Source organism: Archocentrus centrarchus, unplaced genomic scaffold (assembly GCF_007364275.1).
Source record: "Archocentrus centrarchus isolate MPI-CPG fArcCen1 unplaced genomic scaffold, fArcCen1 scaffold_58_ctg1, whole genome shotgun sequence".
Taxonomy (NCBI): Eukaryota; Metazoa; Chordata; class Actinopteri; order Cichliformes; family Cichlidae; genus Archocentrus; species Archocentrus centrarchus.
This window is the reverse complement of record NW_022060279.1, coordinates 32,073-95,336: the sequence shown is the minus strand read 5'-3', so window position 1 is coordinate 95,336 and position 63,264 is coordinate 32,073. Positions and strand designations below refer to the sequence as shown.

General features: G+C 43.1%; 1 protein-coding gene across 2 annotated transcripts; it reads right to left on the bottom strand.

Annotated features, from left to right (window-relative positions):
* Positions 1 to 14,895: 14,895 nt before the first annotated feature.
* Positions 14,896 to 52,929, bottom strand: rrn3 (RRN3 homolog, RNA polymerase I transcription factor). Of its 2 annotated transcripts, none has more exons than XM_030725566.1 (17): positions 52,658 to 52,929; positions 52,390 to 52,446; positions 52,219 to 52,308; positions 44,393 to 44,522; positions 42,046 to 42,105; positions 41,733 to 41,796; positions 40,518 to 40,587; positions 38,180 to 38,278; positions 31,309 to 31,419; positions 29,434 to 29,557; positions 28,172 to 28,302; positions 24,420 to 24,550; positions 24,104 to 24,291; positions 19,669 to 19,777; positions 19,155 to 19,307; positions 16,462 to 16,546; positions 14,896 to 15,395 (listed from the first exon to the last, which is right to left on the bottom strand). In XM_030725566.1, exons 1-17 carry the CDS (start codon positions 52,751 to 52,753, stop codon positions 15,246 to 15,248), a joined length of 1,848 nt encoding a protein of 615 aa, XP_030581426.1. In that variant the 5' UTR covers positions 52,754 to 52,929; the 3' UTR covers positions 14,896 to 15,245. The 2 variants fall into 2 exon arrangements, with proteins under 2 accessions (XP_030581426.1, XP_030581427.1); XM_030725567.1 differs by having other exon boundaries at positions 15,246 to 15,395; positions 31,324 to 31,419; positions 52,658 to 52,753.
* Between the last annotated feature and the right edge of the window lie 10,335 nt (positions 52,930 to 63,264).

Below are 63,264 nucleotides of genomic sequence, written 5' to 3'. Positions count from 1 at the left end.
GGGAGGAGAGAGAAACATGACTGAAGTCTCTTGAAATTATGAAGAGTACTGTTAGGTTCAGACCACCGTTAAATAAAGAAAGACACAGAAACCCGTAGTGATCTTTTTACCTGCAGGGAGAGTCTCCGTCAGCCACCACTCGTGTGTGTGTCTCAGAGAGAGTCTGACTTCCTTCTTCCTGCCGGCTCTTTTATTTTAGCATCACGTGAGTGTGTGGGGGTGTGTGTATGTGTGTGTGACGTCAGAAAACAGGTGTTACCTGCTTTCCTCACCTGGAGGGTTTGGATATGTGCAAGTATGTTTTGTCCTTACAATCCGATTGTCATGTGCATGTTTATGATAAACACATTGTGATATACAGAAAAACAGTTAAACGCTTATCTATTCTTACATTTCCTTCCTGTTTATCATGAACATAGCACATACTACCCTGAATGAGGTTGAGGTGAAAAACCTGTCGTGCGGCTGTCTATCCTTCTTTTGACCCAAAGTCACTCTCTATTCTTTCAAGACAGGAAAACTCCTCAATGGCCCCGCCGCTCACGGCAGCCACTGCTAGTCAGTCTCACTCGGGGAAGCACCTACATACATTTGCAAATTTTAAACATTAGTCTGAAAACCAGTTTACATCCACCCCCATCACTTGGTCTCCCATTTTCAATGGGGGTTTCATATTTGGTCTTCTGTTTCCCCCTCCTGCCCACCCTGCACAAGGGTACACTGATAGAAAGCTGAAATGAAAACATTCGTCATCATTTTCCTTAAACATGGAACAATACAACTGAAAAATAAACAAAACAGTAGCAGAATGACCCCTGGTGGCCCTAAGACTTTCAGCAGGGCTTGCCACCAAGCTCCAGTAGTCAGCCAAGAGAGCCAGTCCTGACTCCCTCCAGGTGTCTGCCGTTCCACATACTGCTGCAGAGTGTCTAAGTCAGACAAAGCAGTGTGGATACTCCCCCCGTCACCGTTTTCATCGGGGATGAAGGTGCAACAAGTCTGTCCAATTATCTTACATACTCCTCCTTGCGGGGCGGCCAGCAAGTCCAAAACCACTCTGTTCTGCATCACCATTGCACGCCAGGCGCTCAACTCCTGTGAAGTTCCTTTGCCTAAAGTTCTTGTGGCGTTTATCAGACGGAGTAGGGCGTACCTGTTTATCTCGACATGATCCCGAACCAGTCCGACTCTGACCCATGGAAACAGGCTCTGTCCTATCTTTTCCCCGGTTCCCCATATTCTCCATTCCTTGGGAACATCCTCGACCCGTCCAGTCACTTCACGGCGGTGCCTGCTGGTGGTGCTTGTTCTTTGCATAAAAAACACGTGGTCTGATAGTGATGCTATGCTGCACAGTCCATTTCAGTCGGGTGATAAGGAGACATATGCTTTGTGTCCACATACAAAATACCAGTCCGTCAGTACCCGGGTTCCTTTAGGCCCAGGGTGCAGATCCAGTTCCACGTGGTCATCGCACGTGAATGAGCCATCCCTGTTTACTGGGGGATTCAGTTGTTTTCTTCACGGGTTTGAGACAAAGGTGGCCTAGGGCTCACCCCCCCCTTTGTACCCCGATTTCCGTCCCCTACTCAGCGTTGTTGGCTCAATCCTTTTGCACTGGCTGAGGTGTATCCACGTGGATCTCTCTGCTATTTTGACTGCAGTTGGTGTGGTCAGTAGTACTTTGTAGGGTCCGTCCCACCGGCGTTGGTTCCAGCACTTCTTCTTGATCACTCTGACCAGGACCCAGTCTCCCACCGCTACCGGATGTTCCTGTTGAGAAGCAGAAGAGCCTTCCGGCAGTTTATTTATATCAACAACCTTTTTGCTTTGGAACAATTTTCTCATCCGATCACTCAAGTCTGTCTCTTCCTCTGCTTGTTGTTCTTCTGTGTACACCGGGAGTCTAAAAGGTCGGCCAAACAATGCCTCATAGGGGGTTATCCCTGTGTTGTTGGGGGTCACATGCATGTATGTTTTTACTAAGTCTATGCATTCTACCCAGGGCCTTCCCGTTTCTGCCATATATTTCCTTAGTCTGTTTTTTACTGTGCCATTCGTTCTTTCAATGAGTCCTGCGCTTTGCGGATGATAAGAACAGTGATTTTTTTTAGCTGTACCCCTAGTTTTTGAGATACTTTGCTCACTATTTCATTTACGAAATGTGGGCCGTTGTCACTCCACAGCTTTTCAGGTATCCCATACGTGGGTACAATAGTTTTGCACAGAGCTTTTGCTACTGTGAGTGCGTCCGCTTTCACTGCTGGAATTATTTCGATCCACTTAGTCAGAGGATCTATTAATACTAAGCAATACTTATAGGTCTTACTCTCCATCCCACCCTGTTGATACATGTGTTAAACCATGTGTCAATATGGCTGCTGTTTTGAATAGTGACCTAGGAAGTACAGGTTTTCCATTTATATGGTACGACTGGTTTAGTTTAAATGCCCCATCTTTTATCCATTGTTCTACTTCAGTTTTAGGAGCTTGCTGCTGCATATCATGCAGCACTTCGGGTCACAAGGGTTCTACGATTGTTGTATAAGCGTCTGAGGTGCCATATTTACCACTTGCGGCCAGTCTTGCCACTTTGTCAGCGTAGTTGTTTCCCAATACTATCAAGTCTGTGCCTGTTTTGTGTGCCGCGCATTTACAAATGGCCAGGGTTGATGGTAGTTTTATGGCTGCTAATAGGTTTTTTAACAGTTCAGCATGTTTCACTGGCTTTCCTGTAGAGGTCAGCATTCCCCATCTCGCCCACTGCGCTGCAAACAAATGTACAGCAGAAAAGGCATACTGGTTGTCAGTGTAAATCGTGACTGCTTTACCTGCATAATGCTTGCATGCTTCGGTTAATGCGAATAACTCGGCTGCTTGAGCAGAGAGGTGTGAGGGCAGTTTCTCAGCTTTGATTATGGTGGTATTGGTGACTATAGCGGAGCCCGTTTCTGTTTTGCTTCTATCATTTTTCCAGCTTGAGCCATCCACAAACACAACGTGGCCTTTTGCCAGTGGTTCATCTTGCAAGTCTAATCTGGGCTTGCTGTTTTGTTCCGCCAGCACTTTGCAGTCATGAGGTTCGCCATCATGTGGCGTTGGTAGCAGAGTGGCTGGGTTTAGAGTGGTGCAGTGCTATGTGTGGTTGTGATAACAGGAGAGTTATGCAGCTCAAGTGTCTGGCTGGAGATAAGAATGTCATTTTGCTCTGTAAGAGCAGTACTGATACTGCATGTGGCACTTTAAGTGTAAGCGAGTGGAAAAGCACCAGTTCTCTGGAGGCCTCAACAGCGAGTGCTGCTGCACATACTGCTTGCACGCAATGTGGTAATGCTCGTGAGACTGCATCTAGGCGTTTGGAGTAATAAGCGATTGGCCTTAATTTATCTCCAAAAGACTGTAACAGAGCTGAGGTCATAAACCCATCCTTGCAATCTACAGTCTGGACAAAATCTTTTTTGTAATTTGGAAGAGGCAGCACTAGGTCTGTTACCGGTACTTCTTTTACTTTTGTGAAAGCTTCTCCAGCCTCTCTTGTCCATTGTATGACATCTGTCATTGCCATGGGGTTGGCATATATTAGGGAGAGCAATGGTTGCGTCAGTTGGGCATAATTAGGGATCCATGCTCTGCAATAATTACACAGGCCTAAAAAGGCCATCATTTGCTTCTTGGTTTGTGGCTTAGGTGTTTGTGCTAGTGCTGTTTGTGTGTGTTAGACGCCAGTAATGTGTGTGTGTGTGTGTGTGTGTGTGTGTGTGTGTGTGTGTGTGTGTGTGTGTGTGTGTGTGTGTGTGTGATCTCACTTCCCTTCCCTGCTGATCAAGCAACTCGCCCTCATCTGACTTGTCTGAAGTCCTCTCCGATCAGTGTGACACAGTCTGGTTAGTCCACGTTCCATTCACCAGTTGTGGACATTCATTTCATCAATGGCCCGTCAAGCTGCAGTTGTAACATCTGTCATCTCGAGGCACCTAGTGGCAACTGTTCAGTACAGAGTCAATGTTGCTGTTCTCTGTCAACATCTTATTTGTCCTTTTTTCATCTGGTTCTTCTTCTTCTGATTAACCATCTCCTGCGCATGTTGCACATGACGCTCAGTTCAGTGTGATGGCTGTCACACTTCAGGTCTCTGCTCTGAGCGGCCTATCTGGTCTGTCTCCATACAGGAGAGCGGAGTGTTGAGGGCTCTTCTGAGGTGGAGCTGTTCTGCTTGTCTGCAGGTTGTGGTGCAGCAGCGACTCAATGAGGAGGTGGAGGTGGTGGATCTCGTGTTTACAGACGATCATTCTGGTCCGGACGATGTCTGATCGGAGGGCAGGAGTCCAGATCTGGGTCAGAGATTTTCAGCGCTTATAAATTTGCCTGCAAAAAGGGCATAGAGAGATGAGGTATCACAAGTAACAACAAATGGAGTTGGCCCCAAAACCGCCACTCCATTAATTAGGGCATCAGCTGTTCTGCCGCTCAAAACTCCACTAAGATCTCACTCTCCGCCGAGTTCTTTAACTATTAATTTTCTACTCCTGCGTTCCCATCTCCATTTTTTCCTAGTGAGACGTCTCTCACAGGTTCTTCTACGTGTAAGAAAACAGAGAAAAAGGACACGTTCAAGGAGGCCTAATCACCTTAGGTTAAACAACACAATTTGTCTTTAACCTCTTTTATACATGACCCAGTCTGTGTGCCACCCATTCGCTGATGGGTGTTACCCTTTTAAGCAGACTCCCAATGTCTACTCAACCCCGACAGTAACAGATGCAATTTTTAATTTACCTTTTAAATCAAATTCTTTCCCATTTTAAATTATTTGGAATCTTTCTCCCTCGATTTGTGTTACGGCCGTGCCTCAAAGGCAGGGTCGTTGAATCCAGGCGGCTGTCCAGCAAAGAGTGAAAATTCGAGTTCCTCCGTAATTTGCAAATGCAGGAGGACTGAAGCATTTTTTTCTTCAGCTTGGCCAGACACTCGACACTTCTTTGCGGAAGAACTTACTGGATCCTACCAACAATCACCAAAATTGTTATGGAAATTTATATATTAAAAATGAGAGAGACAAGATTCCTTTCCATGGTTTATTACTCATGTAAGGAGAAGTCACCCCATACCCCCAGAGGGGCATGAGTGAATTCTGCATTCTACACAGAAACACAATGTCCTTATACCCTTTTACACCCCCCTGTTGAGGCATGGCAAGGCCCATGACTCATTAATGCTACAATTTTTTTTTTTAAAAAGATAGATATCATCCTTAGATGTTGCCCCATCCTTCCTGCTGTTAAATTTAATTACTGCACTAACTCCCCCTCCTCCTCAACCTGTGAACCACCAACTGCCCCCTGTAGCTGCGGGGGAGGTGGTTGAGCTGGAAAAGGCGGTTGAGCTGGGGGAGGTGGTTAGTCTGGAAAGGTGGTTGAGGTGGGGGTTGCACCCTAAAAGGCCTAACAGTCTCGTCCTCAGGCCTTAACAAAGCAGCATGCACATTGCAGGAAGTTTGGTTTCCCTTCTTTTGTTGTCTACCCACGGCCCTTTTTTGTGCCTGTTCTAACCACGTTTTTGCCACCATTAACTGTCTCTTTTCAACTTTCCTCTTCCCTTCCTTTGTTTCCCACCTAATCTTCACATTCCCTTAACTCCAACTTTTCACTAAAACCATACTTTTTCTTCCATTTATCGCAAAATGTTGTGCTGCCCGGAGAGTATCTCTCCATATATTTTAAATCCCCTTCTAGGGCAGGCTTACTCGGTTTGCTGTCCGTAATCCCCATTTTACTCCCCTTGCTTTGTCCCGTACAGACCACGTGTCTTTATTGAGACCTAAATCCAAATCAGCCCTTCACTGTGTACTTCAACAGACCATGAAGTTGAAAACCGTGAGGTTTTTCTTCATGCTGCTGCTTCCACTTCAATGACGGCTTTCACTCTCTCAGTCACTCACATTCACACACACATATGCGTATTTATGGTGCCTATTTTAAATCTCTCTTTACGGCGAGAACACCAAAATTCCGAATTAAGGCCAAATTAAAACCTCTCCTTCCGGCGAGAGTTACCAATTTACTTTCTCCTTTCGGTGAGAACACCTATGGTACCGTCTTATACTTTATTTTTCTACGCTTTTCCCTGAAAAGCTAACTTTCCCTGAAAGTTACTCTGGCCGGTCTCCCTCACAAACCCTGTTCTGAGGACGTAGACTACAGTTTTCCCTGAAAAGCCAACTTTCCCTGAAAGTTATCCTGGCAATCGGACCCGGTCCGACTCAGTAGTGTACGATTTGTTTACGCTTTTCCCTGAAATGCTCCGGCCAGTTTCCCTTACGAACCCTGCTCGGACGACGTAGACTAGTTTTCCCTGAAAAGCCAACTTTCCCTGAAAATTATCCTGGCAATCGGACCTGGTCCGACTCAGTAGTTTATGATTTGTCCTACCTGGTTTCTGTCGTCTTCACATTGGTGGATCGGGTCTCAAGGAAAGCGTTCCCAGCGACCGCGGAGAAACCTATGAAGCCGGGCCTGGCGACGAATTTCACGTCCCAGGTGCAGCGCCTCTATTGCAGCTGGCTGTCCGGACAGGCTCGCCGGCATCTCTCCGTTATCATTGAAAAAACTTCCTCATTGCCCGAACCGGCTCTCGAAGGACCACTTAAAATGTTAGGTTCAGACCACCGTTAAATAAAAGAAGACACAGAAACCCGTAGTGATCTTTTTACCTGCAGGGAGAGTCTCCATCAGCCACCACTCGTGTGTGTGTCTCAGAGAGAGTCTGACTTCCTTCTTCCTGCTGGCTCTTTTATTTTAGCATCACGTGAGTGTGTGTGTGTGTGTGTGTGTGTGTGTGTGTGTGTGTGAGACGTCAGGAAACAGGCGTTACCTGCTTTCCTTCACTGGAGGGTTTTGTCTTTACAATCTGATTGTCATGTACATGTTCATGATATACACATAGTGCTACATAGAAAAACAGTTAAACGCTTATCTATTCTTACAAGTACCTCTGGACATTTAGTCTGTATCCTAATAACAGTTTCATGGAGAACTTCACATGGAACTTCAGCTGTTGCCTTGGATGGAATGTACACAAGTATTGTTATGATATGACTGAATTCTCTTGGTACATAATATGGTCGCATACCAGCTGCCAATAATTCAATATCAGGACATCACATCTTCTCCTTGTCAGTGTCTTGTGCAGAACCGCACTAGCTCACAAACAAAGCCAGACCCCCAGGGTGTCTGCCAGAAAGGGATCACCTTTGTACCAGCACAGCAACCATGAAAACACCTCTTTATCTCAGCTGGAATGGGGTGGGATCTTCCAGGTTTGCTCCATTTCAATAAAAAAAAAAAAAAAACTTCTCATGAGTAAACTCTTCTCCCCACAGAAGTATCCATCAGGACTTCCGGTCTAGCTGGCAAAGAAATGGCAGCATAGAGCAATAGGCTCCCGACCGAAAACAACCCGTTACGGCTTGAATCTGTTTAGAGACGCACGGATATAAATGCAAAGGCAACGGGTCATAAAGTATGCCCAAGAGAAGTAAGAAAGAAGCCGCACCAAGGAAGGAACACGACATCATGGAAGAAAACCTAGCATCGCAAGATAGCAATGACATGCTAGCCAACACGCTACCGGAGACACAGCCAGAACTGGGCCAAAATGCTAGCCTGGGAGTAAATCTGACAGAACTGCGGGAGTTCAGAAAAGACTCTAACCAGAAACTGAACAATATACAAGAAGACATGAACAAGATCACTGACAGAGTGAAAGAGGCGGAGGAGCGCATAGACACTGTAGAGTGTCTATGCGCTCCTGTCCAGTCAGCAGAGGAGATCCTGGCTGAGTTGGTGAAGCTCCAGAAGGAAACAGAAACCAAATTGATGGACCTGGAGGGGAGATCGCGCCGGGACAACATTAGAATATACGGAGTAAAGGAGGGAGCTGAAGAAGGCGTGACAACAATGACGGCGTTTGTGGAGGAAATGTTAATGAAAGGTCTGGAGCTCCCTGCATCCATGGCTATAAATATTGAGAGAGCACATCGGGCGCTGACCGCAAAACCCCCGCCCGATGCCCCACCGAGGTCCATTGTGGTTAAATTTTCAAGTTTTAAAATGAAAGAAGAAATACTCAGGAAAACCTGGCAGAGAAGAGGGTTCGACTTTCAGGGGAAGAAGATTCAAATAGATGGGGTGGCTGTAGCTCATTAGGTAGAGCAGGTCACCTACTGATCAGAAGGTCAGCGGTTCGATTCCTGGCTACTCCAGGCTGCATGCCAATGTATCCTTGGGCAAGATACTTAACCCCAAGTTGCTCTCCGACCGTCCCGTTGGAGTATGAATCTGTGTGAATGATAGTTAATTAAAAAGCACTTAGCTTAGCAAACATGGAAGTGCTTGTATGAATGGGAGTGCATGGGTGAATGTAAACATGTGACTAGTCCTGCGCTGTTAGTACTGGACATTAAAATGTATGGACATACAGGTGTTCTCCGCTAGGCTGTGCGGGTAATATTATCTATTGCAAGTAGAAGAAGCTATGGGCATAAGGAATGAAACTTTTAAGTCGGGACATTTGGGACATTATGGCCTACAGTGTGAAGGCTGTAGAGGGCCCTCTTTCTCCATCAGGAGGAAGAGACTTTCCCTCTATTCTCGTATTTCAACTGAGGTACGAGGCCAGTAAAGAGGCCTCGCCACTGGAAGTTAATTTGTTTTTTCTTAACGTTCTCCATTCTGGTGTAGTTGTTCATGCAGATGCTACTGTTATTGATAGCATCAGGGTTGAAGGTTGTTTTCCATACTTAGGTATACAGGGGTCAACATGTACTCAAGCGACATACAATGCAACATGCCAAGTCAATTAAAATAATTACATACAATGTAAATGGCCTAGGAAATCCAATTAAAAGAAGCAAAACTATGGCAAAATTAAAACGAGAAGAAATAGAGGTGGCTCTTCTCCAGGAGACACACCTATCAGAATCAGAACATGAAAAACTTAAAAGATGGGGATTTAATCAGTATTCTTCTTCATGCAGGCATGGCTCAAAGAGAGGGGTGGTAATATTAATCTCAAAGAAATTAAACTTTGAATGTACATATGTTAAGAAAGATCCAGACGGGAGATATGTTCTGATCTCTGGTCACCTACAGGGGGCGTTGGTCACTTTTTTAAATGTTTATGCTCCTCCACTGTCTGAGTGGAAATTCTTTAAACAAATTTTTGAACTACTAGTCTCAGATGCTCAAGGAACCTTAATGCTGTCATCAAATTGGCCTCCTCTATGAAGTGTAGATCATCATACGTCTTGACTCCAAATGCTCAACCATGTTTTTGGTTACTGCCGGAGGTTCTGGTAGTACTTCCATAATGGCATCATGTAAGAAGGTTGGCTCATACTTGCGCTGAAGAAAAAATGTTGTCTTCAAACAAAACAGAAAAAAAAATATCTAATACATACACTGACATGGCATCCATCAAGGATGTAGGATACCAAAGGATAGAAATCTGGCAGGTTATCAATGTTAACACACTGTAACCCAAGACTGTCCTTTGTCAGAGAATAAAAATGGTATTCTGAGAAAAAGATGCCTTTGTGGGTGTCTAGCAAAACATACACAACTGTATCATTTTGAATCAAGATGAGTAGGAGTTCACCAAACTCCATGTACTCCTCATTTCTGCACACAAGAAACTGTCCTTTTTTATACGCAGTGCCCTTGTACTGAATGTCAGTGGTAACTGTAGTGTTACTTTCTATAAAAGCAAACTCCTTGACTGCATGTTTACTTGTGTTGCTGTAGAGGTTGGGATAAAATGTGCAGCCATCCTTCACATGCAGTACTTTACTGCATGCTTGCCTGGCTAAAAGATATGCCTGATACATCTGATGACGCTTTGACAAAGTTTGGGAAATGTTTTTATAGTTTTTCAAGTGTCTGGCACATCGTTTAAAATAACTGTGCTTACATTTAATCTAAGCCTCCATAACCCTATCAATGGACTGAATTTCGACAATAGTGCTGCATAATGGCACAAAACATGGTGCTTAGGTTTGAGTGGAAATTCAGGAAATAACATATTCCTCGACTCCAAATATTCTTGGATCAAAATATCAAGATATGCTGTCTGGGACAAGGAAATGTTCTGAGCACAAGTAAGATTCACAATGTCTTTTAACTGGAGAGCAAACTGCTGTACTTCATCTTCATGATTTTGCACTTTGTCACAATCAAAACTGGTAAAGGTTCAAAGGTTCCAATTTTTAATGGCTTGCCCTGATAACCTAGATCCATCAGGGTTGACAGCACATGGCTTTGCGAGGGCTTCAGATCCTTTGTACTTAAACTGTTTGATGCAAAACTGGTTCAAGAATGTGTCTGTGAACCATTTTTTCATTTTTATAATGTTCTTCAGGTACAGTACTAGATCAGACGTCAAAAGTCCCTCAAAGAGGTCATGGCCTAAATAAGACGGCAGACCAGGCAAACGTTTCTAAGGATTTCAGATCTGCGAACAACTCTGAGAAAACTTTGCCTATTCCAAAACATTTAAGGTCATTCTCAACACACAACAATACTAAAAACATATTATCAGTGTTTGACATTATTATACAGCGCTTTGGTCAGCCCTGTTGCTCTTTTTAAAATTGCTTTATAAATAAGGTGGTGTGGTATGGTATGGTACGGTATGGTACAGTACGGATGCTACAGTATAGTATGTATAGTACGGTGTTTAAATCTCTGTGTTTCTGTATCTTTTACCCTTTGGCCTGTGTTTGTCAATTATGTTTGACATTATACAGCACTTTGGTCAGCCCTGTTGTTGTTGTTTTTATGTTGTTGTATGGCACGATACAATACGATACGATACGTTATGGTACGCTATGGTATGGTATGGAATCGTACCTTATGGTACGGTACCATATGATAAGTTGTTTAAATCTCTTTTCTGTTTCTGTATCTTTTACCTTCTGGCCTTTATCAATTATGTTTGACATTATTGTAAAGCACTTCGTTCAGCCCTGTTACTGTTTTCAAAAGTGCTAAAGTGGTACGATACGGTACTGTAGTATAGTACCGTATGGTACGGCACGGATGGTATGGTATGGTGGGGTACAGTATTGTATGGTACGGTACAGTATGGTATAATCCCTAACAGGTACAGTGGGTACAGAAAGTATTCAGACCCCTTTAAATTTTTCACTTTGTTTCATTGCAGCCATTTGCTAAAATCAAAAAAGTTAATTTTATTTCTCATTAATGTACACGCAGCACCCCATCTTGACAGAAAAAAACAGAAATGTAGAAATTTTTGCAAATTTATTAAAAAAGAAAAACTGAAATATCACATGGTCATAAGTATTCAGACCCTTTGCTGTGACACTCATATTTAACTCACATGCTGTCCATTTCTTCTGATCCTCCTTGAGATGGTTCTACTCCTTCATTGGAGTCCATCTGTGTTTAATTAAACTGATTGGACTTGATTAGGAAAGGCACACACCTGTCTATATAAGACCTCACAGTCCATGTTAGAGGAAATGTGAATCATGAGGTCAACTGCCCAAGGAGCTCAGAGACAGAACTGTGGCACAGATCTGACCAAGGTTACAAAAGGACTTCTGCAGTGCTCAAGGTTCCTAAGAGCACAGTGGCCTCCATAATCCTTAAATGGAAGAAGTTTGGGACGACCAGAACTCTTCCTAGACCTGGCCGTCCAGCCAAACTGAGCAATGGTGGGAGAAGAGCCTTGGTGAGAGAGGTAAAGATAAACCCAAAGATGCACTAGGGAGATGGGAGAAAGTTCCACAAAGTCAGCTATCACTCCACCAGTCGGGGCTTTATGGCAGAGTGGCCTGATGGAAGCCTCTCCTCAGTGCAGATATATGAAAGCCCGCATAGAGTTTGCCAAAAAAACATATGAAGGACTCCCAGACTATGAGAAATAAGATTTTCTGGTGTGACGAGGCGAAGACTGAACTTTTTGGTGTTAATTCTAAGTGGTACGTATGGAGAAAACTAGGCACTGCTCATCACCTGCCCAATACAATCCCAACAGCATCAAGCTATGGGGGTGTTTTTCAGCTGCAGGGACAGGACGACTGGTTGCAATTGAAGGAAAGATGAATGCAGCCAAGTACAGAGATGTCCTGGAAGAAAAACTCTTCCAGAGTGCTCAGGACCTCAGACTGGGCCGAAGGTTCACCTTCCATGAAGACCATGACCCTAAGCACACAGCTAAAATAACAAAGGAGTGGCTTCACAACAACTCTGTGACCATTCTTGACTGGCCCAGCCAGAGCCCTGACCTAAACCCAACTGAGCATCTCTGGAGAGACCTGAAAATGCCCGTCCACCAACGTTCACCATCCAACCTGACGGAACTGGAGAGGATCTGCAAGGAAGAATGGCCGAGGATCCCCAAATCCAGGTGTGGAAAACTTGTTGCATCATTCCCAAGAAGACTCATGACTGTACGAGCTCAAAAGGTGCTTCTACTCAGTACTGAGCAAAGGGTCTGAATACTTCTGGCCATGTGATATTTCAGTTTTTCTTTTTTAATAAATTTGCAAAAATTTCTACATATGTTTTTTTTCTGTCAAGATGGGGTGCTGAGATGAGAAATAAAATGAATTTTTTTGATTTTGGCAAATGGCTGCAATGAAACAGAGTGAAATATTTAAAGGGGTCTGAATACTTTCCGTACCCACTGTATATTTGGTGTCATCGATGGGAGAAACCCTACAATGAGGAAAAAATCATAACTGCTTTCACAACTTTTCCTGCACGCAGACGAACATTGTTACACTGGAATACCCGAACCCACCTAAACTGTCCTTTTGGCTGAGCGATTTGATGCAATTTATACAGTTGGAGAAGATTAAGTATATACTTAGGGGGTCCAGAGACAAGTTGTTCTCTGTCTGGAATCCAGTACTGTCACATTTAGATGGACTCATTAGTACCATCTAGCAGTCTGCTCTCCTTCATGTATATTTGTTTTTTTTGGGTGTTCGTGCATAGTTTCGTTTTATGTCTGTTTTTCTTTTTTAATAAAGCGTCTCAGCAGGGAGTGATAGGCCAGGAACAGCATGATGGCGATGTGGTCAGAAAGGACGAGGTGGGGGCTGGGGATGACTCTATATGCGTCTTTTGCTTGATGTAAACACTGTCCACGGTGTTATTTCCACCTGTTTATATAGTGACATGCTGGTGAAACTGTGGCAGAAGGTCTGTCAGGTTTACATGGTTAAAGTCCCCCACTACCACATAAAATGCCTCCAGGTGCTTGCTCTTAATTGAGCTAATGGTGTTGTGTACCTCCTTCATTGCCTCTTTAGCCTTAGCACCCAGCGGTATGTAAACCGACATGACAAACACCGCCGCAAACTCGCGAGGCAGATAATGTAGTCCATTTACCATTTATATTTAGCAACACGGAGATAGCATGAGGCTAACCAAGCCATCAAGCTGATTGTCTCCAGCACTGGACACCACAGCTCTGCAGTCACTCTCCATGTGAAATCAAAGCTTGTATCAGTCTGTGCCAGCCGATACTTAGTGAGGCCAAACCCAGCCAACCCCCAAGCTAAACAAGCTCAGGGCTCACACTGATTCAGGGTTATGGTGAGTTGTATTTCTCATACATTTTATACAGTAAAAATCGCCTCAGTCAAAGTCACATTGGATTTTCGCTCTTGTGATCTACACAAGTGATAGGGAAATTTAATTGAAGTATTAATCTTTTATGTTAATCACGTGTTTAACCTTTTACAGTTAATCATACTACAGTATAATAATTGTTACAGTAATCCTTCAATACTAAGAAAGAAAATATGTAGTCTGCTTCTGACTAGTGTATAAGTCAGGAGTTAACAGAATTTTTGTAGATCATACACAGAAGAGGAAGTTGACTAAAAGCTGCCCGAGAGCTGCGAGTTACTGATTTGAGCACACATACACTAAGGCTTAAGGTTAGTCTGCTAAGAATGCTAACATGTATGAAATTTTTTGATACATCTTACTGAGAAACATTCTAATGGTCAGCATGTGTGGAAAATACCACAAAAGGAACACTTCCCCTTTTGTCTTGAAATGAATATGGCATGTAAACTATAAAAGCTGGTGAGCACAAGTGCTCGGGGGCAGTCCTCACACCCTTCTTGTAGAGTGTACTGTGACTGCTCTGGATTTGCAAGTTCTAATAAAGCTGCATCTCACCTATAACCTTCTCTTGGTCATTATTCCCAGGAAATTCCCCTAACAACAAGTGACTCTCATTAATTATAATCAGAGGATTTTATTTATTTTTACTTAAACACTATGTAAAAGTTCATGTAAATGAAGTCTTATTGGACTTAAATTTCAAATGGAGTAAACAAACTGTTAATGTTTGAATGAACTTGTTATTAAATGTGTAACACAGAATTAGTCCAATCAGATTGGGTCACCTCTCAGACTTTCTTTCAGCATTTTACAGTCCATCTGTAGATCTCTTCAGCTCAGTTTCATCTGAGCTGCATTTTCTTTACACAGAAAACCAAAGTTAAGACCCGTCTATAGTAGCTCATGCTCATCTGTTTATCACAAGATAATGACTTTCTATGTCTCCTGTACTTGAGAATGCTGTGGCTCAGCAGAGGAGGTCATCTACTAATTGGAAGGTCGGTGGTTTAATCTCCAGCTTCTCCAACCTGCATATCGAAGATCCTTGGGCAAGATACCGAACCCCGAGTGGCCCCTGATGCATATATCAGAGTGTGGACGTGTGGATGTTAGGTAAAAAGAGCTCAGGCACAGAAAAACATTCCTGTGCAAATGAGGCTTGTAGTAAGAAAGAACTTTGAGAGCTCAAATAAAGAAGAAAAATTACCTAAACATAACATCACAATAATCATTTATCTCACCAAGACTGCTTTAATTTGCGGTAAGACTAAAATATTCCTCTGTGATGCATTTTCTCAATCCAGAAGAGGGATTCCCTCATTCCCTAACCCACACACACCCTGGTGTGAGTGATGAAGAACATAAAAGTCATTGATTTCTGAATGCTGGTCACTTTAACAAAGTAATGATGGAACAATGTGATCTGAAATCTGAAAAGGGCTTCGGTCTGAGCTGGTGTGTTCTTCACACTGTTTGGAACTTAGTAATGAAGCATCTTGTGGAAGCATCACTATGCAGGATCTGCTCTCTCTCTGGAGCAGTTAAAGAGTCCATCAGACCTTTCCAGTCCGTGATGGAAAACTAAAATGGCCTCTGGAAGGTGATCGGTGGTGAGCCTATGCTGCCTGGACTGCGGACATTTGAGTCATAGGAGCTAGGCGTCATTCCTACGATGCCCTCGGCCTGGGGCACCTCTCCACACAGAAAGTCATCTTCATCCTCCCTCGAGCCCTGAAAGAGAGAATTTTCACATTTGCATTATTTACTGAGTTTTAATATTTCCCTTTGCAGATGGCTAAACTACAACCGGGAGAAGCTGGGTTTTGTTGTAGAAGGGTACCTGTGTGATTTTCTGCCTCATATATTTCAATATATGCATAAAGCCACTCTTACCCAGCACAAAATGACTGATTGTGCCAAGAAATTCTGGATGCGAACTTAAAAGAAATAATCCAAGAAGTGCATCCTTCATTGGGATATGATGCGAAGACAACAGCTGCGTGTTCAAAGAATCCATCAAAAATTAGTGAAAACGTTTCATGTTTGTTTGATCATCTGTCTCGCCCAATCAGATATCACCTTCCCATCCATCTCCAGAGACAGTAGAATAGCATATATTTCTCGTCTTATTATGCCAGTCAATGGCATATAGGACAGACATTTTTCCCATCATTTATATGTAGTAGTACATGCTCATGTTGCAGTACTGTTTGGCTTGTTCATGCTGGCAAAGCACCAAGCGCTTAAATTTATTAGACCACCCAATGTAAGGTTTATGCCACAGCTGCACTAAATTAACAGTAATTACCAACATTTTTTTATGTTTCTGTATGAAAGATTTTAATGGTAAAATATAAATATTGTTATTCAGGAATCTTCAAATTTACTGCTTTACAAAAAGCTAAAAAATAATGAATCGCATTATTTTTTAATTAAGATGCCAGATTACAGTTATTTAGTTACATTCCTAAAGAGAACAATACCATCACTGATGGGCACATCCTCCCACCATTAATTAAAATATAAAATAAATGTCTCCGGAGCTTGAAAAAAGGTGACTGGACTTCTTTTTGTTTCTTGAAGATGTTTCTCTTCTCATCCCAAAGGCTTCTTCAGGTCTCAAACCAAAGGTGGACAGACCCAGGTATTTAAAACCAGTGGATGTAGTCCCCTGGAGGTGGTTATGACCCTCCATTGTTCATGTGCATAATCACATGTGCCAAAGTGTGAAAGGAGGTGTGGGTCTGGGCCTGCTTATTTGTATCTTCCAAATCCCCTGTTATAATCATCATCTTACCTGTTTCCTGGTTTTGGTGGGAAGGAGCTCTGTGTCTGTCAGATCATCCCAGACCTGGTACAGTGGTTCAATCAGTTGACCGGACCTATAAATGCACAGCACATTCCTGTTTGTCAGCACAAACAACCCTCAAAGAAGGTGATGGGCCTAATAAGGTAATCAGAGGTGGCTAAAGTACAGACATTCTGTACTTTAAGTACAGATACATGTGTTAAAAATACTCTGGTAAAAGTTGAAGTATTCATTCACGTAAAAGTGAAAAGGTACAGGCTCTGAAATGTACATAAAGTAGCTCTTTGGAGCAACCTTACTTTTTTCTTTCTATTTTTGTGCAAAACTAACTGAACCTTGTGCAGCATTATTATTATTATTATTATTATTATTATTATTATTATCATGTGAATGTGAGTGTGCATGGTTGTCTGTATCTCTGTGTTGGCCCTGTGACAGGCTGGCGACCTGTACAGGGTGTACCCTGCCTTTCGCCCTATGTTAGCTGGGATAGGCTCCAGCCCCCCTGCGACCCTGAAAAGGATAAGCAGAAGTGAATGGATGGATGGATGATAATGCCTTAGACTTATATAGCACTTTACAATTCCATGCACTATTCATTCGCACCTCAGTCATACTTGGTGGTACTAATGGGGCAGTCTGACAGAGGCGTGGCTGCCAATTTGCACCTACAGCCCCTCCAAACACCAAGCACACAACCACATTCACACTTAGGTAATGTGGGTTAAGTGCCTTGCCCAGGGACACAACAACAGCATGCGCTGAGATGGGGACTCGAACAAGCGACCCTCCGATTGTGAGGTGAGCACCTACCCACTGCACCACTGCGAATACATTACATGGGAATGCAAAAGTTACTCTAATCTAAATTCTAACTTCCTCCAAACCATCAACATGTCTACTAGATCCCATTGCTACTAGACTGCTCAAGGAAGTCCTTCTATTAATGGATGCTTCAATCGAAAATATGATTAATCAGTCTTTATTAGTTGGCTGTGTACCACAGGCTTTTAAGGTGGCAGTAATTAAACCATTACTTAAAAAGCCATCACTGACCCAGCTGTCTTAAATAATTATAGGCCAATCTCCAACCTTCCTTTTTCCTTCCCACTGTCGCCAAGCGCTGCTCATGGGGGGGTCGTTTTGACTGTTGGGTTTTCTCTGTATTATTGTAGGGTCTTTACCTTACAGTATAAAGCACCTTGTGGTGACTGACTGTTGTGATTTAGCTCTGTACAAATAAAACTGAACTGAATTTCTGGCTCTGGGTTCACTGTTGCAACCTCTCACCCTGTTTACCAAGTATGTTTCATGGCAAACACACGCATGCACATACAACAGAACAAGAGTATGTGCTTGTTGTGTTCTCTTTTTTCAGGTGCTGTTTGTTGCATTTTTAGTTTTGTGCGTATGTTTTTGTATTTTATTATAGGTGCAGCAATTGGTGACACCCCCCGGCCGCTTCCCGCCACTTCCCACCTGTTGGCTCCAGTGTTGTTAGGCCATGCCATTTAAACTTGTAAAGAAAACAGTTAACAAGAGGAGCCTACCGTACAGCTCCTCTTGGCACAGCAATGGTGTTTGGCACAGCAGAGCATGCAGACAATAATTTTGCTTGCTGAACTGAATTAATTCCAATGAATGCACTCAGCATGAATTAATTATGTAGGACACAAGCAGTGAAAAGGAATTAAAAATAGCTTTATTTTCTGTCACCTACATTGTAGAGGGTGACTGTGCTCCCACATCTAAACACAAATTGATTATAATTAGGGATTATAGTGGGATTCAGCAAGCAGGGGAACCCTAAGACAGAATTTAGTGGTTGGGCATGGGGAAAAGAATCACAACTTTAAATTGTGAGCTCCAGTAGATTTCCTTTGTGTGCAGGCTGTGATCAGCTGCTGCTGCTCTGTGTGGATTTATATCCCCTACACTGACAGTAACTGTTTGTACTGTCTTTATACTGACAGCATACAGCTGGTATAAAGGTGAATGAATCTCAGCAACACCAGCTTAAATTCACACTCACCTCTGCTGCACTGATGTTACCTGTAACTCTGAGGGGCTAATGGCTGTGCCTGATAGCAAACTGTGATGACAGCCATATGTTCCATAGCCAACAGCAAAAATTTTCAGCCCAGTGCAACAGTACCTCAGCCAGGTGCAGGGCGATCAACTGCAGTTAAGCCTGTACTTTTTAAAACTAATTCATGAGTGTAGTGGTTATATTGATCCATATTCATAAAACAAGAGAAAACAGGAGGGTATTTAGAGGGATCTCCTCCCTAGCTGTTTGTGCCACCTACCCTGTGTTTATTCGGGAAGGCACATTGAACAGTGTAGGAGAGGCAGGTGAGCCATTTGAGACACACAAAAAAATGTTAGCTGTTGAGCTGATATTCATCACTAAATATGATGGGCTAAATCAGGTGAATGTGACTCTTATACTTAATTATGCCTGGTGTGTCGCTCTTCTTCACCACTGCCAGTCGCATCATGGATGGTCAATAGCGCTACCTTAATGGCTGCACGTTAACTCCAACCCCACTACGGTGATAATGGTATCAGTATTTTTGGTAGGAAAGGGAAAAAAGAAAGCAACTGGACTATGGAGAGTGTCAATCCAAGCTGGTGAGTGTCCAAACCAAAAGAAATTAGAATAAAAACAGTGAGTATACCTCTTGAGCAAGTAGGGGTCAAAGGGGAAAAAGCTGTCGAGTGGATTGGTGTTGGTGGTCACACAGTCTCCTCCAGTAGAGCTGCGGACCACCGGCAGCATATGTCGGTTGTTCTTCTCTATGATGGTGTAGCAGAACACCACTTGGTACTTCCTGCAACAAAAACACATCTGCTGCTGGGAATGGTCAAGAGGGGAAATGCAAGAACCATTTTATAACTGATGAAAACTCAAACTGCAACACTGCCCTCTAGTGTACACAGAGTACACTGTGATCTGTTGTTAATACTGTACACTTTCGAATATTTACATCAGTTGGAAAACAACTGATGTACTGTTTTACTTAAAAACAGGACATCAGTGTACCTCTGCTCTGTTTTACTTAAAACGGAGCAGAGGTATTCCCAACATTCAGGTGTTATAACAATGTAGTTCTTGACTGGAAAAGAATTTAAAGGATTCAGGATTACAACACAGTTCATGCCACTTGGCAGAGCAGCACAATGTATGCTTACCTGGTGATATCTGCAAACATGTTGGTAATCGAAGGTAGGCAGAATCTGAGAGGATTCAGCTGACACATCACCACCCGCTCCAGATTCAGACTCTGCAGGTACTCCAGACCTGACATTCATACACCCAGTCACAATTTAAGGAGGAGTCAGGACACATTCAACAAAGTATGATAAAAAGGTTTAATTCAATTAAATTCAATGTTATTTATATAGCACCAAATCACAACAAACAGTCGCCTCAGGGTGTTTTATGTTGTAAGGTAAAGACCCTACAATAATTACAGAGAAAACCCAACAGTCAAAACGACCCCCTATGAGCAGCACTTGGTGACAGTGGGAAGGAAAAACTCCCTTTAACAGGAAGAAACCTCCATCAGAACCAGGCTCAGGGAGGGGGGGTCATCTGCTGAGGGGGGAGAGACAGAGATTAATAATAACTAATGATTAAATACAGAGTGGTGTGTAAACAGAGAGCATGAAAACAGGTGAATGAAGAAGAAACACTCAGTGCATCATGGGAACCCCCCCAGCAGACTAGGCCTATAGCAGCATAACTAAGGGATGGTTCAGGGTCACCTGATCCAGCCCTAACTATAAGCTTTATCATAAAGGAAAGTTTTAAGCCTAATCTTAAAAATAGAGAGGGTGTCTGTCTCCTGAATCCAAGCTGGGAGCTGGTTCCACAGAAGAGGGGCCTGAAAGCTGAAGGCTCTGCCTCCCATTCTACTCTTAACCCTTTTTTTTTTTTTCTTTTTTTTTTTTTTTTTTCCTTTTTTTTTTTCCCTTTTTTTTTTTTTCTTAACCCTTTAACTCCAGGCAATCACCGCTGAAGCGCCAGTTACCTGCCCTTACAAGCTGCGAACAGCTGTTTAAGGCGTAGCGTATCACTGCCGACTTGGCTATCTTTTTACCACAACTCAATGACAGGTTGTCCTATCAGAAAAATTCAAATGGTTCCTGAAAGCCCAGAAATTGCACTTCACAGCCATATAAGAGTATTGCAGTATTTGTTTCTGGAAGTCCGCAAACGGTGGCACTTTGAAGTATGTTGTGTCACAGCCGACACCTTCAGGGTTACAGGGTTAAGTATCCTAGGAACCACAAGTAAGCAAGCAGTCTGAGTGCTCTATTGGGGGGATGCGGTACTATGAGGTCTTTGAGATAAGATGGGGCCTAATTATTCAAGACCTTGTATGTGAGGAGAAGGATTTTAAATTCTATTCTAGATCTAACAGGGAGCCAATGAAGAGAAGCCAATATGGGAGAAATCTGCTCTCTCTTTCTAGTCCCTGTCAGTACTCTAGCTGCAGCATTTTGGATCAGCTGAAGGCTTTTCAGGGAGCTTTTAGGACAGCCTGATAATAATGAATTACAATAGTCCAGCCTAGAAGTAATAAATGCATGAATTAGCTTTTCAGCATCACTCTGAGAAAGGATGTTTCTAATTTTAGAAATATTACGCAAATGCAAAAAAGCGGTCCTACATATTTGTTTAATATGTGCACTGAAGGACATATCCTGGTCAAAAAGGACTCCAAGATTTCTCACAGTGTTACTGGAGGCCAAAGTAATGCCATCCAGAGTAAGGATCTGGTTAGACACCATGTTTCTAAGATTTGCGGGGCCGAACACAGGAACTTCAGTTTGATCTGAATTTAGAAGCAGGAAATTAGAGGTCATCCAGAAATGTTTGTAACCAATTTCAAACATTTCTGGGAAACTAAATCTTTTGCTCTCCATATAGTATTTGGGGTGTGATCATGGCTGCGGTGTGCAAAATGAGGCATGGGTCTGACTGACGTTTTTGATCAGGATGATGTCAAGAATGTTGAAACAAATTTTCATGTATTTCAGAGAAACTAATTCTGTGGACCGCCATACAAATTTTCATTTGCTTCTGTAGGGGGTACTCACAGTTTTGAAAACAATGTATGGCCACTCCTAAAAGCTTTTTGAATTTTTCAAATGGTTTTTCAAAAGGAAATTTGAGATGGTTCTGCTCAACCACCTTGGAGCTGTACCTCAAAGTGTAAAATGTGACATTTCCTGTTCCCACTAGGTGGCACTGAGACTGTAATTAAATATTGTCATCATGTATGTGTTAAGGGGCGGACCCTCATCCTACTGAAGAAGTTTGATCCAGATTGGATCATGTAGGTATGAATGAGAGCCAATCAAAATTTCCTGGCGAATGATTGAATTTCTCCGTGGCATCACAACTACGCCCTCTGGTGAAAACTCACCATTTTTCAAATTTAGATTCCCCCTGGTGGGTAGATTAGAGAAACCACATATGAAGTTGATAACATCCAAAACCTCTGAGTTATTAGAGAAAGTATGAGGGCAAGAAATCACTAAAATCGCCCATTTAATTCAAAATGGCGGACTTCCTGTTGGGTTTAGGGCATTGGACCCTGAGGTCTTTTTTATTCGTCTGGACATGTTGCATATGTGTACCAAATTTCATACACGTATGTGAAACACAGCAGTGGGAATTGAGCTAAAGGTGGTGCTGTAGAGCCATTTTGAAAGGGCCATGCCTGAAACCATTAAAATACGTAAAAGACCTGACATGTACAAAATTTCATAGGTTTTTGAGCATGTTTAGGCCCTCAAAAAAGCAATTCATTTGGATAAATAATCAAAAGCAGATACAATAGTGCAGGGATCCTCAAATCCAGGCCTTGAGGGCTGGTGTCCTGCAGGTTTTAGATGTGTCCCTGAGCCATCACACCTGAATCAAATGGCTGAATTATCTCCTCAGTATGCAGTCAAGTTCTCCAGAGTACTGCTAATGACTTCTATATTTGACTCAGGTGTGTTGAAGCAGAGACACATCTAAAAGTTGCAGGACATCGGCCCCCGAGGCCTGGATTTGAGGATCTCTGCAATAGGGCCTTCGCACAGGTTGTGCTCGGGCCCTAAATAAATGCAGTGTTGAGGCTATCATTTTCAGCAGGATGTTGAAAGAGGTTGTTTACGTGCTTTGAGCGCTCTTATTGGCTACCAATGGTATCATCACTGGTACCCAATAAGAGATAAATTTCATTTTGCTCTCCCTTGTTGCTAAGAACATCTCATGGACCCATAAATGATCTGCAATACAGTGCACTGATTCCAATATTATTGGCCTATGAATTAGCCCTTGTAACTTCCAACTCATTTTGCCAGATTGGGTCACAGATCACCCCAATACAGCACTTCACTCTCAGACTGCTGGCTTACTTGTGGTTCCTAGGATACTTAAGAGTAGAATGGGAGGCAGAGCCTTCAGCTTTCAGGCCCCTCTTCTGTGGAACCAGCTCCCAGCTTGGATTCAGGAGACAGACACCCTCTCTATTTTTAAGATTAGGCTTAAAACTTTCCTTTATGATCAAGCTTATAGTTAGGGCTGGATCAGGTGACCCAGAACCTTCCCTTAGTTATACTGCATGGGGGGGTCCCAAGAGTGTTTCTTTTCATTCACCTTTTTTTACTCTGTTTATAACCCACTCTGCATTTAATCATTAGTTATTCTTATTAACCCTATAACCTCGAATGCATCAGCCGTGGCACAACGTACTTCAGAAGTGCCACTGTTCATGGACTTCCAGCAACAGATACCGTAATACTCCTATATGGCTGTGAAGCGCAATTTCTGAGCTTTCAGGAACCATTTGAATTTTTCCGATAGGAGAAACGATCACGGAGTTATGGTAAAAAGCCAGCTGATCAAAGTTCCTTTGATCAGCCTACTCGGTAGTGATACGCTATGTCTTATGTTCGCGGCTAGTAAGGGCAGGAAATCGGCGCTTCAGTGGCCATCACCCGACGTTAAAGGGTTAATCTCTGACTCTCTTCCATAGTGTGTCTTTTGTCCTGTCTCTCTCTCTTCCTCAGTCCCAACCAGCTGCAGCAGATGGCTGCCCTTCCCTGAACCTGGTTCAGGTTTCTTCCTGTTAATAGGTAGTTTTTCCTTCCTACTGTTGCCAAGTGGTTGGTAATAGGGGGTCATTTTGATTGTTGGGTTTTCTCTGCTATTATTGTAGGGTCTTTACCTTACAATTTAAAGAGCCTTGATGTGACTTTGTTGTGATTTGGTGCTATATAAACAAAACAGAATTGAACTGAACAGAATTGAATTATACTTTTTTGACCCTTTAACTATGGGCGATCACTGCTGAAGTGGCGGTTACCTGCCCTTACTAGCCGCAAACAGCTGGTTAAGACGTAGCATATCACTGCCGAGTCGGGCTGCCGAGTTGGCTTCTTACCGTAACTCCGCGACTGTTTGTCCTTTTGGAAAAATTCAAACGGTTCCTGAAAGCCCAGAAATTGCACTTCACAGCCATGTATGGGGTATTACAGTATTTGTTGCTGGAAGTCTGTGAATGGTGGCACTTTTTAAGTATGTTGTGTCATGAATGATGCATTCGAGATCAGTGTGAGGTTCTACCTTTCTTCATGTTGGCCTCGAGCATGGCTCTGTGTCTGAAGATGATCGTGTAGAAAACAGCCTGGCAGGAAGTGTAGAAGGGCCCATGCAGGCTGACATCACAACAGACCTGTTTGCCACATTTGTCCTGGCTGTCAATGTAACGATGGATCCAGGAGATAAGCAAATCAACACAGGCCCGCACAGTGCTGTAGGAAGGGTATGGGCAACAAAGAGTGCATTGGCAGTAGCCGAAATAACCCATAATAACCCTTAATACACTCTGGTTTCAAGCTGCCTTTGTGCTTTCTTAAGCAGTAATGTCATGTGAACTCACCTCACAGGGATGAATTTTGCTCGGGCCAAGAAACTTCCCAGGTATCCAGCAGCAGCCTGGCGGAGGACAGCTGGCAGAGAGGGGTTCTGCAGGAGCTTCCACAGGTGATCCAAGAAGGCCTCTGCCAGGGCCTGTGACACATATTACAGAAAACACAATACACATAGAGTACAAAAACCTAATAGTCTCACAAGTAATAAATGATGAACATCAGTGCAAATAAACCAGCTAAATTAATTAATTCTTTACTCCTCCACCTTATCATGGTGGAGGGGTTTGTGTGTCCCAGTGATCCGAGGAGCTATGCTGTCCGGGGGCTTGTCCCTCTGGTAGGGTTTCCCATGGCAAATTGGTCCTGGGTGAGGGGCCAGACAAAGCGCGATTCAGAAGACCCCTATGGAAATGACTGCAAGGGAACTGTTTAACCTGCCCAGGATAGGGGACACAACCTGGAGCCAGGCCTGGGGAGGGAGCTCGGGGAAGCGTCTGGTGGCTGGGCATTAGCCTGTGGTGCCCGGCCGGACGCAGCCCGAAGAGACAACAAGCGCCCGCCCTCCTGTAGGCCCACCAGACACAGGAGGCGTCAAAGGGGTCGGGTGCAGTGTGCGTCGGGGGTGGCCAAGACTGATCCCCAGCTATCGAGACTGGCTACTGGGATATGGAATGTCACCTCTCTGGTGGGGAAGGAGCCTGAGCTGTGTGAGGTTGAGAGGTACCGGCTAGATAGTCCGGCTCACCTCAACACATGGACTGGGCTCTGGAACCAGTCTCCTGGAGAGGGGCTGGACTCTGTTCCAGTCTGGAGTTGCCCTCGGTGAGAGGCGGCGAGCTGGGGTGAGTATTCTTGTATCCCCCCGGCTTGCTGCCTGTACGCCAGAGTTTTCACCAGTTGATAAGACGGTTGCTTCCCATGCGCCTTCGGGCCGGGAAACGGGTCCTGACTGTTGTTTGTGCTTATACGCCGAATGACAGTTCAGTACCCACCCTTTTTTGGAGTCACTAGGAGGGGTGCTCGAGGGTGCTCCATCCGGTGGAGTCTTATCAGGCTTGGCGATAAGACTGTGTGGGACTCTGGAGGGAGCTGACTGGGTATCGACAGGCCAAGTGGAACGCACCTCGAGCAGTGGCCGTAGCAAAAACTCTGGTGTGGGAGGAGTTTGGCGAGACCATAGAAAAAGACTTTTGGATGGCATCAAAGAGATTCTGGCAAACCACCAGGTGGCTCAGGAGGGGAAAGCGGTGCTCTACTCACACAGTCTATAGTGCGGGTGGAGTGCTACTGACTTCAACTGAGGGTATTATCAGGCAGTGGAAGGAATACTTCGAGGACCTCCTTAATCCCACTGACACACCTTCTGTAGTGGAAGCAGAGTCTGGGGATGAGAGGGATGACTCGACCATCACTGGGGGTGAGGTCACTGAGGTGGTTAACAACTCCTTGGTGGCAGGGCCAGTGGGGTGGACTGAAGTTCCTGAAGGCTCTGGATGCTGTAAGGCTGTCTTTGTTGACACATCTCTGTAACATCACGTGGTGATCTGGGGTGGTGCCACTGGATTGGCAGACCAGGGTGGTGGTCCCCATGTTTTTTCATCAGTTTTTTTTTTTAAAGGTGTATTTTGTCCAAAAGCCCAATCTGAGGCTTCAATACATGTAGTTTTTATGTTGCTATACAGAAACAAGAAATTTGTGCTTGGTTGATTATGTCCTTGTTGTAACATTATTTCTTGTCAAAAACTTAAACTATTGGAAAGCCTGTTTATTTACCTTTAAATGGAGCCACATTTGTAAGGAAAATGTATTTGTGGGTTAAGCAGCAGAGTAAGTGGGTTGCACCCATGGAAAACTTGCCAAATCTTCTCTGCCAAAGCCAAAAGGCTTATTCTGCTACTGAATCTTGTTTTGAGCTTCTGGTACCTCAGGTTCTGATAATCAAGCTTATATTTCGAGGCAATTTCAATGCAAAGAAATACTGAGATGAGATTCTGCAACCAGTGGCAATCCAATATCTCCACAGGCTGTGTACAGGGCCTGGGCCTTTTGCCCAGCGTTTTGTTCTTTAAGGGTTCTGTTTTCATTGAAATTCTTCTGTTGTGTTTATATATGGTTTTGATTCTTAATTTATTATAGTTTGTTATTACTTATAGTGATCTTTATAGCATTCCTGGTTCCCTTTGTTCTTGTCTTCCCCACATCTGTGTTCCAGTGTCGTGTTTTTCTGTGTCATGTCCCTTGTCTCGTGTGTTTTGTATATAGTTTTATTCCCAGTGTTGTGTCACATCTGCATCTGTCTCAGTACTCCCTGTTTCCTGTGTTCTGTGTTTAGTTTTACTTTCAGTTCAATTCAATTCAATTTTATTTATACAGCACCAAATCACAACAAACTGTCGCCTCAAGGCGCTTTGTATTGTGGGTATAGACCCTAAAAAATTACAGAGACAACCCAACAGTCAAACGACCCCCTATGAGCAGCACTTGGTGACAGTGGGAAGGAAAAACTCCCTTTTAACAGGAAGAAACCTCCAGCAGAACCAGGCTCAGGGAGGGGGGGTCATCTGCTGTGACCGGGTGGGCTGAGGGGAGAGAAAAAAGACATGGTGTGGAAGAGAGCCAGAGATTAATAACAATTAATGATTAAATGCAGAGTGGAGTATAAACAAAGTAAATAAGGTGAATGAGAAGAAACAGTGCTTTATGTGAACCCCCCAGCAGCCTAGGCCTATAGCAGCATAACTAAGGGAGGGTTCAACGTCACCTGATCCAGCCCTAACTATAAGCTTTATCATAAAGGAAAGTTTTAAGCCTAATCTTAAAAATAGAGAGGGTGTCTGTCTCCTGAATCCAAGCTGGGAGCTGGTTCCACAGAAGAGGCGCCTGAAGGCTGAAGGCTCTGCCTCCCATTCTACTCTTAAGTATCCTAGGAACCACAAGTAAGCCAGCAGTCTGAGAGAGAAGTGCTCTCAGATGGTTGGTTCATGGTCTCCTCCTTTTTTTGTTCATTTTAGTCAGGGCTCCCATCTCTTTTGAGTCTGTTTGTCTGTTTTTGAGTTTTCATTCCTAAAAGCTTGTTGAGTGGCAGCTGATTACAACATTTTATATGTTGGGTTTCTTTAAGCCATTAATTTAGGGCCCGTAACAGGCTTAAAACTTTCCTTTTTGATCAAACTTATAGTTAGAGCTGGATCAGGTGACCCTGAACCCTCCCTTAGTTATGCTGCTATAGGCCTAGGCTGCTGGGGGGTTCCCATGATGCACTGGGTGTTTCTTCTCCACTCCCAATGTCTTTATATGCCACTACATTATGTTTTGCTTTATTCAATTCAATCCAATTTTATTTATTTTACAGCACCAAGTCACAATGAATAGTCACCTCAATGTGCTTAATCTCTCCCATAGTTTGTGTTTTGTCTCTCGTTTCTCTTCTTTCCCCTCATCCCCAACCAGCAATGGCAGACGGCTGCCCCTCCCTGAACCCGATTCTTCCGGAAGGTTCTTGGATATGTAATATTAGATTTTTCTACATAAATCATTGGGTCTAATACTCTTATTTCATTTGTTCTACTTTTAAGGACTTTTGTGAAAAGCCTGATTATGTTTTAGTCATATCCATGTGAAATATATCAAATATTTAAGAGTTCTGAAACTTTCCTGTGGCTGTACATCTTGCTGCTAAAGCCCAGATTGCTGGTTAAATGCAAAAGCTAAATATAACTGTTTGCTCATATTACAGGCACATAATTTGGGAAGTACTGACCAGTCTGAAGCTGCAGAGGTAAAACAGTGTGTACTGCACATGACAAGAAGCGTGTGTTGGCAGAATGAGCTTGTCAAACACAGTCAACAAATCTCTGTACAGCTCCTTCGTCCTTTCCACATGAAAAGAACCTGGAAGAGAAGACAAACATACAATGTGTGCATAAAATTATTCCTTAACAGGGATGCAAAGACTTTCAACTTAGTACAACTATTTTTCATCTTCCTACATAACAATGGTTTAGATTTTCTTGGAATCAGAATACTCCAGTATTATTCAGGGCCTGGAACAAGCTGCTCTCATTGTAAGAGATCTGGGTTAAACACTGTTTACACTGACAGTCTGTAAGTATTTGGACAATTAGACAAGTTTTGCAATTTTGTCTCTGTATACCACTGCAGTGGATTTTAAAAATCAATCACTCAAAATGTTATTGAAGTGCAGACTTTCAGCTTAAATTCAAATACTTGAACAAAAGTCCTGCTTTAACTGTTTGGGAATCAGAGGTGGCCAAAGTACTGACATTCTGTAATTAAGCAGAAGTACAAGTACTTGTGTTAAAAACTACTCTGTTAAAAGCTGAAGTACTGGTTCAACTTCTTTACTCAACTAAAGGTAATAAAGTACAGGCTCTGTAATCTACTCAAAGTAAGAAAGTAAAAGTAGCTCCTTGGAGGACGCTTCTACCTCTTTCTTACATCTTTCTCCATCTGAGTGAAGTTATCGCTCACTCTTTGCTCTCCCTGGAAAAACAGCAACTGTTCCTTTAGCTAGCAGACACAATGTGTGACAAACTGCAGACATTTTTTGTGCTTTACGTTTTCTGTCCCTCATTTTCCTCACTGTTCCGGCGTGTAGCTTCTATGTAAAGCTCAACTTTCTCTAGCTCTTTCCAGTCTCCAAGCGCGCTTTGCAAGAGCCTCTCACTCTACCATGTGGTATGTCTGTGCCCTCCCTCCCAAATACAGATATTTGTGAAAAAATGTAGGGAGTAAATGTAAAAAGTAGTTGAAAAATAAATACTCAAGTAAAGTACAGATACCTGAAAAATCGACTTAAGTACAGTAACAAAATATTTTTACTTCATTACTTCCCACCTTTGTTGGGAATTATAGCCATTTTTACACAAAGACCCCCATTTTCAGAGGATGTTTGATTGGAAAATCCACTTTGGTGGCATACAAAGGTAAAATTGTAAAAATGTAATCACTGTCCAAATAATTATGGATGTAGCTGTATAAAAAGCTGCTTAATACAACTACCGTTGACATAGCAGATATCTCTGATGTAAACCATAAGCACAACCATGAGAGTGTCCAGCCTCTCAGCCACAGGATGGGCCGTCACAGTCATCTTGGAGGGCTGATCTGTTGGCATGTCTTCATCCTAACAGAACCCCCCCCCCCCCCCCCCCCCCACACACACACACACACACACACACACACACACACACACGGTGAGAGACTGTCAGGATGAAAAGAATGACTGAAGCAAAAATTCAAGGGGCGAAGCCAGCGACCACATACATACATTGCTTTATTATTTATTTATTTTTACTTTTGAATTTTTCTGGGTTTTCCAGAGCCAATAATAACCAGAGGGCGAAGCTTTTTTCAGGTGATTTTGGTTCGGCCAGTTAACAGGTTAAAACGTTCACCACTACGTTTAATGTCGGTCTGCTTGTTACAAACTATCTCAATTAAAAGCACATAGAGATTAACTAATTGTGTTTCATGTTATTCTGCTCAATTTCAACAACACAGCACAGCTCAAAAACACTGCTTATGACCAGAGATTTTATTTATTTATATATATATATATATATATATATATATATATATATATATATATATATTTATTTATATATATATATATATATATATATATATATATATATATATATATATATATATATATATATATATATATATATGTGTGTGTGTGTGTGTGTGTGTGTGTGTGTGTGTGTGTGTGTGTGTGTGTGTGTGTGTGTGCGTGCGTGCGTGCTTGCCATAGTACCGGCAAGAATTTAAAACTACTTTCACCCCTGCTTATAGGTGATTGTTCCTATGTTCAACCAGAGACTTAAAGGTGGAATTAACTGCTGGGTCTGAACTGTGTAAAGTATCACACTATAGCTGTGTCCAAATTCAGGGGCCACATCCTTCGAAGGACCCGTCCTACGCAGACCAGGTCCTTTGCAGCCCACGAAGACCGCAAAGGCCGGAAGTGAGCGGCTGTGAAATTGGACGGTTTAGCCTTCATATCTGCGTCACCTGCCCCCACCTCTATGTAGCTCATGTTGCCTAGCAACACTGGCGCGAAGCACAGCTGTGTAAAAGCAGCTGGTTAAATGGAGAACGAACTTTTGCTCCTTTTTGTGGTTTAATTTTAAATCCTTAATTCAAAATAAGCTGTTAAAACAAGCATAACACATTTCAGCATCAAGGAATACAGCTGAGCTAATGATTAATTTCTAACTATATTAAGTGAGACATTAATGTTGAATAAAACTATCCAGTTATTTGCTGAGGAACAAATGAAACACTGAAATAAACCAAACATCAGCAGCTAGAGATCATCTGAGTGAGTTATATCTGTGTTTAACTTCCACTCAGTGGCGAAAGCCAGCGGGAGTTTGAAAAGGATGTGCCCGCAGTCGGACGTTCTTTCCGGCTAAAGCGAGCCTCCATTTCCCAGTCAGCTGACAGCTAGCGAGGCGCGTTGCTTGTAGAGCAGTGGCAACGGACAGCTCTGAAAACAGCGGAGCACTTTTTGCAATTATGCAATATCTTGATAAAACGAGCTGATATTTGAGGGCGAAGTGCTCTATTGGGGTGATACGGTACTATGAGGTCTTTAAGATAAGATGGGGCCTGATTATTCAAGACCTTGTATGTGAGGAGAAGGATTTTAAATTCTATTCTAGATTTAACAGGGAGCCAATGAAGAGAAGCCAATATGGGAGAAATCTGCTCTCTCTTTCTAGTCCCTGTCAGTACTCTAGCTGCAGCATTTTGGATCAGCTGAAGGCTTTTCAGCTGATGGATGGATGGATGGATGGATATTCATTTACTATACTTGTGAACAGTCACCTCTATTTTATCTGTGGAAAAACTTTGTTGCTATCAACAAACCCTGCTTGCTGTTACCATGTCAAAGACACCCTCCTCAGTCTGCTCCTCTGCCTTCTTGCTCTGCCCTTCGTTTTCCTCAGCTTCCTCAATATCTGTTCGGGATGCGCTCACCTAAAATGTACCACACATACATACATACACACCTTTAGCACATCTTATCTCCTGAAGAAGAATTAATCAATTTTATGCCTGAATATGTCTTTCTGCAGCAAATATCTCAGAGTTAGCATCTGTGGACAGCATCTGTCCACATCAATACATTTTAGCATTTGGATGGCTGTAGCTCAGGAGGTAGAGCAGGTCACCTATTAATCGAAAGGTTGGTGGTTCAATTCATGGCTGCCTCAGACTGCATGTCAGAGTATCCTTGGGCAAGATACTGAACCCCTAGTTGCTCTCTGATGCAACTGTTGGAGTATGAATGTGTGTGAATGTTAGAAAGCACTTAGCTACAGAAAAAAAAGTGCTTATATCCATCCTGTGTTAATGGGTAAATGAGGCATGTTGTATAAAATGTTTTGAGTGCTCAAAGTAGAGTAGAAAAGTGCTATATAAAAGCCACTCCATTAACCATTTACCGTTGAAGGGCCTCTTAGAGACCATACACAGTTAGGTCCCTAAGTTTTTGGATGAAGACATTTTTTGTAATTTTGCCTTTGTACACTATCACAGATTCCAAGATACTTACATTCAATTTCTGGGAAGCAATGTCTTCCTGTTCCTGAGTGGGCACTTGTTAGAGGTGCAATTTCTCATTCCTGTTGATTCACATTTGGCTGCAAATTGCAGTAGCCTTCATCAGGTCACCGCCTGATGAATACCTCCTCTGAATCAAAAGCCACAAAACACATGTTGACTGGCTGGGAAAACTTATGCACCCTTGAATATCCTCAAGAAGATAAGGGCTGATCCAGCATTGTGCAACCAGGACAGAAACCACATTGTTCCTCCTGAATCAGAGGGGAGGCTGAGGAGTGAGAGTCCCCTGAAGTTGGTGTACACCTTCTGCTTCAATTTTTTGAAAAGGGTAGCCACCACTCCAGTCTACTAATCCATAAGCACTGTCGCTGTGTCACCCAAGATAGCTCCACAACATCCAGTGCCTTGAGAAACTCAGGGCAAATCTCTTCCATACATGGGGCTACTTTGTGACCTCAAGCAAAGTGATGGGTAAGACAGCCCCCTCATCCCCAGACTTTTATTCCCCTATGGAAGGCATGTCAGTGGTATTGAGGAGTTCCTCAAAGTGCTCCTTCCACCACATGACAATATTCTCAGTTGAAGAGCCACACTCCACTGCTACAAAGAGGCCAAGTACAGGTTTAGCAAGGAAGTGGCCACTGCTAGATCACATCACTCTGAGAATATACAGCAGCAGATCTCAGAGAATGACGCGGCCTCTGTATGGAAAAGCTTTAGGCAGATTACCAACTACAAGCCTAAAACCCCCCACTCCACAGACGACCTACAAACTGCAAATAGACTGAACGAGTTCTATTGTCGTTTTGATGGTCAGTTCAGCAGCCTTCACACCTCCACCAGTCCCAACCACAATACAGCCAACACAAATATTCACCCCCCAACCTCCCCCACTCCCCACACCTCAGAGAAGCCCACATCATCAAGGACTCCCACCCCAGAGTCCCCCTCCTCCCCCACCCCCACAGTCTTTTGTATTCAGGAGGACCAGGTGCTAAAGCAGTTCAGGAGTGTCAAAGCTCGCAAAGCTCCAGGTCCAGATGGTGTCTCACCTGCCACACTGAGACACTGTGCTAACGAGCTTGCCCCATTGTTCACGAACATCTTCAACTCCTCACTGGAGGCTTGCCACGTGCCTGTCTGCTTTAAAACCGCTACCATTGTTCCTGTCCCCAAGAAGCCAAGGATCACTGGACTAAATGACTACAGACCTGTGGCACTGACTTCTGTGGTCATGAAGTCATTTGAGCGTCTGGTGCTGTCCCACCTCAAGTCCCTCACAGCCCCCCTTCTGGACCCCCTGCAGTTTGCCTACAGAGCCAACAGGTCTGTGGACGACGCCATCAACCTGACTCTGCACTTCATCCTACAGCATCTGGACTCCCAGGGAACCTACGCCAGGATCCTGTTTGTGGACTTCAGCTCTGCCTTCAACACCATCATCCCTGATCTCCTCCAAGACAAGCTGTCCCAGATGAACGTGCCAGATCCCATCTGCAGGTGGATCATTGACTTCCTGATGAACAGGAAGCAGCACGTGAGGCTGGGGAAGAATGTCTCGGACTCCCGGACCATCAGCACTGGCACTCCTCAGGGCTGTGTCCTCTCTCCTCTGCTCTTCTCCCTGTATACCAACTGCTGCACCTCTGACCACCAGTCTGTCAAGCTTATTAAGTTTGCAGACGACATGACTCTCATCGGACTCATCTCAGATGGGGACGAGTCGGCCTACAGGATGGAGGTCAAACGTCTGGTGTCCTGGTGCAGCCACAATAACCTGGTACTGAACGCCCAGAAGACAGTGGAGATTATAGTGGACTTTAGGAAGCACACAGCCCCTCTACCCTCCATCATCCTGACTGACACCCCCATCACCACAGTGGACTCTTTTCGCTTCCTGGGAACTACCATCACCCAGGACCTCAAGTGGGAGCCCACCATCACCTCTGTTGTCAAAAAGGCCCAGCAGAGGATGTACTTCCTGCGGCAGTTGAAGAAATTCAACTTGCCAGCAAGGACCATGGTGCAGTTCTATACTGCCATCATTGAGTCCATCCTCACCTCCTCCATCACTGTGTGGTACGCTGGAGCCACCACTAGGGTCAAACAGAGACTACAGCGCGTTGTGCACTCTGCTGAGAAGGTGATTGGCTGTAACCTCCCATCTCTCCAGGACCTGTACACCTCCAGGACACTGGGGCGTGCAGGTCAGATCACAGCCGACCACTCTCACCCTGGGCACAGACTTTTTGACCCTCTCCCCTCAGGCAGGAGGCTACGGTCCATACGGACCAGAACCTCCCGCCATAAGAACAGTTTCTTCCCCTCTGCTGTTGGACTCATGAACAATTACCCTAAGACTGTTACCACCACCCTCCACAAACGCTGATGACCCTATGTCTATGCACCTGTCTGATTGCACTGATGTACATATTAGTGGAATATAGTCTACATTCTTTTATCTTTTAATTAGTCTCTGCACTGTATATTTTGTAATTTTGTAATATTGTGCTATAGTTATAGCTCTAATATCTCTGTATATTTGCAATTTGTATACTTGTATATTGTCTTATAGTTTTTATACTTATTTGTTTTTTTCTGTAAGCACGAAGTACCGCAGCAATTTCCTAATGCTGTGAACCTGTTCACCCATATGGCAATAAAACCTTCTGATTCTGATTCTGATTCTGATTCCATTTGGTATGCCGGCACCTGTCAGCTGCCTTCAAAGTCCCACAGGCTAACAAAGCTTGATAGGACTCCATGAGCTTGATGGCTCCCTTCCCTCTGGTGTCCACCATCTGGTCTGGGAGTTACTACCACTACAGGCACCAACCGCTTTACAGCCACAACTCCATACAGCTGCTTTAGCAATGGAAGTCCAGAACATGGTCCACTCAGACTCAATGTCCCCAACCTCCCTCAGAATGCTATCAAAGCTCCGTTGGAAGCATACCCTCATTGTAGATTTGGGCGCGCCCAAGCCTATCCAGCATCCTTCTCCACCACTACCAGGTTGTGATAATTTTACAGCTTACTGTTACCCCCTATATCTCGGACACTTGGGCAAAGTGACCAAGACATACAAGGTAGATCTGATGTTAAAATTATAAAATCAACCATCAACCTGCGACCTAGGGTGTCTAAGTGGACTTTTGAACACTCCTATGCCCAGCATGGTGTTAAGGACATAAAGGGCAAGCCATTTGTCAAAGCCACACCCCTGAGGGTGTCAGTGTCAACAGTAACAACAGTCAGGACTCATTTCCCAAACTGAAGGCACAGGGAAATAATCCTCTCATCTCTCCTGCAGTGAACCTCAATGTATAGGTACCAAATCAGGATAGGATAGGATAGGAGTATAGCTATCCTTACCTGCTCTCACCTTTGGCAACTCCAACATGATACAGAGTCTAGGAACTCTCCAAAGACTGCTTTCAGAACCTGAGTTCTGTGTTGAAGTGAACCTGAATATATCTCGGAAGTAACCTTCTGTACCAGTTCAAGTGCCTTCCCCACTATAGAGGCCGGGGCGTTTCATGTCCCAGCAGGCAGATTCATTAGCAGGGAATCAGACTGCCTGGGCCTCCTGGATTAAGCAGCATTCAAATACATTTGTGCAGCTTTGGCTGTCATGCAGACAGTGTATTGGTCCACTGTGGTGAAAAGACCACTGAGAGTAAAAGTGAAGCTGTTAGTTTACTGGTCAATCTACATTCCCAAGAGCTGTGGGTAGTGACCAAAAATGTGCCAGAAAAATTGCCTTCCTCCAAAGGGTGGCATGGCTCTCCCTTAGAGATAGAGTAAAGAGCTCGGTCACTCAGGAGAGGCTTAAGACTTGGTTATACTCTATTGTGGACACAGACATGGACCACTGAGGACCCAACAAGGAAGTCAGACTTCTTTGAAGTCATCTTTAAGTCTAATGTCTGGGGTACATGCATAGTTGGTGCATTGTAATGTTAATTATCTACAGATAAGTCCACGCAGTCACAAAAAACAGGCAGACCCTGTCTGATGATGAAATTTACGTCACTTGAACCCAAGCAGACTCTGGTGGATGCAAAAAGTGTAATTGAGGCTTTAGAATAGAGCTACTACAGGGGTTGGACAATGAAACTGAAACACCTGTCATTTTAGTGTGGGAGGTTTCATGGCTAAATTGGACCAGCCTGGTGGCCAATCTTCATTAATTGCACCAGTAAGAGCAGAGTGTGAAGGTTCAATTAGCAGGGTAAGAGCACAGTTTTGCTCAAAATATTGCAATGCACACAACATTATGGGTGACATACCAGAGTTCAATAGAGGACAAATTGTTGGTGCACGTCTTGCTGGCGCATCTGTGACCAAGACAGCAAATCTTTGTGATGTATCAAGAGCCACGGTATCCAGGGTAATGTCAGCATACCACCAAGAAGGACAAACCACATCCAACAGGATTAACTGTGGACGCAAGAGGAAGCTGTCTGAAAGGGATGTTCGGGTGCCAACCCGGATTGTATCCAAAAAACATAAAACCACGGGTGCCCAAATCACTGCAGAATTAAATGTGCACCTCAACTCTCCGGTTTCCACCAAAACTGTCCGTCGGGAGCTCCACAGGGTCAATATACATGGCCAGGCTGCTATAGCCAAACCTTTGGTCACTCGTGCCAATGCCAAACGTTGGTTTCAATGGTGCAAGAAGCGCAAATCTTGGGCTGTGGACAATGTGAAACATGTATTGTTCTCTGATGAGTCCGACTTTACTGTTTTCCCCACATCCGGGAGAGTTACGGTGTGGAGAAGCCCCAAAGAAGCGTACCACCCAGACTGTTGCATGCCCAGAGTGAAGCATGGGGGTGGATCAGTGATGGTTTGGGCTGCCATATCATGGCATTCCCTTGGCCCAATACTTGTGCTAGATGGGCGCGTCACTGCCAAGGACTACCGAACCATTCTGGAGGAGCATGTGGATCCAATGGTTCAAACATTGTATCCTGAAGGCGGTGCCGTGTATCAGGATGACAATGCACCAATACACCCATCAAGACTGGTGAAAGATTGGTTTGATGAACATGAAAGTGAAGTGGAACATCTCCCATGGCCTGCACAGCCACCAGATCTAAATATTATTGAGCCACTTTGGGGTGTTTTGGAGGAGCGAGTCAGGAAACGTTTCCCTCCACCAGCATCACGTCGTGACCTGGCCACTATCCTGCAAGAAGAATGGCTTAAAATCCCTCTGACCACTGTGCAGGACTTGTATGTGTCATTCCCAAGACGAATTGACGCTGTGTTGGCTGCAAAAGGAGGCCCTACACCATACTAATAAATTATTGTGGTCTAAAACCAGGTGTTTCAGTTTCATTGTCCAACCCCTGTACTCCTCCACACTGAAAGAGAACAGATGAGGTGGTTTTGGATTCTGGCTAGCATGCCTCCTCGACACGTCCTAGGTGAAGCATTTAGGGATGGATGCTAACAAAATGACTTTTAAATCAAACGGTCAAGACATGACTGAAGGGCAGCTTTAATTAAAGATAATGTGTGTTTTAACAGTTCAGCTGTGTGCTGGACTGTTGATTTGGGTACCCTTCAAGTTCTTGCTGTGTCTCCAATAGTTTTTTGTTTGTTTGTTTATTTTTAAGTCTAATGATGGCCTCCTTTACTTGCCTCCACATCTCTGTGGCTCTCATTTTGAGAGTAGAAAGCTACCAAATGCAAGTTTAACAACTGGATTTGACCCCAGATCTTTTATCTGCATAATCTGTCATGAAATAAGGAGGGAACATGCCTCATCTCTCCATTAAACTGCCTGTCAGTCAATTATCCAATTATTTTTGAGCCTCTGAAACTAGGTTTGTCCATTAGTTATGCATGTTATGTATAAAAATAGCTGTAATTCCAGCAATCAGCTTCAAAATGACACGTGATGAGTGAACCTGTATGGATGCAGCATTAATGCAATATTTATTTAAACCCCCTGAATTAAAGCTGTCTGCACTTCAATCACATTTTGATTTGTTTGATTTAAAATCAACTGTGGTGGTATCCAGAGACAAAATTACACAAATTGTGTCACAGTCCAAAAACTAATAAACTCAGCTGTACATCTATCACACAAACCCTGTTACTTCTGGGAAGTTAAAATAAAACTGAAAGTAGCAGAATTTGGAGGTGTATCACTCACATCCAGTTTGAGTAGCTTTCCAATGATCACCTCAAGCAGATCTCGTCGAATGGAGGGGATGTACACCGTTATCCTCAGTAGGTTATGGACATAACACTCCTGTGAAGTATCACTCATTTAACAAGGAAGTACACTTTGCAAAAGATTCAACAGCTCATTGAAAGTATAACTGATGATGTGCCATTTTGCACAAAAAGCTTTCCATCTCCTCACTGTATCTAATACAGAACTTATTATTTAGCATTTAATTTCAGACTACTTCCTGGTTCACATGGAAAAAACTTAATGGCAAAAGGAGGACAACAGTAAGGAGGCTAAAGCATTTTGTTATATCAGAGGTGGAAAGAGAAGACCAGGGAAATAAAAAGTATATGGAATAAGGTCTGTTTTTACATGGATGTTTACACAGTAGTACCATGAAAAGAAAGTTGTAAAAAAAATAACTGTACAAATAACACAACAAAAACAACATGACTTAAAGTATAAAATGCTATTGAGCACAATGAAATATAAGGTGCACCAAAGCCAAAATGTAATGTCCCCATATGTGGACGCAGGGTCTCAGGAGGTTAATCTTGACCAGGGTTATAATAGTTTTGGATTTTACATTATAGTTTAGTTTTAGTTAGTTTTTACTTTTTTTTCTCTAATTCAGTTAGTTTTAATTAGTTTTCAGAGTGGTTTTTCTCATTTTTATTAGTTTTTATTTTTGGTTTCATGCTTAGTTTCAGTTAGTTTCAGTATTAGTTTTAGTATTTTCATACCTAATCAGGTGCAAGATTCAAGGTGCAAAAGTGACTATTGTGTAATGAAAACCTGACAAAAGATACCATTTAAAGAAATATATTCAACAACCAACTGTTCACAAGACATGCTAAATTTGTGTAATATTAAGGACACACATGAACATCAACAGGGAGAAACAAAGAAAAACATGAACTCCCAAACTCAATAAATTCTACAATAAACTCCACAATAAACTTCAGCATCAGTGCAGCAGATTAACAACACCTACATGTGGTGTTTGACAAAAACAAACTCTTTGAAGGAGTCAAAGCTCAAATCCAGCTGCATCCTGATGTTCTCACCACCTGAAGCTGCTTCTGTTTTGGAGCTAGCTTGGTTAGATGCTGCTGATTAAACTTGCAGGGTCTTTGCGGCCTCTGTACACAACCTACGGAAGTTGCCGACCTCATTTATGCTTGTGTAGCTGGATTGTGTGTGTTAATTACCTTGTGGTCGTGTGCAGGTGTTTTATATGCTGTGCAGGCTGGGACTTCTTTTTTGGTCCTTGCTCTTTGTGCTCAGTTTTTTGGCTGCAAACATATTTGTCCCTGTTTTTTTTTTTTTTCCTCTTTCTTAATTCCTTCACGTCCATCCTGATAGTTTCAGCAGTCTCCTACCAGGAATTTGCTGACAGTTGTGAGTCCTATATTGATGCTTTGATTATTATTCCTGACTGTTATTCTCTCACTGATAAAGTAGCCAGAAACGCACAAAGACTGAACAGTTTAGTCACAACGTTCTGGGCTGCATGGACCCGACAAGTAGTCACGTTTCTCCAGAGGCGCAGGCCAGGTTACCTGGTAGGATCAGAGCGGTTTCTGTAGCCGCTGTGCGCTTCTCAGGTGGACTTTGATGTTGCTGGTTTTTCCTGACTGAGAAATGTTCCGCACATTTTTCATCATCCACAACAAGACTTTCGATTCTATCTGTGCTCTTGTACTCAAAGAGCCTCCATACGGGACTCTGCCGCTTTCTCGGCAGACCTCAGCCATTACAGCGCGGACCACCGCGGTGAGCACGTACATGCGCACTCACACAGTTGTCCTGTGGCGCTCCCAGCTTAAACTTGGAGAGCGGAAAAAATGATTTCATATCAATCCACAAGGCTTACAAAAAAAAAAAAACAAGTAAATGAAAGTCAGTTTATCGATAATTTCAGTTAGTTTTGTAAACTCACAATTTAGTTTTAATTAGTTATCGTTTTTTCCTTTTAATTATAGTTTTTATTTATTTCAGTTAACGACAATGTTTTTTCAATTTCAGTTTTCGTTATTTCGTTCGTTTTTGTTAACTATAATAACCCTGATCTTGACACATACTTAAAAATTAGCTGGTTTTGAAACAGAAATATTTTGGGGTCAGTAAGAACTCATCACTTATTTTTAAAAATGTATTAAGCTGAGAGAACTATTAAAATATAACTTGGATGTTATTAGCAAGAGCTCTGAAATATACAAAAAAAGATTAAAACATCAATAAAGAAGGGAAAAAAAACAGGGTAGACTGTTGAAATTATAGACCACAGAGTATAAATAGTATGCCTGTCTCTTACCAGTGTTCTTGAGGATTTCTGTATGAAGGGGAAGCTTTCTTGCAGAATAGGCATCAGAAAGCGACTTGTGCTAAAAGAAGAGGACAAATCTTTACATTACAAAATATTAAAAAATTACAACATGAGAGGTGATGAAGATTATGGTGCAAGCAATGATGCAAGCTGGTTGACAAGGACACCAAAAAAGAAGAAAACCAACACAAAGTAAACGTTAATGTAAGCTGAGGTTTCTATTTCATCAGAACTGCTGATGAAACACTTTTTCTTTCGATCGATCCGATGCCGCCAGGTTACCCCTCAGACTGTCCAGGACCTCAGTGATGTCCTGGTCCAGATCTAGGAGAAGATCCTCCAGGACATCATCCATCATCTCATTAGGAGCCCCAACATTGTCAGGCATGCACAGAAGCACGTGGGGGCCATACAAACTACCGAGGGCCATTTTGAGTTGCCTGCTGCGTCATTTTTTCACTTTTTGAGGTGTCTTTGAATTCAGCCTCTGCAGGTTCATCATTTTTGTTTCCATCAAACAATGAGGCATCCTTTCATTCCTAACACATATCCAGCATATTTTTCTCATTGAGATGCAATTTGTTTCGAAACTATTCCTTTCATTTTTTTTGAGCAATGTATATTAATGTGTGGTGTTGATGTTGCTGTACACAGTGATTAATACCAATGCTGACTGTATGTTGGAATATGTTTACTCCTTTATTTTTAGCTGTTAGCTACCCTTTATTGCATCAGTGGGTAAAATATGAACTGCCAAATAATAAATAAATAAATAAACCAATTTTGCGAAGAACAATTACACCCTACACAGTATATAATTTATAACAGTTTCCTATTTTTTTCAGTGACTTCCTGCTTGACAAACTAGTACAGAACAAAGGCTACTCCCCACAGGACCATTAAATTCTTTTTAGCAATGTATGAAGCCCGTGACTCTCAGGTGCCTCTAACAGCCTGTGGAATGATTTCTATGTGAAGAACCACAAGCAGATTTACAGCAAAAATCCAAAGGATGTCACGCTTATGCTCGCTCCCTTTGCAAGAACATTATAGAGAAAGTAAGCTGAAGATTCAAGATAGCTGAACTCTTTTACAGAAAGAGGGTGAAATAAGTGCAGTGATCAGTCAAAACCTAAGTTTAAACAACAAAAATTTAAAAAGGAGGAGGAACACTAGCAGAATCATACAGTGTAGGAGACTTACGATGGAACATATCTGATGATGAGCTGCAGCGCCTGGTGACAATGATCGAAGTTTCTGGGTAGATCTTACAAAAAATAAATGAATAAAAGAACAGCACAGAGTTGATTTATCTGTACTTACACAGCGACTCAAGAACAGCCATATAAGCTATTACTTAACGCAGCACTGCTTGACAATCACACCTCTCCAATCCCAAATTTATTTGGCAAGATACATAACACACACACACACACACACACACACACACACGAACCACCAAAAGGTTATGATGTTTGAAACAACCACATAATAAGAGAAAAAAAAAAAAACTTACTCTCATCTTCATCATCTGAATCAGAGATATCCACTCCTCCTTCACAGACAGTCACTCTCTCTGAAAAATACACAAAATGACACAGCAGGGCAGTAATGACAACAGAAACAACAATCATGTGTGGGTCTGTCAAAAAAACTGATTCTTAGATAATAAAAATTACTACTGGCTTAGATACTCATTTGCAGCAGTACAGACACCAACAGTGCTGTCTTTGCGTCCTCCAGCTGATGCATAATTTCACACTCCCTGCCTACACACAGCCCCTCCCCCCACTAGCAGCTGAGCATGTGAACAGTAGCGGACATTCATGATGCTTAACCAGTCTTTATGAAGAATTCCCATTTTCACAACACTTGAGTATTAAACGGTTATCAGAAAAGTTAATCTGGCCAGAACACACTTGTTAACATTAGCTGTTTAACGATTAGCAATTACCCATTAATCACATTAGCCATCTGCTAAGGGATCACTTATATATCGCTATATATCGCTAATAACACTGGTCAACAATGATTTTGCTACCTGGAGAAAAATATCTGACATAAGGCATTTCAGGTACGCTGATTCCAAATCTATAATCAGAATTTCTCTAGCATGTCAGGTTCCTCAGTTATGTACATGTCAAAATTTAGCTAATGTATTGCTGTACTGGCGCTTCTCAGTGTGATAAGATTTTCTCATTTTGAAACTGAACAGAATTTAGCAATAATTTGGGTGATTTGGGGGTGCTGAATCCAAATATGTCATTAAAATTAAATTAACTAAAGCTTAACTGCCAATATTGAGGATCAACAATGCCAGAAATTTGCAATTTTTTATAGTGACTGTTTTGATCCGTCAGTAGATAAAAACAACGTTTTAGAGCTACATCCAGTGATGGAACAGTGTTTCTGGGGCGGTCCAAAGTGATGCCAAGCTTAAAGCTAGGATCTGTGATGGACCCCAAGTCTGTGAGCATATTAGAGACAAAGACTTTCCATCTAAGCTCAGACCCCTTGAACTAAGAGCACGGGAATCATTTGTTCAGGTGGGACAGAATTTCTTGGACAACCACAAACTATGAAGAACTAATTGATGACATGCTCGTATCATTCAAACATGGGCTGCAGAATGTCACTGAAGATTCACTTCCTTCACTCTCATCTTAGCTTCTTTTCACCCAGTTTGGGTGATGTGAGCTATATCTCTGAAATGGTGACCAGGCACCAGGGGCACTATAATGCAAACATGATGGGTGACTACTGCTGGTTTCTACAGTGTGAAGCACAAGAGTTTGTCACACCTTTGAACTGTTTAAGCAGACTAATTGTGGACTGTATTAGTTTGAGATTCCTCCTATGATTGATTTTGGCATGTGTCTTTTTTTTTTTTAAGATTTTCTTTTGTTTTTGGCCTTTTCGGTTTTATTTGATAGTTTTCCAGTGGAGACAGACAGGAAAGCGGGGAGGAGAAACGGGGAAAGACACGCGGCAAATGGCGACAGGCCAGGACTCGAACCTGCACCGGCCACGCAGCCAAGCGCTCATGCCCTGAGCTATTCTGATGCTCTGTGTCTTTTTTTCACCAGTTGTATGTTCATGGTGTACTTTTCTAATAAAGTCACTGATGTCGAGTTTGGTGAGTGGGATTTATTGGCAAAGTTACGCAACTCAAGATCCTGACATGCTTGAGAAATTCTGTTTGCATATTTGGAATCAGCGTACCCAAATTAGTAATAATCAGTTGTTTTCCCTCAGGTAGCAGACAAAAAGGTTTTTTTTTGGTTGACCAGCGTAATAAAGCTAAAATGTTTATTTGGGAGCTAGGCAGTGAATGCAGTCAGCCCCGCCCCTCTGTAAGGTTGTAATGGACGGCATTAATTCAACAGGATAACAATTATTTGTGTCTAAAAACTGTTATGTTGCTCTTAAAGTCCCAGATTGAAGCAGAGAAAAGTCTAGCATCAAGTCTACAGAAGCAGTTTCACCCTACCAACCCTATTTAATCAGCAACAAAAATATGGAACCAAGTCACCAGAAGCACAGCACTACATCAGACAACCTAAAATATTTTTGCCTTATTTTGGTTTTCTGGACAGCCTGAGAGAATCTTTAAATATTTATCATATATTTGTTACAGTTACGTCACTGTGTTTTCTGCATTACATCAGACAACTTAAATATAGTGTTACTGATGCTACTGTTTGCATTGCATCTTTAGTTCAAAAGATGCTTCTTAATTTTTGGTTATTTTTTGTCCACGGTATTGAAAATGGCACTGCCTTCCAAAGTATCGGTATTGAGTTTGAAAGCCTACAACAGGCTTATCGATCTTAATTACTTGACCACCAGTCAGGATAACATACTGGGAGTGAAGTGGGACACCACCATCTTAAGGCATGCGCACAAGTAGACTGTCTGCGCTGACACCAGGTTACCCAGAAAGGCCAGGTACTCCTCCACCACAGCCTGGCTCCGGTCCAGCCACGGAAGCCTCTAAAACAGACAGAGAGACAGACAGAGAGTACTGAGTTCCAGCATTTAGACACAATCAACTTCTCAGTTTATGGTCAGTCTGAGCGGTCTGATAATAATTGCCTGTTGGCGATTCAGCCAGCATAAATACTCCACACCTGAGCCCAAATAATCCATCACTGAGGAGTTAGAAAACACATTTTAGCCATGTCAATGGACGGAATGGTTTTAATGGGTCATTTACTTGTCACAGTTTATTAAATGTGTAAACAAAATAACAAAACAGTGAGTCCATCACTGACAACAAGGTCAGGCAAAGCCTGTAAATTTTTATCCATTAGCCAACTTAACCACAGGCAGTAAAGGCTGAAGTCAGCTTTTCCCCAGAGAAGTTTGTTTTTCCTTTTGATATTTGGCTCTAATATTGGTCCTGATTGGGACTTGAAAGTTGGGTGGGGTATCAGTGACAGTGGGTTAGAGCAGAGAATCGGCATTCTGGAGATATTTCACTCCTGCGTTTCTCTTTGCCTCTCTGATCCCTGTACACTGTAACTGACAGCAGTCTGTGGCAGCCTGTGGACTTTCATACTGAAATGAGTACATATACAAGAATGTACAAGTTACAGCCATTCTACACGATCGAAGGCCTTTTCAGCATCGAGGGATATGACAAGGCTATGTGTTTTGGTAAAATTAGTGTGCTGGATAACTAAAGTCTACTCTTAATAAAACCTGTCTGGTCAGGCTTAATCAAAGGTAAGTAATATTCCAGTCTCCTTGCTAGTATTTTTATTAGACTGATTGGGTGGTGTAAGCTATATTTATCTGGTGGTTTATCTTTTTAAGTATTAACAAAGTATTAATGGTGGGCCAAAATTGAAGACACACTCTGAGTCGTGGGCTGAACAGGATTAAAAATAATAATTTTAATCAGCAATATGAATTTGAATGGCCAGAAAACAGCATTTTTTTCCTCAACACATTAAATAAAATATAAAATTATATTTTTCTTCAAAAATCACATCAGGAAAAATAAACATATTGCAAGCTGATGAAAATTTGCAAATTTTTCAGGTAAAAATTGTGATGTGAATTTCTGCACTTCACAGCTGGAAAACCGCTGTATAAGCTGCGCAGTGTGTCAGTTTATCAGCAAAAAGCGCAGCTGCACACACTGCGGTGGAGACCTGCTCTGATTATTTTTTTATTTTTTGGACAATCACATGCAGTCCCGTCCCCGAAGCTTCAGGGATGTATTAACATGCTTCATTATGTTGCAGAGAAAGGCCGACTCACACAGCCACCTTTCATCCTGGAGCCCTGCTCAGTCTTTTACTTTACTTATCATCAAGTTGACAGATTTCCTCAGGTAGCTCATCGCACCTGAGTGATAAGGCACATCACCAAAATCAGAAGCTATTTCCTCCGAAACTATTGGTGATTTAAACCTTTGCTTCTTATAAAGTTCCCTGTCTGTGTTATGGTGCTTACGATGCGTTCTGTCTTCAGGACTTTCCTGCTGTGTGAGCAGTGATGCACTGTCAGCTCACCTGTGCAAGTCTCCCTTCCCTCCCATCTTCTCCTGTATCTGTCCCACCAATCCGCTCTTTGCCCCACAGAAAAAACAGACAGTTTACCTCCGATGTCAGCGATCAGATGTTTGTCTTGCCTGTTTGGAAAAATCCCTGCTTTCCATTTTTCATCTGGTCATTTTTGAGGGTCAGGCTAGCTTAAATGTCACTGCAAAAAGTGCTGACCAATGTTTTTATCTCCTGATCACTGATGAATGTGTCATTGGAAACAGTTTTTGCCTAGTCGGTTAGTCAAACTTGGCCTGCTCGGTGGCAGTTGCAGTGCATTGTGAGATTTGTAGTATAAGTGATGGAAGCGCAATTTACCCATGGGCTTTTAATAATAGCTATATGAAATCATCTCGCGGGCCATATAAAATTATATCGTGGGCCAGATGTGGCCTTGGGTCTGACATGTGGTTTAGACAGTTTTTGACATTTTTGACATTGAACAGGCATAAATTTAATTTGATATCTGAGTGTTTCTTAGTTTTTGCCTAGTCGGTTAGTCTAATTTATTTTCCTTGTTTAGTCGACTAAGAAATTAGTTGCCAGGAACTTCCCTAGTGCCTACTTTGAAGAATGTAAAATCTAAAATATATTTTGGTTTGTTTAATACTTTTAAGTTTACTATATGATTCCTTCTGTGTTCCTTTATAGTCTGGATGATGTCAGTATTGATTTACAATGCAGGGAAAAAAATAAAAATAAAAACACTGAATGAGAAGATGTGTCTAAACGTTTGACTGGTACTATATAGCTCAGTTATATAAAAATATTTCACAATATATCACAATAATTTTGCCCACTTCCTGATTACTTTTTAAAAATAATAATAATTTTTTAAATTTGTTTCAGATCAAGCAGATTTTAATATGATAAAGTCATTGACATCTGACAGTCTGGAAAGGGTTACTAATCCATTTCTAAGGCTCTAGGACTCCAGCAAACCACAGTGAGAGCCATTATCCACACATGGAAAAAGCTTGCAACAGTGGCAAACTTTAAACTGGCCATTCAAGCGGGAAAATACTTCATTGTGGCTGAACTAGAACAAATCTGCAAAGAACAGTGGGCCACAATTCTTCCACAGTGATGTGAAAGACTCTCTGCCAGTTATAGAGTACTGACAGGGACTAGAAAGAGAGAGCAGATTTCTCCCATATTGGCTTCTCTTCATTGGCTCCCTGTTAAATCTAGAATAGAATTTAAAATCCTTCTCCTCACATACAAGGTCTTGAATAATCAGGCACCATCTTATCTCAAAGACCTCAAAGTCCCATATCACCCCAACAGAGCACTTCTCTCTCAGACTGCTGGCTTACTTGTGGTTCCTAGGATACTTAAGAGTAGAATGGGAGGCAGAGCCTTCAGCTTTCAGGCGCCTCTTCTGTGGAACCAGCTTCCAGCTTGGATTCGGTAGACAGACACCCTCTCTATTTTTAAGATTAGGCTTAAAACTTTCCTTTATGATAAAGCTTATAGTTAGAGCTGGATCAGGTGACCCTGAACCATCCCTTAGTTATGCTGCTATAGGCCTAGTCTGCTGGGGGGTTCCCATGATGCACTGTTTCTCATTCACCTTATTTACTTTGTTTATACTCCACTCTGCATTTAATCATTAATTGATATTAATCTCTGGCTCTCTTCCACAGCATGTCTTTCTCTCCCCTCAGCCCAACCGGTCGCGGCAGATGACCCCCCCTCCCTGAGCCTGGTTCTGATGGAGGTTTCTTCCTGTTAAAGGGAGTTTTTCCTTTCCACTGTCACCAAGTGCTGCTCATAGGGGGTCGTTTTGACTGTTGGGTTTTCTCTGTATTATTGTAGGGTCTTTACCCACAATACAAAGCGCCTTGAGGCGACAGTTTGTTGTGATTTGGCGCTATATAAATAAAATTGAATTGAATTGAATTGAATTATCACAAATGCTTGACAGCAGTTCTTGTTGCCAATGGCAGCACAATTAGTTATTAGGTTTTAACCAGCTACTTAAAGGCCTGCTTTACCACCATGTAACCTCATCAGTTACTTCAGTCCATTGTTTGCTCTTCCTTCATATGGAACTGCCGAGCACTCCAGCAATTCTCGATTGAGTCACTTGTTTACTTTTGTGTCGCACATCATTAGCTGCTCGTATCTCCTCCTCACGTGCCTTCATAACTTGGTTGTACTTGAAGGTGTGTTTTGCCTCAAGTGTTGAAACAAGTGCGTTGTTTCCACCTTTAGGAGGAACAGTTTTCTTGCATATGTTGCAGTGTACTGTGCTTTGTTGGAGGCTTTTCAAGTAGCTCCCTGTTGCTATACCATCTGTATCACAATATTATGCTTTTTAAAAATCACATAAACATTAACAGCGGTAAATTGCGGACGATATGATACGGAACAACCTTATTGAGGAATACAACTTTGCAATCCAAAACTATTGCATCAGCATTTATTGGCAGATGCCCGAAGCTGAGGAACAGCATCATAGCAGAACTTCAGAAGGTTGGATTGCTGCAACAGTCCAGAGACCAAGGCTTTGGAATTAAACAGCAAACGCTGTGGTACCTTCAGAAGCAGTTAGCCCTGACTTTAATTACTTTGTTAATTTCTATTACTGCAAGAAAGCTGTAAACTGAAAAGGCTCCAGTGAACAGAGTTGCCAACTTGGTGACTTTGTCGCTAGATTTAGCGGCTATTCAGACCCCCCCCCTAGCGAGTTTTTTTTCCTAAAAGTGACTAGTGACAAATTTAGCAAGTTTTCCTGGTGACGCCGGCGACTTTTGGAGAGTTTTTTGTTAACCTGAAATTCTCCGCTATCGCCGTGTTTTGCGTACATACAGCCTTTGTACTGCATCCGTTCAGACGGTTTGGCATCGCCCGAACCCCTGAGTACCTGGCTGTTGGTATGTACCGTAAGTCACGTGACCTTAATAGCAGAAGTGGGTCTGTTCGTGTCCTCGTTATGCAGCCGGCAGATACGACGCCGCATTGAGCGGGTGGGCACGTGCTGTGATACGTCAGCATATATGTCTATGGATTTACAAATCCTGCTGACTGAAGGATGGAAGTTTGTTCATTCGGTCTGTTTACATATTTTGTTATCTTAAGGCCGTTTCACACCGGATGCGTTGCGTAAAAAATGACACGAAATGCAACGCGGCGTGTGTATGTGGTATTGTGCTTCACCACTAAGCCACCCAGGCGCCCAGAATGTTGTCTTTTAACGCATGCGCAGTATGACGTTCAATAGTTAGAGGTTTGTACTTGTAAATTTGTGATTTGTACTTGTATTGTTGAGAAGTTGTAACTTTGTAACTTGTACTTGTAAATTTGTGATTTGTATTTGTATTGTTGCGAAGTTGTAACTTTATAGATTGCATTCGAAATACTAATCTTATATTTATGCACGTTTATTGACTTACATGTACGAATTTAGACTCCTTACACATACATTCTTTTTGACAGTTATCTTACCCCATATATCACGGCCACTTTCACGTATACATCAGGATGTCAGTGGGCAGTTGTTGTTGGCCGAGTTGGGATCACGTGAAGAGGCAGAGAATAATTTCAGAGAGCCGACTGATCCGGAGCAGCGTGTAGCTGTGTGTCTGAGGTAAAATAGTTTGATTTTATTGCTCCCACATCACTGTATATTCAGTACATTGGTGCGCGTTTTGAGCTATGACTTCACAAGTTGCTAAATGCAGTGCTCTGATTGGTCAGACCTGTTTGTTCGCTTGCGAAAGTCAGAAAAATCGAACTTGATCCGAAGAAATAAATGCCAAAAATTTGTCCTGTGAAATGACGCGGTCGGTGTGAACGGCTGCATTAAGAACAGGAGAGTCCGAAAAATATTTTTAAGGCACGAAACATTCGCACGGAATTTACGCGTCCGGATTTAGGTGCTTTAACTTTGGGCAACGATACAATAATAGAGTTCTTCCAAATACGTGGCACTTTATGAAACTCAAGAGATTTTGAGAAAAGAAATGAAAAAAATTCCAGCCAATTGCTTTGCACAGTTTTTAAGGAGATGCCCATTTATTTTATCTGGGCCTGGGCTTTTCCGGTCTTTCACCCCCTTAAATAATTTGAGCACCGATAATCTATCACTATTAATAACTGACTGTTTTGGAGAAACATCCCTGTACACAGCCAGTTCTTCATTAAAATTGTGAATGTTAAAACGATTGTAAAATATGCAATATGCAAATTTCCTTCTTTGGGATTATCAATTCTTCACAGAAATTAATGTATGCTGTTTCTGTAATTTCATCTAGGTCATAGCAAGTCCTTTTGAATAAGTCCCAATCAGTACAAGAGAAACAGTCTTGAAGGGTCTGAATGGACTCTGCTGACCACACTGGAACCAAGCAACGCTGGGGTTTTGTTCCCTTCAGGACAGATTTATAGGTGGGAAGCAAATAAACAACATTGTGGTCAGACATGCCAAGAGGAGCTCTGCTAAAAGATTCATAAGCTCCCTTAAAGGAGCCATAACAAAGATCCAGAGTCTTCAAATTCCTCATGGGGCAATTTACATATTGATGCAGGTTAGTGAGCGACCTCCCAAGTTTACATTGATTAAAGTCACCCATTACAAAACTGGGGGCATCTGGTGCGATGCACTGCAGTCTGTGTACCGTCTCCACTATGCTCCTAGTGGCAACTTCCACATTAGCCCTCGGGTGAACGTACACAAGAGTAACAAATATTTGTGGGAATTCTCTTGGTAAATAAAAAGCATGCAGAGAGACAGATAAAAGTTCAACATCAGGAGAACACAGTGATTCCCTCACCACCGTGTTACGACACCAGCTCTTATTAATATAAAAACAGAGACCCCCGCCCAGGGCCTTACCAGTCATAGTTGGGTCTCTGTTGAGCCTCAGAGGTTCTCCAAAACCACTGATTTCCAGCTCCAATTGTAAGTCCCGCTGCTTGAGCCACGTCTCCGTAAGAGCAATGAGACAAACATTCTTGTATTCTGGTAAAAAGTTGACGTTAGCCTAAAGAAAGTCAACTTTATTCTGCAGAGACTGCATGTTGGATGATTATGATTGTGGGAAGAGGAATCCTCCAATGGCCTTGCCTTCTCAGTCTCTGTCGCACTCCTCTGTGTCTGCCCCTTTTCCTCACCACCATTGATTTAGATCTCCAGTTCTTGTTCATCGTGGTGAAATCGTGCCGAAGAATTTCGGCAGGTAAGGCCGCCATGAGCTTAACATTTCTGACATCGGGGTTCCGCAAAAACAAATGGGACTCTCGACTATACTGGAGAAACTGAGAACGTCCGCAGAGACCTCTCAAAAAGTGACAGATCATCATCAAGATGAGGCGAAGAAGGACTACCGGCCTAATATGAGCCATATTGATGCAAGAATTCCCACACGTTAAAATTTAAAATCACTATTGAAAAAAATTTTTTTTTTAAATTAACGTAATCTTAAGTAACTTAAGTTACATTAAAAATCACGTTAAAAAATCAGCTGCACCCATAAACTACTGCTCACATACCCATACACACTGCTGCTGCTACATGTCACCATACTCCAGCGCCACTGTGTCAGATGCACCCATTATTGTAAGCTGATTTGGTGGATCTGAACACTTGCCTATCGTAGAAACCACTGAACTGTCCAAATAGTCCTTATTTCACCTGCACCTTTCAGGGGTGCCACAGTGGATTACCTGACTTCATCTCTAGCATCCTCCTCTATCACTCCATCCCTCTGCATGTTCTCCTGTGCTACATCCACAAATTTCTCTGTGAGCTTCCTCTCTTCCTCCTGTCTCAAAACCACTCAACTTGAGCAGTCCCTCTGATGGACTCATTTCTAATCCTGTCCATCCTGGTTGCTCCCAGTGAAGATCTGAACATTTTCAGCTCTGTAACCTCCTGTCTTTTTGTCAATTCCACCATTTCCAAACCATACATCATAGCAGGTCTCACTACCACTTTGTAAACCTTCCCTTTCACTCTTGCTTGTCTCCTTCTGTCACACATCACCCGACACTCCACCCACTTCAGCCTGCCTGCGTTCTCTTCTTCACCCCTCTTATGCACTGTCCACTGCTTTGGATGGCTGACCCCAGATATTTTAAGTCATCGACCTTCATTACCTCTGCTCCTTGCATCTTCATGTCCAAACACTCACCAATATAGTATAAATGAGCTGCTCGTGATCCTTGTTCAGTTGGGTCACACAGCTCCGAAATTCTTGCAGCCAGTTGATGATCTGAGCATCCTGTCAGAGGAGAGAGAGTGCGCTCAGTGAGAAGCAATGGTACACAACACAGATTCAGGGTCAGCGCATGCTGAGGCTTACCTTTATCTCAGGATCAGCCAACTGATGTTTCAGAAGTTCATAATCACTTGAGTCTCCCTTAAAAACAAGCCAAAAAACAGCTAATCACTTCACCAAAACATCACTTTATCACTTAGGAACTGTAGAGGTGCTTTTTAATAAACCTTCAGAGGGTGAGACAGAGCAGCAGTCAGAGAATTCGAGCAGATCTAAACTCCGCATTAACCTGAGGACCCACCGCATGAATAAATATTCGTCTTTAGCGTCTTCCAGGAATGTAAGAACTCACGTGCTTGTATTTCTCCAGCGTCTCCGCAACACACCCTCCAAACCTGACCGTCTTCACCGGAGGCGTGTTCAGAAAGTCCCGACCGTCTATCTCCATGCTCCACCAGCACGGCAACGCTCACTTCACGCGGTGAAAGCTGCGCAGGAGCCGCGATCTTTACATGCCCGCACTCACAGCAGCGTTAATGACTTTAATCACAGTAACTAACTCCTCGATAAACTCCACGGCCACGCGTGTAACAGGAAGAGAACCGTGTGTTTACGGAAGTGATCGCACTGAGCAGCGGTGTCGCAGTCAAACAGTGCGTTCCGGTACTGCATCTTGCTGAGTAAGGTTCCTCACTGAAGCGACCTACAAGTATCTGCGTGGCAGCTCTTCAAACCCTCCGGAATATTCAGGAAAGGAGCTTCAAAGCTTCCTTCATGACCTCCTAGGATGCACCTAACCCTCCTTTTTACAGGAAAGGAGGAAACGATGTCCCATAATTCATAGCAAACTGGTTTAGCTATGACTAAAGTTAAGCTTCAGACCTGGATCATTTTCATCTTACTTGAGTTGTCAGTATATTTAGAACTGAATAATTTGCTTCTCTTTATTTCCTGATGTGTTAAACATCTTATTTGAATCCAGGAAGGAAGCACAACCATGTGGGGCAGCATGTTGAAACTATTCAGAAAGATATTTATTCAACTGTATCCTAAACACTGTCTGTTGGAAGTCTGCTAAAAACAAAATCACTGTAACATCTGACATGGTTGTTCAGTAAGCAGTGTGAGCTGTGTATACATGTGTGAAGTTTGTGCTTCATCCTGTACTAACATTGTTTGACACTATGAAAAAGATCACAGAGCTCTCTGGATGTTACAAGACATCTAATGATCAGACTAAAAGCATCAGATCTACAGATAAGCGTCGTATAATAGTGTATTTTACTAAACTGTAACAAGTCTATTGATTATTCAGTATCATGTACAGTTCTTTCCTACTTTCTAGACCACTAAAATTTTAAATGGATGAACAGATCACTTCAGTCTTTGCTACAATCTTTGCAAATGATTTCACATTCATGCTGCCGAGCATGTAAATACTTTTTATAATAATCTATTTTTTTAAAGAGCTCTAGTGATTAGGTGCATTGTAGGCAGTTTCTTTTCTAAGTATTAATCCCAGTGAACTGAGCTGCGCTGTGATGTCATCAAGTATGCTCCCTTTGTTGTGCCAAAAAAGTAATTGTCTGCGGGCAGCTGGGCGTTCTTGGCAGGTGACACTCGACAGGCATTTTGAGTATACTTGAACTGGAACCGCACTTGGGCTGTGACTGATGGCATTTCAGAAGCATGATTAGAAGGATAAATGTATTAAAAGAGAGTATGGGTATCCCGTACTAAATGAGTGGAAGCAACAACAGTGAAAGTTGAAGTAAAAGGCAGATATGTTGGCAGAATTTGTTCAAATTCATAGTTCATATAATATTTGTGAAGAAGGGAAAAAGGGAAGAGAAATTAAAACTTCAGAACATGGAGAGGTATTTGCTGAAAGTAGGAGGTACAGATGACTTATTGAATATACCAGTAGCAGAGTTGAATTCGTCAATGAGGAAAACAAAACTCCCAACACCAGAAAAAGATCCGGTTTTTTATTCAATTGTAAGCAATGTTAGTGAGTCATCTAATGACATTTTATTAATTATTTTTTATTTATACAGCACAAATCAAATAAAAATATAAAGATCAATAAAAATAAAGACCCTACAATAATACAGAGACAACCCAACAGTCAAAACGACCCCCTATGAGCAGCACTTGGTGACAGTGGGAAGGAAAAACTCCCTTTAACAGGAAGAAACCTCCATCAGAACCAGGCTCAGGGAGGGGGGGTCATCTGCTGAGGGGGGAGAGAGAGACAGAGATTAATAATAATTAATGATTAAATGCAGAGTGGAGTATAAACAGAGTAAAAGAGGTGACTGAAAAGAAACACTTTCATAGGAACCCCCCAGCAGCCTAGGCCTATAGCAGCATAACTAAGGGAGGGTTCAGGGTCACCCGATCCAGCCCTAACTATAAACTTGATCATAAAGGAAAGTTTTAAGCCTAATCTTAAAAATAGAGAGGGTGTCTGTCTCCTGAATCCAAGCTGGGAGCTGGTTCCACAGAAGAGGGGCCTGAAAGCTGAAGGCTCAGCCTCCCATTCTACTCTTGTTACTAATTTTAGAAATGCAAAAAAGCAGAAAACAAAAGATATATACACACACACACACATACTGTGGTTGCTGGGAAAGATAATTCAAGCACCACAGCACCAGTAATGGATCAGTCTGCATCTTCCTCATCTTCTCACCTGAGAGACAAGGTTGAATTGTGTTGAATGCTCTTGAATAATAAAAAAAATGTGACCCTCACAGATGCATCAGGCGTGCATCTGCAACGTGTAGATAAGGACATCAATACTGATCTTGGGCTGATAAGTATGGGGTCCATATGAGTGGACACACTAGCCCTGATGTGGGTGAGTGCGTCTTTCACATATCTTCGTGAAATGCACAGTGAGTGCTATAGGCATGTAGTCATTATAGATGGGTTACACTTCTTTGGGACAGGGATCAGAGAGGATGTCTTCCACGACCTGATGACTTTCTGTAGATGCAAACTTTGATCAAAGAAATGAGTAAAATACCACCCAGCTCTGCAGAGTAGCTCTTAGGTCTTCAGCATGTCATCAGGCCCTGATTCTTTATAGTTTCAGTGGATCCAGCTCATTAATTACCTGAAATGGCTGGAGAGTCACAGTAGTGGCTCCGGGTGTAGGAGAAGGGGTTAATGTAATGGGAGAGTTGACATAGGATGGGGAGGGAGGGAGGGGAGAGAACCGTGTCCTTGCTGTATGGAAGGAGAAAGCTTAAGTGGTTCTGGTCATCATCAGGCAGTGAACTACCCTGTGCTTTATGCCTGTGATCTTTTGCATTCCAGGCCAAACCTGTTGAACTCCATCCTGCCGCAGCTGTTGTTGTTCCCGTCCCCCCCGAAGGTCTTTTTCTTTATAAAGAGGGCCTTCAGACTGCTGGTAGCCCGTGGTGTGTTATTGGGAAAGCAGTGAATCTCCCTGAGTGGCATGATGTTGATGTGACAGAGATCTGCCTGCTGTGTGGTGTATGTAGCTTTCTGCCATAGTCTGACAGACAGGTTGTAACAGAAGGAAAGGGGCAGGCAGGGGATCCTCTCGTCTCGGTTGCTGAGACCAGCTAGTTTGCGGGGCCGGAGTTGAACCCGTTTTTCTGCCGAGCACCGAGTGCTTCTGCGGTAGAAAACCCGCCTAACGGTTCAAATAAAGGCACCGGCTCCGGAATCCTGTTGGTGGGAAAGAGGCTTAAGAATGTATAATTATTATCAGTGAAACACAGTTCCTACTCTCCGTGCAGAAGTCTGAGGGCTCTTTCAAAAATGCTAGTTTCTGGAGAATTGATTGGTCAGTAGCCAGTTATTTCAATTCAGTTTTATTTATGTAATGCCGAACCACAACAGTCACCTCAAGGCCTCATACCTGTTGATCTCTAATCTAGACAGCACATGTTACCATGGATATTTACCCAGATAAGCTAAACTCCTGCTTCCTAGTACAGGCCTCAGGGGCACATGAGGGAGATTAACAAACTTTACAATAACCAACACAAGTAGACTGATCGTTTAAATAGACACATGAGGTAATTAGCCAGAGAGAACACAGCTGGGAGAAACAAGGCACAGGTTAACAGAATCAAACTGATGATTCAAAGGGTAACTAACTTCCGGCGCCGCGTGAGCAGGCAGCCAGTTTCAGCAGCTCCGCACTAATTCCGTGTTTTTTCTCATTTTGTTTAGTATTAGATGTGTTTTTGTGTTTCTGTATCTTCTGCTCTTTTTCCTCATGATGGAGCAGACTTTTTTCTGGAAAACTTTGTTTTTATTTACCCTTTTTATGGTGTTTATGTTTGGAGACTGCGAGAGTGGCCACGCTCCTATTGTTTACTCTCGGGACCAGCTGATCTCCATCGGGTGCTCCGCTGTGCCTACTCCTGCAGAACGACTCGATATTCCCCGCGAACTGAGAAGGAAGAGACGCGGGAGACGTGCGGGCATAGGTCGTCGTTGCCAGGGGAGAAGGTACAGGCCCGTCATCCCGTCCATCATCATGGGAAACGTGAGATCTCTTCCCAACAAAGTGGACGAGCTGGCGGCGCTAACGCGACATCAAAGGAGCTACCGGGAGAGCAGCCTCATGTGCCTGACGGAGACGTGGCTAACCGAGCTAACCCCGGACTCACACATAAACATGGACGGCTTTCATTTGATCCGTGCCGACAGAACCAAGGAGAGTGGTAAGAAGAGGGGCGGGGGTCTGGCTGTGTTTGTAAACGATAGATGGTGCAACTCCAGACATCTAACCATCAAAGAGACGCTCTGCAGTAAGGACATTGAACTGCTCGCTGTTAGTATGAGACCGCACTATCTTCCTCGGGAGTTTTCACATGTTATTGTGATAACTGTGTATGTGCCGCCCTCTGCTAACGCTGCTGCAGCCTGCGATGTCCTCCATGCTACTACCAGCAGACTCCAAACACAGCACCCACAGGCCCTCTTTCTGATCTCCGGGGACTTTAACCACGTCTCCCTGTCCTCCACTCTCCCCACCTTCACCCAGTATGTCACCTGCCACACCAGGAATACCAACACACTGGATCTACTGTATGCCAACATCAAGGAGGCATACAGCTCATCACCTCTGCCTCCCCTGGGGGGCTCAGATCACAACCTGGTTCATCTCCAGCCTGTGTACAAACCCTTGGTACACAGAGAACCAGTTGTGACACACACAGTGAAGAAATGGTCTGAGGAGACTGAAGAAGCTCTGAGAGACTGCTTTAGCTCCACTGTGTGGGAAGAGCTTTGTGCCCCTCATGGGGAGGACATCGACAGCATCACGGACTGCATCACTGATTACATCAATTTCTGCGTGGAAAACACTGTGCCCACCAGGAGGGTACGGTGTTTTTCAAACAACAAACCCTGGATCAACTCCGAAATAAAGGCTCTCCTGAAGGAGAAGAAGAGAGCCTTTAGATCAGGAAATAAGGAGGAGCTGAGAGCCGTGCAGAAGGATCTGAGAAGGAAAATCAGGGATGGAAAAAACATCTACAGGAAGAAGATGGAGGACCAGCTACAGCAGAGCAACATCAGTGGGGTTTGGAGGAGTTTGAACTCAATTTCAGGCCACAAACCAAGCCCTAGGGTTGTGGGAGACTTAGAGTGGGTTAACAACCTGAACCAGTTCTTTAACAGGTTTGACCAGCCACCCACCCCTCCCCCAGCCCAGTCCCCCCTGCTGTCAGCCCCACCATCTTTAATGACTGCCAACCTTTCTTCTTCTTGGGACCTCACACCTCTCAGCTCTCAGCCATCACCCACCCCCTTCACTTCTGAGGACTCCATCTCACAACCCCCATCCCCCACCTCCATCTTGTCCCTCTCAACTCATCATGTGAGGAAGGAGCTACGTAAGATCAAGGTGCGAAAGGCTGCTGGTCCAGACGGCATCAGCTCCAGGCTCCTGAGGTGCTGCGCAGATCAGCTGTGTGGCATCATGGGATACATGTTCAACCTGAGCTTGAAGCTGGGGAAAGTACCACAACTGTGGAAGACCTCCTGTGTGGTACCGGTACCAAAGACCAAACATCCAAAGGATCTCAGCAGCTACAGGCCGGTAGCCCTGACATCGCATCTAATGAAGACCCTCGAGAGGCTGGTCCTCAACCATCTACGCCTCATGGTGTCGTCTTCGTTGGACCCGCTGCAGTTCGCCTACCGGCCTGGCATCGGGGTGGATGACGCCATCATCTACCTCCTGCACCGAGCTCTGACCCACCTGGAGAAGCCTGGAAGCACTGTGAGGATCATGTTCTTTGATTTCTCCAGTGCTTTTAACACCATCCAGCCAGGACTTCTGAGAGACAAGCTGGAACTGTCAGGAGTGGACCACCACATCTCCGAGTGGATACTGGACTACCTCACTGACCGCCCACAGTACGTGAGGACACAGGGCTGTGTCTCTGACAGGCTGGTCTGCAGTACGGGGGCCCCACAGGGAACTGTGCTGGCACCGTTCCTCTTCACCCTCTACACTGCAGACTTCTCCATCAACTCCCCACGCTGCCATCTGCAGAAGTTCTCTGATGACTCTGCCATAGTTGGCCTCATCACAGGTGAGGATGACTCAGAGTACAGACAGTGGACTCAGGACTTTGTGGACTGGTGCCAGCGGAACCACCTCCTGATCAACGCCGCTAAAACCAAGGAGCTGGTGGTGGATTTCCGCAGGCGCAGACCCACCACACGGACACCGGTGAACATCCAGGGAGTGGACATTGAGATAGTGGACTCTTATAAGTACCTGGGTGTTCACCTAAACAATAAACTGGACTGGACTCATAACACTGATGCGCTCTACAGGAAGGGTCAGAGCAGACTCTACCTGCTGAGAAGGCTGAGGTCTTTTGGAGTGCAGGGGACACTCCTGAAGACCTTCTATGACTCTGTGGTGGCATCAGCCATCTTCTATGCAGCAGTATGTTGGAGCAGCAGCTTGTCTACAGCTGAGAGGAAGAGGATAGACAAGCTCATCAGGAAAGCCAGCTCTGTCCTAGGATGTCCTCTCGACTCAGTGCAGGTGGTGGGAGACAGAAGGACTCTGACCAAAATAACATCACTGATGGACAAGGTCTCCCATCCCTTGCAGGAAACTGTTGCTGAGCTGGAAAGCTCCTTCAGTGACAGACTGCTGCATCCTAAATGCACAAAGGAGCGTTACCGCAGATCCTTCCTCCCAGCAGCTGTAAGACTGTATAACCATCACTGCTCCCAACAAAAACCACAATAACCTACACAATGTAGGATAATATATAATATACTGTAAATAGTCCGGCCTGTTAAGGTTCAACACACAGGCACATCATGTACATTGTATATAGTGTTATTATTAGTAGTATAAAGGTTAATATTGTTTGTTGATTTTATATATATTCTTTTCTTAATAGTGTGAATTATTATATCTTTATTTATATTTATAATAACTGCGGCTGCTGTTACACCCAAATTTCCCCTCTGTGGGACAATAAAGGCTGTTTCTTCTTCTTCTTCTTCTAAGAAAAACTAAACACAAGACAACAGAGTACCAAAATAAAGGAGGTGTAACGGGTTCAGGTCACGGCGCCCGTGAGCAGCTTTACAGATAGCTGAAATAATGGAAAACAAAAAGATGAAGTGGCTCACACAGGAGAAGTGGTTTGTCGTCTCTGATTCCTCCTCAGCTATGAGGGGAATGCACGAGCTGCAGGCATACCGCCATCTCACAGTGCCTCCTACTGGTGGCAGCGGAGTAACTGCATACACACTCAATATTTAACACAGTGTGAGCTAAAAATTGACCCATATAAATACAAACAAAATATATCTGAAACACAACATTATAGACCTTATTCGAATGCTTATTTCTAAGCATATTTCTACATCCACATGTGAGCACACACTTGTGGGTTTCACACAGGCAATAACTGACTCTGCTGCATGTTGGGTGGTTCTCGGGCACCCGGGGCCTTGGAGCCGCATTCTCAGCTCGTGCTGGGGGGGGCCGGCCTCCAGTGGGGTGGGCTGCTCATTGCTTCCCTTAGGCAGTATTATTAGAAAGCATTGCATCAATTTTCATTGTTATGCAGATGATACTCAGCTTTACCTGTCAATGAAGCCAGATGACGCACATCAATTAATTGAACTGCAAGAATGTCTTAAAGACATTCTTCTTAAAGACCTCTAATTTCCTGCTTTTAAATTCAGATCAAACTGAAATTCTTGTACTCTTCCCCACAAATCTTAGAAACATGGTGTCTAACCAGATACTTACTCTGGATGGCATTACTTTAGCCTCCAGTAACACTGTGAGAAATCTTGGAGTCATTTTTGACCAGGATTTGTCCTTCAATGCAGATATTAAACAAATATGTAGGACCGCTTTTTTGCATTTGCGCAATATTTCTAAAATTAGAAACATCCTTTCTCAGAGTGATGCTGAAAAGCTAATCCATGCATTTATTACTTCTAGGCTGGACTATTGTAATTCATTATTTATCAGGCTGTCCTAAAAGCTCCCTGAAAAGCCTTCAGCTGATCCAAAATGCTGCAGCTAGAGTACTGACAGGGACTAGAAAGAGAGAGCAGATTTCTCCCATATTGGCTTCTCTTCATTGGCTCCCTGTTAAATCTAGAATAGAATTTAAAATCCTTCTCCTCACATACAAGGTCTTGAATAATCAGGCACCATCTTATCTCAAAGACCTCATAGTCCCATATCACCCCAACAGAGCACTTCGCTCTCAGACTGCTGGCTTACTTGTGGTTCCTAGGATACTTAAGAGTAGAATGGGAGGCAGAGCCTTCAGCTTTCAGGCCCCTCTTCTGTGGAACCAGCTCCCAGCTTGGATTCAGGAAACAGACACCCTCTCTATTTTTAAGATTAGGCTTAAAACTTTCCTTTATGATCAAGCTTATAGTTAGGGCTGGATCAGGTGACCCTGAACCCTCCCTTAGTTATGCTGCTATAGGCCTAGGCTGCTGGGGGGGTGGCTGTAGCTCAGTAGGTAGAGCAGGCCACCTGCTGATCGGAAGGTCAGCAGTTCAAATCCTGGCTACTCCAGGCTACATGCCAATGTATCCTTGGGCAAGATACTTAACCCCAAGTTGCTCTCCGACCGTTCTGTCGGAGTATGAATGCGTGTGAGTGTTAGTTAATTAAAAAAGCACTTAGCTTCGTAAAAATGGAAGTGCTTGTATGAATGGGAGTGCATGGCTGAATGCAAACAGGCTGTATAAGCGCTTTGAGTGCTCATACTGAGTAGAAAAGCGCTATATAAGAACTAGTCCATTTACCATTTACCACAATAGACTGTTTCTTTTCATTCACCTTATTTACTTTGTTTATACTCCACTCTGCATTTAATCATTAATCGTTATTAATCTCTGGCTCTCTTCCACAGCATGTCTTTTCTCTCCCCTCAGCCCAACCGGTCGCAGCAGATGATCCCCCCCCCCTGACCCTGGTTCTGATGGAGGTTTCTTCCTGTTAAAAGGGAGTTTTTCCTTCCCACTGTCACCAAGTGCTTGCTCATAGGGGGTCGTTTTTGACTGTTGGGTTTTCTCTGTATTATTGTAGGGTCTTTACCCGCAATACAAAGTGCCTTGAGGCGACTGTTTGTTGTGATTTGGCGCTATATAAATAAAATTGAATTGAATTGAATTGAATTAAAAGAAATATTTCTGGCACAACACTGCTTTCAGATCATGATTCTGATTGCGAAAAATGCCAGATATGACGGGCTTAAAAAATAAATAAAAATTTTTTTTTAAAAAGCAGTTAATTTGAGTTCTTTGTAATGTACTTGGTTGGAAACTTGATGATGCAACAATTGAGTTAATGTCAAAGAAAACAGCAGCATCATAAATACAGCTGGTTCCAAAGGTTAGTCATTGAAGCTTGTTATCAGCATGGGTGGGAACAAGAACACCAGCTGCCAGCTACAACTTCTTTCCATAGTCCTTTCTGCTCAGAAAAAAAACAGCTCCTAGCTCACTTTTATGCTGCTGGCTACTGCAAAAACAAAGTCTTTGCAAATATGTAACATACTGTTACATTCTTGCCAGAAATAACTGTCTGTGTGAAGGTAAGAGTCACAGCATATTTAACCTGCGCCTGGAGCCAGATTCACACATGTTTACTGCTGTTATCACAGCAGGTCTGTTGATAGCCTGGTGGTTTTATTTTCTTGCTTACTCAAATGCTCAAGAGCCAGCATTCATAATCGAGCAATGGCACACATAACCTCCAGATCATCATTCAGCATATTTATATTAACCAAAGCTTGCTGGGTTGGAAGAACTGCATTAAATGAGCTGCTTCCTACTAACAAGTGATGTTAGTAGAAAGGAGGTGGTTGGAGTGCATCAATTTGTTGACCAAACACTTGACTTGTTTCCACAGTCAAACACATAATCTGTTGTTTCAGTGAAATATGACCATCTTCACATAGCACCGCCTTATCATGAAAGGATTACTTTTTCAGCAGTTTCCTATGGCACATTTTCTACCCCAGATACACTCCCTTAGGTCATATCAAAATATCTGCATGGTAGTTTGTGGTTTAACTGACTTGTTGGTTGGAGACATTGGGTGACCTTTGTTCTTTGTTCAAGTTATGTGGAAATGGGTGGAGAAGGAAACATTACTTTAAGATGACAAGGTAATGCAAAGGTGAGATGGGACTTTTTTCTGGTGCATGGTGTGGGCAGGATTTGTCATCCTGCCAAGTTAATGAAATAGAAACTGAACCTTGTAATGTGTTTATTTAACAAAATAAACAGTGACTATGTAAAAAATATTCTGAAACAGAGGGTAAAAATAACAGAAAACCAATGATCCCAAGCTAAACTCTAAGTCTAGAGACTACACAAATGAATCTTACTAAGCTTAGCACAGAAGGTAGGGAAATGTGTTTGTTCAATTGTTTCTTTGTTGTAAAGATGCTTCTT

What these genes read in the sequence shown, in the direction of transcription:
- rrn3 (XM_030725566.1), bottom strand. Translation starts at nt 52,753, where the DNA reads ATGGAGATAGACGGTCGGGACTTTCTGAACACGCCTCCGGTGAAGACG. An exon ending in GAAAGCTACTCAAACTGGAT is followed by an intron (nt 31,420 to 38,179) that starts GTGAGTGATACA and finishes GGTACATTTTAG; the next exon opens with GTGAGCGCATCCCGAACAGA. An exon ending in GCAAAATTCATCCCTGTGAG is followed by an intron (nt 24,292 to 24,419) that starts GTGAGTTCACAT and finishes CCCTTCCTACAG; the next exon opens with CACTGTGCGGGCCTGTGTTG.